The sequence below is a fragment of the Daucus carota genome, chromosome 3 (genome assembly GCF_001625215.2).
Source record: "Daucus carota subsp. sativus chromosome 3, DH1 v3.0, whole genome shotgun sequence".
In the NCBI taxonomy this organism is placed as follows: domain Eukaryota; kingdom Viridiplantae; phylum Streptophyta; class Magnoliopsida; order Apiales; family Apiaceae; genus Daucus; species Daucus carota.
Window position 1 is genome coordinate 29,889,973 of NC_030383.2, and position 64,177 is coordinate 29,954,149.

A 64,177-nucleotide genomic window follows, 5' to 3' on the forward strand; every position below is an offset into this window, starting at 1 on the left:
AACTCAAGTCAATCTCAGTCAAAGGAGTGATAACAAGGGAAGCATTACAATGGTGGAGCAAGTTCATATTTGCCTTAGAATTTCTCTAAGTCACCAAATACCTCTTGTACACTCTGTGGCGCAAGGTTTGACCCGGGCGCAACATTTGACCAAGGCGCAAGGTTTGACCCGAGCGCAACATTTGACCCAAGCGCAAGGTTTGACCTTGGCGCAACATTTGACCGGTCAAATGTTGCTCCTCTACCAACAACTCTTGGCACAAACTCTTTGTAACTTAGAATAATTTCTAAGTCACAAACTCTACAAGGGAAGCACCATATTGGAACAACATTTGACCTGGTCAAATGTTGCTCCTCTAATCAACAGCTGTGGCGCAACTTTGTTTTGGAGTTAGATTTAGTTTGGATATCGGACTCCGTCCCGGACGAACTCAATCCGTCCAGGACGAACTCGTTAACCATGGTTAGTTTATGAAAGCCTATAAATATGTGATTGTGGTTCTCACAATTAACAACATCCTTCGGGATGGATGGCCAAGTGCTATGCACAAACTCCCTCAAATATACACACACCCTAGCCTAGTTTTGTACCATATTTTTGTAGTGGATAGGGCTTGTAATATTTAGAGGAGTGGTCATTGTAGCCAACCTTCGGGTTTGGATTTGTAGCACCTTCGAGGTATTTATCAATATACAGATATACCTTGGAAAATATTGCGTGTTGGTTTAATATTTTCATATCCTCGGAAACCGACCCGATATATATCCGGAACACGAAACCCACTACAGAACTGCAATTTGTTTATCCGCAAGATTCGAAAGAATTTTAAATTGTAGTGAGTATCGTATTCAACCCCCCCTTCTACGATACTTTGGACCTAACAAGAGTGAAACTACAAGTTGATTCTAATTTTAAACGACCGAAAATGAAGCTACAAGTTGTTTTCAACTTCAAACGAGTCTGGAATGAAGCTACAAGTTGTTTTCAACTTCAATCTAGCCAATAATGAAGCAAAAAGTTATTTCCAGGCTCAAACGAGTCAAGAATGAAACTAAAAGTTGATTCTAATTTTAAACAACCGAAAATGAATCTACAAGTTGTTTGCAACTTCAAACGAGTTTGGAATGAAGCTACAAGTTGTTTCCAACTTCAATCTAGCCAATAATGAAGCAACAAGTTGTTTTCGGGCTCAAACGAGTCAAGAATGAAACTACAAGTTGATTTTAATTTAAACAACCGAAAATGAAGCTACAAGTTGTTTTCAACTTCAAACGAGTCTGGAATGAAGCTACAAGTTTTTTCCAACTTCAATCTAGCCAATAATGAAGCAACAAGTTGTTTCCAGGCTCAAACGAGTCAAGAATGAAACTACAGGTTGATTCTAATTTTAAACAACCGAAACTGAAGCTACAAGTTGTTTTCAACTTCAAACGAGTCTGGAATGAAGCTACAAGTTGTTTCCAACTTCAATCTAGCCAATAATGAAGCAACAAGTTGTTTACATGCTTAAACGAGTCAAGAATGAAACAAAAAGTTGATTTTAATTTTAAACAACCGAAAATGAAGCTACAAGTTGTTTTCAACTTCAAACGAGTCTGGAATGAAGCTACGAGTTGTTTCCAACTTCAATGTAGCCAATAATGAAGCAACAAGTTGTTTCCAGGCTCAAACGAGTCAAGAATGAAACTACAAGTTGATTCTGATTTTAAACAACCGAAAATGAAGCTACAAGTTGTTTTCAACTTCAAACGAATCTGGAATGAAGCTACAAGTTGTTTCCAACTTCAATCTAGCCAATAATGAAGAAAAAAGTTATTTCCAGGCTCAAACGAGTCAAGAATGAAACTAAAAGTTGATTCTAATTTTAAACAACCGAAAATGAATCTACAAGTTGTTTTCAACTTCAAACGAGTATGGAATGAAGCTACAAGTAGTTTCCAGCTTTAATCTAGCCAATAATGAAGCAACAAGTTGTTTCCGGTCTCAAACGAGTCAAGAATGAAACTACAAGTTGATTCTAACTGAAAATGAATCTAAAGGTTGTTTTCAACTTCAAACGAGTCTGGACTGAAGCTACAAGTTGTTTCCAACTTCAATCTAGCCAATAATGAAGCAACAAGTTGTTTACCTGCTTAAACGAGTCAAGAATGAAACTAAAAGTTGAATCTAATTTTAAACAACCGAAAATGAAGCTACAAGTTGTTTTCAACTTCAAACGAGTCAGGAATGAAGCTACAAGTTGTTTCCAACTTCAATCGAGCCAATAATGAAGCAACAAGTTGTTTACATGCTTAAACGAGTCAAGAGTGAAACTACAAGTTGATTCTAATTTTAAACGACCGAAAATGAAGCTACAAGTTGTTTTCAACTTCAAACGAGTCTGGAATGAAGCAACAAGTTGTTTCCAACTTCAATCTAGCCAATAATGAAGCAACAAGTTGTTTCCGGTCTCAAGCGAGTCAAGAATGAAACTACAAGTTGATTCTAACCGAAAATGAATCTACAAGTTGTTTTCAACTTCAAACGAGTCTGGACTGAAGCTACAAGTTGTTTCCAACTTCAATCTTGCTGAAAGGCCTTATTGCAAGGTACATGTCTAAGCCTATTTGTACAACTGGTGATAACTCAACTTGTGTTTGATGACCTGACAACTTGTAACTCAACTTGTAACTCAACCTGGATTAGTATCTGATAATTTATGATAATAGATAGTTTAGCTGGAATCAGATCAAGAAAGTAAAGTGGATACAAGAATCAGAATGTCAGAAGAATTCCAAGATATCCGCTACAAGCCACTGGAAGAAGTTCATTTCATATGATCAAGCCTCGGTGCTAAATAAATTGTGTAGCAGTTCAAGGAGTTCAGAAGGTACGAAGATTCAAGTATTCATTTCATCAGAGATTCCATATGTGTACTGAAATGAAGTTGAACTAGAAGACGAAGATTCGAAGACCCGACCACAGCTCAAATGTTTAATTGATGGAGAATATTCAATTTAGTTAGGCACAAATGAACCAGACAGTACATTTGTGTGTCAGCTATTTATATTGAATATTTAACATCAAAGGAATGTGGTCGTTCAAGCCGAGTGATGATCAAGACGAAGGCTCAAGACATTTGCTTTCTGGAATATACACTTTTTAATTAATTCTTTGATAAATAATTAATCTCTATTAATTTATTTAGTTGTTAAATTAATTCAATTTGAATTAATTTGACAATTAAGTTTATTAATATGTTAATTGATATAGAATTAATTTACAAAAAGAAAGCAAAAGAAAGAAGGCTAAAAGGAAGGACAAAGAGACCGCCGCTCAGACCTGTCTAGCTATGGGAAAAAGAATTACCACCAACGCAATGGAGTGTGATATATTCTTAATGCTGGAAACCCGGTTGGAATTGATTTATAATTTTCAAAGCAAAAAGGATCCGGTTCTAGACCCACTGGAGACCGAATCTTAGCCCTGTCTGACTATGAGGGAAAAGAATTATCACCAGCACAATGGAAAGTGATATAATCTTAAAGCTGGAACCCCGGATGGAATTGATTTATTATTTGCAAGGCAAAAGGAGTCCGGTTCCCGGCCCTCTAGAGACCGCAGCTTGGACCGTAAGGATTTATTTATATTAATAAATATTTTAATTAATTAAAAAATTATATTTATAAATGTCTAATAATATTATATATTTATTTATATAATTTCTGGATTAAATTAAATATTTATTAATTAAAGATTATAAGCTGTGCGGGACTAAAAGCATTTCTAAGGAGCTGGCTAAAGGATGAAAGTTTATAAACTTTCGTATTACTGAAGCAGCAAGCGTACTGCCGAATTAACCGTGGGCATGACATTCTTAGAAAATGTCATACCATGTGCCTCTACATGACTTTTCCATATGTCATACCATGTGTTTCTTCATGACATTTCTAGGGAATGTCATGCCATGCTTAACTTGGAGGCCAAGCTCAATAATGTCATGCCTTTCACTCTCAGCATGACATTATCAAAGAAAGTCATTCCTTCCCTTGTTTCAGCATGGCTTTGTCTTATAATGTCATACCCTTCCTTGTATAAGTCATACCTAAGTTTTGGAATGTCATATTTGGCTAGAATGTCATTTTAGCAATGTCATACTAGTTCAAAGTGCTTGCCTATAAATAGGCCTTCACTTTCTTCATTTCAAAGAGTTCAAAGTATTGTAAAGCTTTCAAGTTGTGCTAAACTTGCTATTCGTTAAATCCACAGTTTTCTGTGCTTTGATCACTCGTTTGTTTTAATCCCTAAATTAGAATACTTCATGTCAAATTTATTCTAAAATATTTAGTGGACTTTAAAACTGAACCATATTAATTTAATAACGACTTTCAAGTTTAAATAACTTTTTACTTGAACCTTGTTTATTTAATTAATTAAAATCTGATTATCCGGTTATATCCAAATCAGATTTATTCCGCGCGAATTTTGTGACGATTGTATTCAACCCCCACTTCTACAATCGTATCGGGACCTAACAATTGGCATCAGAGCGGTTGATATAATCTACCTTATCAAATCCTATACTCACTCTGAAACTTTCTAAAAATTCCAAATAATTTTTTATTCGAAATAATTTTATTTAAAAAATTATTTATGACCAAAATTTTTTTTCTTCAAAAATCCAATCTTTTCTCAAATAATTTTTTATTCGAAATAATTTTATTCCAAAAATTATTTTTGATCGAAAATTATTTTTATTTGAAATATTTTCGCAAATAATTTTTTATTCGAAATAATTTTATTCCAAAAATTATTTCTGATCAAAAATTATTTTTATTTCAAATCTTTTCGAAAAGAATTTTTGATTCGAAATAATTTTATTCCAAAAATTATTTCTGATCGAAAATTATTTTTCTTTCAAATCTTTTTCTAAATAATTTTTAATTCGAAATAATTTTATTCCAAAAATTATTTTTGATCAAAAATTATTTTTCTTTCAAATCTTTTTCCAAATAATTTTTAATTCGAAATAATTTTATTCCAAAAATTATTTTTGATCAAAAATTATTTTCTTTCAAATCTTTTTTCAAATAATTTTTAATTCGAAATAATTTCATTCCAAAATTTATTTCTGATCAAAAATTATTTTTCTTTCAAATCTTTTTTCAAATAATTTTTAATTAGAGATAATTTTTTTCCAAAAATTATTTTTGATTGAAAATTATTTTCCTTTCAAAATCCAAATCTTTTCCCAAACACTCAAACACCCAATCTTCTACCATGTCTACCACAAAAATTAGTAGCATTAAAATTCCACCTTTTGACAAGGCTAATTTTGGTCTCTGGACGAGACACATGCTTTTGTTCCTCCGGGCGGCGAATAAAAAATACATAAATATTTTGACGAAGGGTCTTTCGCCGCCAATGAATATTATCTTGGAACATACGGAAGATGGAGTTACAATTCCTCACAGAACTTATCTAAAAACTCCTGCTGAGTTTCTGATGAGGATAATGAGTTGATTCAACTGGACATGAATCTACAACTCATTCTAATTGATTCTTTGGATCGTGTCATGTACAATAATGTTGTTAATTGTACAAGTGCAAAACAAATATGGGATACTTTGCGAATAATCAATGAGGGATCTGAGGAAGTCTGGGAAAACAAAAAGGAAATTCTTGTGGCTCAATACGAGCAATTTGGTTCTAATCCCGGAGAAGGGATTTCTGAAGTATTCATCAGATTCAACAATTTGATAAACAATCTGAATCTGAACGGGAAATACTATGACAACAAAGAGGTGAACCTGAAGTTTTTGCTGACGCTCCCTGAGCATCTGGAACATAGGATAACTGCCATTAGAGAGAGCAGGGATCTGTCAGAGATTTCACTGTAAAAACTCTATGGCGTTCTGAAAACCTATGAGTTGGAACAGGTCCAGATGAAACAGAGATACGGATGGGGAAAGACGATCAACGCGTCTACATCTATCAGCAATTCTACTGCCCTCGTAATAGAATCACCTGTTGTGAAAGAGCGGAAGGTTGTTGTACATTCTAAATGCACCCAGGAGTATGTGGTTCCTGAAATAGGACATAGGTCAACAAGTATGGGTGATGATGAATTCTACTCTATGGAAGAGTTGGATCAGCTTGAGGACGAATCTCTTGCTATGTTTGCTAGGAAGTTTAGCAACATGAGATTCAGGAAGAATCCCTCCTACAAGTTTAAATCTTCTGGTAGTAAATTTCAGAAAGGGGGATCTTTGTCCACAACATCAAAAGGCACTAGTACAAAAATGGCCTATAGCGTCGGTCAAAACATACTTTTAGCGTCGGTCAAGTGGCATAGTATATGAAGGCGACACTAAAAGTATGGATCTGTTGCGTCGGTTAATTTGGCGACGCTTAAAACAGTCATAAGTGTCGGTTATCTGAAACGCCGACACTATAGGTACAAGTATAAGCGTCGGTTACCTGAAACACCGACGCTATTGGTATGAGCATAAGCGTCGGTTACCTAGAATGCCGACGCTGTAGGTATAGACATAAGCGTCGGTTACCTAAATTGCGACGCTACAGGTATAGGAATAAGCGTCGGTTGCAAAAATGCCGACGCTGTAGGTATAGACCTATTGCGTCGGTTCACAAGAATGCCGACACTTATAGTCATTTTAAAAAAAAATATCTCCTTAATTTGCTGTCGCAGGACGCAATACAACCACAAACAAATCATAACACATAATAAATATATCACAGGCTCTCAAATTATATTCAATTTTTGATAAAAAGGTATCGATCAAGGTTTCATACATAATTAAACAAAATATCTTTCTAAATCCAAGGTTTCTATAAACACAAGTATGAACTTTAAACATTTTCCATGCTTAGTTACTCAAATCACACAGGAGTTGCAGCCACCTCCCCTGTATCTTTGCCTCCGCTGGAACTCTAGTTCGATCTTGATCGAATCAACATTGGCACTCCCCTACCTCCCTTCAATGCAAATAAGAGATGGAAACTATTTGAATTACACAGTACCTGACAAATGTCACAAAAAAAGGCCATCTTGTAAATCTGTTACACAATATTTGATCAAATTCAAAATTTTCTAAGTCCATTTAACCAGATTACGATGTAAAGAATAAACTGATTCACATGAATATAGGCTTTGCAACTGTTACTTTATATGTATTACAAAAAACCGTATTCATATTTCATACTGAGGGAGGAGATTTAACTTGAGGAGCTGCATTACCTGTAGTATGTCTTCTAGATCGTTATCTGTACTGCACAGGTGCAGCAACACCAAGTTCAGCCGAAATCTGTTTCTAAGCACCTGTCCAGAATGATCAAATCCTGTTGTAAAACTAGCCGACCATGAACATGCACAAATTGTTGCTGGTCCGAGGAACCGGCTAGAGGGTACATATATAGGTGGGTTCTAATGAAATTGATACTGTACCTTGACTGATGGGGATCATCTCAGCTGACTAGAAGTGTAAACTCTAGGAATTGATACCGCAGCTTGGTGTCTGTTCTTTAATGACTTCCCCTCATTTTCAAATATTCTTATTTATCGGTGGCATGGCAAAGATTTCCATCCCAGTGGAGACATGGAGCCAGTAAGTCACGGACATAACAGTGACACTGAAATAGGAATAGGATGATCACAACTGTTAACTGCTGCCAATATCAGTATATTTTAAGTGTAAATCATTCTCAAATCCAGATCAGAAAGAAATTACTAACCTGGCTGCAGTGTTTTTCATGTACAGTAGTGGACGTGAAGTGATACTTAGCACAAATATGTCGTGGGTAGGGGTAGTCTCTGCAAGCCACCTGTAGATCAACAAAAAGAAAAGAAAATCAAAAATTAGTATCATACGCCATTAGTATAGATAACCATTAGTAGAAGCAGAATTACTATTAAGAAACCATATCAGAAGCAACTGTCATACATATTATTTACATCATCCTGCAGGACTTGTCCAAATAGGCAAGAAAGACTAAATTTATTAACAATCTAGAGAGGGGGGTTGTTCTGCACTGGCTCCTTTTAATTAGCTGTATTGTGAAATAAAAAAAGTCACACATAAAAGAATACATATTACTTCAAACAGTTAATTAAGAAACATATTTATCAATACAATCGCAAGACATCAATACTCTGCAGCGGTCATTGAGAACACTAAAAACTCAATATTCCAAATAGATATTTCTATTCATACCCACTTAAGCATAGTGACTGTTTAGAAACTTTCTTGCTCCAGTCGAAGCTTGCATCCTTCAGATTATATAAAAAAATTATGCTGGAGCTACAATGAACTTTGTCCATCGCTGCCAATAGCGCAAGTGATACAAATTTACCCACCTTGTATAAAACACAAGCTGCAAATATATTAGAATTGATTCCTTAATAACATCTTTACTTTTACCAGATCGATGTACAAATTGAATGATTTGACCAGCAGATTAATGTTTATAATTCAGATTAATTCCTACCAGGACTAAAATTCTTGTGATATCAAAAATTTGCTTTGTCCTCAACAAAGTTGAACAAATAGCTAAGAATCAATACCTTAATAACATCTTTACTTTTACCAGTTTTAGCGTCAAAGACATCGTTTATAACCCGAGCATAGAGCCTTTCAAGCTGCGGAATGCCATAATCTGCACTAAGCTCTACCAAACGCTGCTTAAGGGACTCTACTTTGCTGGTATCCTCAGCTTCAAGCATGGTAATATCAGGAGATCTGGATTCACATGCTTCACGAGATGCTTCCTTGGTTTAAATCAACAATTTCAGGTTCTTGAGATTTTAAATGCACCGATTCCTGGGGGACTGAATTCTATTCTCTAGTTTCAACTGTCATCCAATACAAGTTCCACATATCAAAGTTTATTTCAAAAAGGACTAGAGTATGATTACAGCTAGTCAATTTCAGTTTCAATCACAGTGGCATCGAGATTCACATCCCAAGAAATCATATTTTCCAATTACAGAGGTCAAACAAAAACTACCAAAATGAACAATCATTCACAAGATAAGCAACTAATATTGATTACACATTTACCTAACTAAATAAAGTTGACTATTTTTACAACATTGGCAGACTTATTATGGGCTAAAATAAATCAGTATATGACTGATAACCCAATAGGTAGCTTTTGATGCTATAGAAGTACCGATCATGTGCAACAACAGTTATTCTAATGGTATCATCTCCCTCGCTCTTATAAAAAATCGAATCGAACAAGATGTGCGCGTGAGTAAAAAACAGAGCAGCCTGGGAGTAAATACCTGTTGGTGCAACATCAGAAGTTTTCTTTGTTCGTTTCTGGGGTTCATAGCTTTGATCCAGATTAACCTCTGGCAATACATTACCAAGATGGGCACTTGCTCTAGTCATAGTTGCCATCTGAATAACAGGATCTTGATAGATTATAGAGTCCTCTACCGGTGGGACGACACACCCAATCTCTCCTTCCCAACCTCCAAGCGAGGCGGCGATCCTCTTGACCTCTAATTAAAACCCTAATTGGAACTGTAGTTCTGTTTGTAACTCTGGCCGCACAAATCACAAACTATTTTATATTATCTTTTCAATATATCTTATCTTTTTTTGAAATATATCTTATCTTTTTGTTTATCTTTTTAAATTGAGAATATTTATATTATAAAAGTAATTTAAGTTTAATATATATTGATATTTTAAGTTATATTATAATGATGTCTATATGTAAACATATCCTCCCTACTAATATTTATTGAAATATAAACACAAAAAACATATTAATTAAAATCTTATTATATAACTAAATTTCTACTTATCTAAAATTATTGTAAATTTTACATAAAAACTGAGATTCTTGTTGAATCAAGGCTTTGTCATATGGTTATATATTATATTATAACTATTCTAATATATATATATATATATATATATATATATATATATATATATAAATTATAATTTTATTAGATAATAATAATTAAATATTTTAAAAAGACTAACTGATTAATCGACAATCGGATGGGTTTTTATTTCGATTAAGAAAAATACGGTTAAATTGATGATTAATTAGTCCAAAATTGAATTAATCAGTCTAAAATCAGGAAAATATTAATACTTACAAAATTTATGAGGAGAATTTATAATTTTAAAAAGGATGATATAGATTTTATTAAATTAATCCCAAATAATGATCATGCTAATCATTTTGATTAATCACCGGTTTTCTGATTCATGCTTTTTACAAAACTGGATATTTATTTATTTATTCATTCATTTATTATATCATAACTATAAATATCATATACATATATATATGTTTACAGGAGTTTGAATGATAAAATAATTAATGTACATTAATGAATAGATATTAATGTCTAATAAATAGATATTTATATTTATAAAATTGTATTCCCTATTTTTAAATCAAAAAATAATTTTGATTTTTAAATTATTTGTGGACCAGAAAATATTTTTTCAAAAATTAACATAATAATTTCCCAAAATATTTAAATATCCCAAATCTTTAAAATATAGAAAAATAATATTTTAAAACAATCACCTGATTTTTAAAAATAATTTTATGAATATTACTTTTTCCTATAAATTATTATAAAATAATTTATATTATTTTAAATATTTCTTATTTGGTTAAATTACATGCTTTCATTAAAAAAATGAATAATGAAATTGCACATAATATATCAGATCATATTACTATACACATAATAACATAAGTAATGAAAATCCTTGATAATCATTTGCAAAATTTTTAGGATACTTTAATTATTCAAAATATAATTTAAAATAAATACCAATTGAAATTTGAATTTTAAAAATAAATTGAATTATCTAAAAATAATAAAATCTAGGCAAAATCCACATTCACCAAGGTTAGCGTAGATCATCGCAGTGACATCCACACTTTCTCCATCTTATGCGGAATCCGAGAAGTAAAAGGAGGTCATGGAATGTCAGAAAATTTTGGTTTGTTTAAAAATTTAATACTTTTAGTGTCGGTCAAATATAAGGCGACGCTTAAAGCGACACTAAAAGATCAGTTTTAGGCGTCGGTTGTTCGTGACGACGCTATAAGATGGATTTAATGCGTCGGTTGAGTTAACACCGTCGCTAAAGGGCTTATTTTAGGCGTCGGCTGAGCAAAGACCAACGATGTAGGGTTAGTTTTAGGCGTCGGTTATTTATGACCGATGCTAGAAGTCAGTTTTAAGTGTCGGTTGAGTGATGACCGACGCTAGAAGTCAGTTTTAAGTGTCAGTTGAGTGATAACCGACGCTAAAAGGTTAGTTTTAGGCGTCGGTTGTTTGTTAACCGACGCAGAAAGTCTAACACAAATGACATTAAGTGTCGGTTAAGCTAACAACTGACACCTAAAGTATATATAGGCTACGGCTCTCTATATAACCGACGCTAAAAGTGCGATGCAAAAAGGCTATTTTGTACTAGTGAGGGGCTTACAAGACTGGGATGGTTGATCGAAGCAAGTTTAAATGCTTCAACTGTGATGAGCCTGGTCACTTTGCATCGGAGTGCAAGAAGCCCAATCAGCTGGCAAAGAAGAAAGAATCCTATGACGAGCTAAAGCAGAAGTACGAGGCTCTGCTAAAGAAGCAATAAGGCCAAAGCAGCCAAGGCAAGTCATATATGGCAAAAGGGAAAAACTGGGATGACACAGACAGTGATGAGGAGGAAGAGCGGGGGAATGTTGCTCTAATGGCTTTCATGGAACCTTCTAAACCTCCACATCGCACTGGCGGATTTCCGGTAGATCCTACTTGCCCTAAACTATTTATGCAATTAGGACTTGAACGTGATGATGCTCTTAATAAGCTCAAAGCTTTAACTCTAGAACACAAAGCTTTAAAGCAGGAGGTTCATGAGTTAAAGTTAAAAGAAAAACTAGTGCTCACCCCTAAAATTGAACAACTAACTAGTCAGTTATTGACTCAGACTAATAAAGTCGAAGTGTTAGAATTTAGGGAGAAAAAGTTGAATGAGTTGTTAGCTGAAGAGAAGGTTAGGTGCCTTGCTTATAAGGAGTCGACTAATATTGTTAAGAACCTAGTGGACCAACAAGTGATTAAAAGGAAAGTTGGTATAGGTTTCGATTACAACAAGTCGGTAGGTAAGGCTAGTAATATAACTTCTTTTGTTAAGAGTGCTGAAGAGAGGGGTATCCCACATGTTTTAAAGGATGCTCCCAAGCCTTTATTCAAAACCCCTGTCGCAGAACCATTACTTGATATGCCCGTGATTATTCAATATGAAATGAATTTAGAGGATATTGAGAATGAGAGGGAGATTTTGGCATCTGTAGAGCCAATGCAAGTTGAGGGCACATTTAGTTCGCCCAAAGCTGGCATAGGTGCCAATGGCTTAAAGAATAATTTTAACAAGCCTAATAAGTTTGTTAAATGCAGGAATGATAACAATACATGCTCTTCTACTAATAACACTAGAACTTTTGAAAATGTTAATGTAGAAACTGTTAAACCCCCTGTTGTTCTGAATAACATGCCTACTATTCCTTTAGTTGATATGTGCCATAAACCTTGTGGTGTTGATAATTGCATGTTGTGTGCGTTTAATGTAATGTCTGCTTATTTCAAAAGTATGCATGCTAACAAAAAAAACACAACACCTAGAAAGCACATGAATAGTAAGTTTGCAAAAACCAAGACTGCTGGTCCTTCTCCTATTAAGAAGGATACTTATGTTCCTAAGCCTAAACCTAAAGTGTTCAAGGCTGTTTGTAGGAAAGTAAGTACAGTCAAGGTGGATGCTGATGTTATTCGAACAGGATCTGTTGTCAAAGCTGACAAAGGTCAATTCTTTAAGTATGCCGGGCCCAACCAAGTTTGGGTTCCGAAGAAGGTTTAATTCATTTGATATGTGCAGGGAGCCAAACAAGGTTGAAAAGGTTGTATGGATCCTCGATAGTGGATCTTCTAGACATATGACCAGTGATAGAGCCCTGCTATCAAATGTGATTGAGAGAGCTGGCCCGATTGTCACCTTTGGAGATAACAGCAAAGGTCGTACTACGGGATATGACAATTTACATGCCGGAAATGTTATCATTGAAAAAGTTTCTTTGGTTGAAGGACTCAAGCACAATCTTCTGTGACAAGGGATTCCAAGTAAACTTTGTCAAGGAGAAGTATTTGATATCTCACACTAAAGATGACCGTCTTGCTCTCTATGGAGTAAGAAAAGCTAACTTATACGTAGCTGATCTCAATTCAGGAACCAATGATGAAGATAATTGTTTCTATTCAAAGGCTTCACCTGAATATAGTTGGCTATGGCATAAGAAGTTGTCTCACCTTAATTTTAAAATTGTAAACTCTTTGGTCAAGAGGGATTTGGTGAGAGGACTGCCTCCTTTGGAATTCACTCAACAAGGACTTTGTGAGGCATGTCAGAAAGGGCAGGCTAAGATAGCATCATACAAAGGCACGGACACCAGTAACATTACTGAACCACTACAACTATTACGTATGGATTTATTTGGTCCAGTCAATGTGATGTCTTTATCAAGAAAGAGATATGCCTTGGTGATTGTTGATGACTTCTCTAAGTTCACATGGGTTTTATTCCTACATTCTAAGGATGAAACTCCACAATTGGTAATTGATCTTATCAAGGAGATCGAGTTGGATTCGAATGATAAACTTTGTGTCAGAGAAATAAGGTCAAATAATGGAACCGAGTTTAGGAATGAAACTCTCAACAGATTTTGCTCTGACAATGGCATAACAAGACAATACTCAGCGCCAAGAATTCCACAACAGGATGGAGTAGTAGAAAGGAAGAATCGTACCTTGATTGAAGCTGCAAGAACTATGCTAAGAGAATCAAGGTTGTCCATCTACTTTTGAGCTGAAGCCGTGAATACTTCTTGTTACACCCAGAATCGAACTCTGATCAACAAGGAACACATGAAAACTCCTTATGAGTGTATGAACGTAAAGAAACCAATGGTCAAGTACTTTCATGAATTTAAGCTAAATGCTTTGTGCTTAAGGATGGAGATGAACATCGTGGCAATTTTGAACCCAAAGCACTTTAAGCAATTTTTTGTTGGTTATTCTCATCGAGCATATAAGGTGTTTATCATTGATCAATTACAAGTCAAAGAAGGTGTCAATATTACTTTTGACAACACTAAACTCCCAAGTATCCAAATTGAAGATCCATCTGAGTCACTAAAGTTTGATAATTATCCGGACTCAGACTCGGATGATGATAATGAAGCACCTGATGTTGCAACAGGTAATGACAATAACAATGTTGATAATGATCCAGGTAATGGTGGAGAAAACAATGGAAACAATGTGGACTCTATTAATACTAGTGGTGGATCATCTAGTCAAGCTGGCAGCAACTTAGGGGGAGATGGTGGATCAACTAGTCAGACTCAACATCACAATGCTAATTCTGACGAATCATCAAGATTGAATCTTCCAAAGGAATAGATCTAAAGTAGAGATCATCCTTTTGATCTAATCTTTGGTGATCCAGATGTTGGTGTTCGGACTAGGAGTGCAACTCATAATGAATGTTTATATTCGAGTTTTCTTTCTCAAGAAGAACCGAAGAAAATTGAAGATGCACTAGCCGATCTGGATTGGGTTCTTTCCATGCAAGAAGAACTTAATCAATTCGAGAGACAAGAAGTCTGGGCCCTAGTTCCAAGACCAAAGAATAAGTCTGCTATAATTGGAACTTGATGGGTCTACCAGTATAAGCTTGATGGTGATGGCATTGTTGTATGAAACAAAGCCAGACTGGTTGCTAAAGGTTACTCCCCGGAAAAGGGAATTGCGTCTGATGAAACCTACGAGCCAGTTGCACGTCTTGAGGCGATCAGAATTTTTCTTGCATTTGCTGCACACTCTAACTTTAAAGTTTATGAAATGGATGTGAAAAGTGCATTTCTGAATGGAAAGCTTGAAGAGGAAGTTTAACTTAAACAGCCCCCTGGCTTTGAAAATCCAAAGTTTGCTGATTTTGTATACTTCTTGTTTAAAGCTTTTTATGGACTCAAGCAGTCACCACGAAGCTGGTATGACACTCTCTCTGATTTTTTACTTGAAAATGGTTTCACTAGAGGTGTCATAGACAAAACTCTCTTTTACAAATTGCATGAAAATAATATGATATTTGTTCAAGTATATGTTGATGATATTATATTTGGTTCTACTAATGAAAACTTGTGCAAGAGATTTGCTAAGTTGATGCAGAGTAACTACGCGATGAGTATGATGGGTGAACTGTCATTCTTTCTTGGTCTTCAAGTAAGTCTGAAAGATGATGGGATCTTCATTTGCCAATCAAAATATGTCAGAGCTCTTCTAGAAGACTCTTCACCGGCAAAGACACCCATGGCCACTCCCACTAAGCTTGACCAGGACAAATCTGGTAAGAAAGTTGATATTTCAAGCTTTAGAGGTATGATTGGCTCACTATTCTATCTCACTGCAAGTAGACCTGATATAATGTTTGTAACATATTTATGTGCAAGGTTCCAAAGTGATCCTAAAGAGTCACATCTTATAGCTGTTAAAAGAATTTTTAGATATCTTAAGGGTACACCAAATCTAGGTATCTGGTACCCTAAGAATACCGGCTTTGACCTAACAGGCTATACAGATTCTGATTATGCCGGACGCAGGATAGACAGGAAAAGCACTTTTGGAAGCTGTCAGTTTCTAGGATGACGGTTGGTTTCCTGGCACAGTAAGAAACAACACTCAGTATCTACCTCGACGGCCGAAGCAGAATATATTGTGGCAGGTAGCTGTTGTGCCCAGATCTTATAGATTAGGAATCAGCTTAATGACTATGGACTTGTATTAAACAAAATTCCTATATTTTGTGTTAATACATGTGCGATAGCCATTTCCAACAATCCTGTACAACATTCTAGAACAAAGCACATTGACATAAGGTATCATTTTATTAGAGAACATGTCATGAATGGAACTGTGGTGTTACACTTTGTACCATCAGCCGATTAGATTGCTGACATCTTCACTAAATCACTTGATGAATCCACTTTCTCAAGATTGGTTTGTGAACTTGGAATGTTAAAAATGACATGAGCTCTTGTAAATAGTTTTTATGTTTATTTCAATTTTAATTTTGTTGCATGCTTGTAAAGTATCTCTTATTGATATCTATATTGTGAATACTAATATTGTGAATATTTCTGTGGTTGGTAAATATTCAAGTAATTGACGGTTGCAATAACTTTGTCGTCCATATCAGGGATAGACATTGGAATTGCTGGTTCTTTATTGAACCAAGGGCCTTCATAGGCATCCGAGGGAAACTTGGACACGTTGCCATCTAAAACATCCTTGTCTACCCTCCCGGAAGGAACATTTCCGGATCCCCTAAGGGATCTTTCACCCTTGTAGGTGAAAGGCAATCTACTATGGTAGAGGATTCTTCTAAGGATCAAGTGCCTTAACAGGTATCTGAGGGAAACATAGGTTTCATGCCATTAAAAGGCCTATTGTCTACCCTCCCAGAATCAAACTCTGGATCCTTTAAGGATTTACTACTCTCTGAAAGTAGTAGGCAACTTGTGGACTATGACTTGGATTTATCCGACGAGTCTACGAGGACTGGGAATTACGAACTCCCATTGCACCACCAATGACCTTCCATGAAGAGGCAAAGGTGATCTTAAATTGCAGGTACATCACACTTTGGAAGCTCAGGATTTGTGTGGAGTGAAACACTTACAGAACTTGTGAGTGAAACCTTTACCCATGAACTGAGAGATATTTTGAGTGTCGAGTGATACACCTGCAGAATGTTTTAGTGAGACACCCACTGTTTACCACATTTAAACCGTATTATTCAAAATTGGTATCTATAATGTTTTATCTAAGTGGATGCTTACTATGGTTACTTTTCTACTGGATACACCTTCTACGAAGCCCTGTCTTCTTCATACTGGATTCTGTCATTCAATGTCTTATGTAATCAGTTGGTATCATTATTGATAACAATTGAGGATTCCTCAACTAAGGGGGAGAAATATTGACAGAACTCTGAGATGGAGAATATTCTATGATCCATGATCTTAAGGGGAGAATGTTCAATGCCTCACTTAGGTGGAGAATATTCCTGTTCTAATCTATCATCTAAAGAGGAACCTATGAGGGAGAAGATTAAGGGAGAATTTCATGTTAGATCTTGAAAGGTGATTGCAAGGCCTCTGAGGAGATTGAAAGGTCTTAAGTGATTTAAAGACATTCCAGAAGAAGTAGCTATCCGAAGAAAAATGGAGACTGGTACAATGTTATATGTATTACCAGAAACCATCTACTATGTACATTTTAATGTTTTATGTTTCTCTTATCAATTGGGATTGTTTCCTAATAGGTTGAGTTGGTATTAATGTTTATTGAGTCATAGAAAGTTGTTAGTTGTTGTTAGTTGAGTTATCCTCATCTGAATTTGTGTGTTAGTGTTTAACAAAGAAATAGGGGGAGATTGAAAGGCCTTATTGCAAGGTACATGTCTAAGCCGATCTGTACAACCGGTGATAACTCAACTTGTGTTTGATGACCTGACAACTTGTAACTCAACTTGTAACTCAACCTGGATTAGTCTCTGATAATTTATGATAGTAGATAGTTTAGCTGGAATCAGATCAAGAAAGTAAAGTGGATACAAGAATCAGAATGTCAGAAGAATTCCAAGATATCCGCTACAAGCCACTGGAAGAAGTTCATTTCATATGATCAAGCCTCGGTGCTAAATAAATTGTGTAGCAGTTCAAGGAGTTCAGAAGGTACGAAGATTCAAGTATTTATTTCATCAGAGATTCCATATGTGTACTGAAATGAAGTTCAACTAGAAGACGAAGATTCGAAGACCCGACCACAGCTCAAATGTTTAATTGATGGAGAATATTCAATTTAGTTAGGCACAAATGAACCAGACAGTACATTTGTGTGTCAGCTATTTATATTGAATATTTAACATCAAAGTAAGGTGGTCGTTCAAGCCGAGTGATGATCAAGACGAAGGCTCAAGACATTTGCTTTCTGAAATATACACTTTTGATAAATAATTAATCTCTATTAATTTATTTAGCTGTTAAATTAATTCAATTTGAATTAATTTGATAATTAAGTTTATTAATATGTTAATTGATTTAGAATTAATTTACAAAAAGAAAGCAAAAGAAAGAAGGCTAAAAGGAAGGACAAAGAGACCGCCGCTCAGACCTGTCTAGCTATGGGAAAAAGAATTATCACCAACGCAATGGAGTGTGATATATTCTTAATGCTGGAAACCCGGTTGGAATTGATTTATAATTTTCAAAGCAAAAAGGATCCGGTTCTAGACCCACTGGAGACCGAATCTTAGCCCTGTCTGACTATGAGGGAAAAGAATTATCACCAGCACAATGGAAAGTGATATAATCTTAAAGCTAGAACCCCGGATGGAATTGATTTATTATTTGCAAGGCAAAAGGAGTCCGGTTCCCGACCCTCTAGAGACCGCAGCTTGGACCGTAAGGATTTATTTATATTAATAAATATTTTGATTAATTAAAAAATTATATTTATAAATGTCTAATAATATTAGATATTTATTTATATAATTTCTGGATTAAATTAAATATTTATTAATTAAAGGTTATAAGCTGTGTGGGACTAAAAGCATTTCTAAGGAGCTGGCTAAAGGATGAAAGTTTATAAACTTTCGTATTACTGAAGCAGCAAGCGTACTACCGAATTAACCGTGGGCATGACATTCTTAGAGAATGTCATACCATGTGCCTCTACATGACTTTTCCATATGTCATACCATGTGTTTCTTCATGACATTTCTAGGGAATGTCATGCCATGCTTAACTTGGAGGCCAAGCTCAATAATGTCATGCCTTCCACTCTCAGCATGACATTATCAAAGAATGTCATTCCTTCCCTTGTTTCAGCATGGCTTTGTCTTATAATGTCATACCCTTCCTTGTATAAGTCATACCTAAGCTTTGGAATGTCATATTTGGCTAGAATGTCATTCCTAGCAATGTCATACTAGTTCAAAGTGCTTGCCTATAAATAGGCCTTCACTTTCTTCATTTCAAAGAGTTCAAAGTATTGTAAAGCTTTCAAGTTGTGCTAAACTTGCTATTCGTTAAATCCACAGTTTTCTGTGCTTTGATCACTCTTTTGTTTTAATCCCTAAATTAGAATACTTCATGTCAAATTTATTCTAAAATATTTATTGGACTTTAAAACTGAACCATATTAATTTAATAACGACTTTCAAGTTTAAATAACTTTTTACTTGAACCTTGTTTATTTAATTAATTAAAATCTGATTATCCAGTTATATCCAAATCAGATTTATTCCGCGCGAATTTTGTGATGATTGTATTCAACCCCCGCCCCCTTCTACAATCGTATCGGGACCTACACTAGCCAATAATGAAGCAACAAGTTGTTTCCGGGATCAAACGAGTCAAGAATGAAACTACAAGTTGATTTTAATTTAAACAACCGAAAATGAAGCTACAAGTTGTTTTCAACTTCAAACGAGTCTGGAATGAAGCTACAAGTTGTTTCAGACTTCAATCTAGCCAATAATGAAGCAACAAGTTGTTTCCAGGCTCAAACGAGTCAAGAATGAAACTACAAGTTGATTCTAATTTTAAACAACCGAAACTGAAGCTACAAGTTGTTTTCAACTTCAAACGAGTCTGGAATGAAACTACAAGTTGTTTCCAACTTCAATCTAGCCAATAATGAAGCAACAAGTTGTTTACATGCTTAAACGAGTCAAGAATGAAACTAAAAGTTGATTTTAATTTTAAACAACCGAAAATGAAGCTACGAGTTGTTTCAACTTTAAACGAGTCTGGAATGAAGCTACAAGTTGTTTCCAACTTCAATCTAGCCAATAATGAAGCAACAAGTTGTTTCCCGGCTCAAACGAGTCAAGAATGAAACTACAAGTTGATTCTAATTTTAAACAACCGAAAATGAAGCTACAAGTTGTTTTCAACTTCAAACGAATCTGGAATGAAGCTACAAGTTGTTTCCAACTTCAATCTAGCCAATAATGAAGCAAAAAGTTATTTCCAGGCTCAAACGAGTCAAGAATGAAACTAAAAGTTGATTCTAATTTTAAACAACCGAAAATGAATCAACAAGTTGTTTTCAACTTCAAACGAGTATGGAATGAAGCTACAAGTAGTTTCCAGCTTCAATCTAGCCAATAATGAAGCAACAAGTTGTTTCCGGTCTCAAACGAGTCAAGAATGAAACTACAAGTTGATTCTAACCGAAAATGAATCTACAAGTTGTTTTCAACTTCAAACGAGTCTTGACTGAAGCTACAAGTTGTTTCCAACTTCAATCTAGCCAATAATTAAGCAACAAGTTGTTTACATGCTTAAACGAGTCAAGAATGAAACTAAAAGTTGAATCTAATTTTAAACAACCGAAAATGAAGCTACAAGTTGTTTTCAACTTCAAACGAGTCAGGAATGAAGCTACAAGTTGTTTCCAACTTCAATCTAGCCAATAATGAAGCAACAAGTTGTTTTCCGGGCTCCAACGAGTCAAGAATGAAACTACAAGTTGATTTTAATTTAAACAACCGAAAATGAAGCTACAAGTTGTTATCAACTTCAAACGAGTCTGGAATGAAGCTACAAGTTGTTTCCAACTTCAATCTAGCCAATAATGAAGCAACAAGTTGTTTACATGCTTAAACGAGTCAAGGGTGAAACTACAAGTTGATTCTAATTTTAAACGACCGAAAATGAAGCTACAAGTTGTTTTCAACTTCAAACGAGTCTGGAATGAAGCTACAAGTTGTTTCCAACTTCAATCTAGCCAATAATGAAGCAACAAGTTGTTTCCAGGCTCAAACGAGTCAAGAATGAAACTACAAGTTGATTCTAATTTTAAACAACCGAAACTGAAGCTACAAGTTTTTTTCAACTTCAAACGAGTCTGGAATGAAACTACAAGTTGTTTCCAACTTCAATCTAGCCAATAATGAAGCAACAAGTTGTTTACATGCTTAAACGAGTCAAGAATGAAACTAAAAGTTGATTTTAATTTTAAACAACCGAAAATGAAGCTACGAGTTGTTTTCAACTTTAAACGAGTCTGGAATGAAGCTACAAGTTGTTTCCAACTTCAATCTAGCCAATAATGAAGCAACAAGTTGTTTCCCGGCTCAAACGAGTCAAGAATGAAACTACAAGTTGATTCTAATTTTAAACAACCGAAAATGAAGCTACAAGTTGTTTTCAACTTCAAACGAATCTGGAATGAAGCTACAAGTTGTTTCCAACTTCAATCTAGCCAATAATGAAGCAAAAAGTTATTTCCAGGCTCAAACGAGTCAAGAATGAAACTAAAAGTTGATTCTAATTTTAAACAACCGAAAATGAATCAACAAGTTGTTTTCAACTTCAAACGAGTATGGAATGAAGCTACAAGTAGTTTCCAGCTTCAATCTAGCCAATAATGAAGCAACAAGTTGTTTCCGGTCTCAAACGAGTCAAGAATGAAACTACAAGTTGATTCTAACCGAAAATGAATCTACAAGTTGTTTTCAACTTCAAACGAGTCTTGACTGAAGCTACAAGTTGTTTCCAACTTCAATCTAGCCAATAATTAAGCAACAAGTTGTTTACATGCTTAAACGAGTCAAGAATGAAACTAAAAGTTGAATCTAATTTTAAACAACCGAAAATGAAGCTACAAGTTGTTTTCAACTTCAAACGAGTCAGGAATGAAGCTACAAGTTGTTTCCAACTTCAATCTAGCCAATAATGAAGCAACAAGTTGTTTTCCGGGCTCCAACGAGTCAAGAATGAAACTACAAGTTGATTTTAATTTAAACAACCGAAAATGAAGCTACAAGTTGTTATCAACTTCAAACGAGTCTGGAATGAAGCTACAAGTTGTTTCCAACTTCAATCTAGCCAATAATGAAGCAACAAGTTGTTTACATGCTTAAACGAGTCAAGGGTGAAACTACAAGTTGATTCTAATTTTAAACGACCGAAAATGAAGCTACAAGTTTTTTTCAACTTCAAACGAGTCTGGAATGAAGCTACAAGTTGTTTCCAACTTCAATCTAGCCAATAATGAAGCAACAAGTTGTTTCCAGGCTCAAACGAGTCAAGAATGAAAACACAAGTTGATTCTAATTTTAAACAACCGAAACTGAAGCTACAAGTTGTTTTCAACTTCAAACGAGTCTGGAATGAAGCTACAAGTTGTTTCCAACTTCAATCTAGCCAATAATGAAGCAACAAGTTGTTTACATGCTTAAACGAGTCAAGAATGAAACTAAAAGTTGATTTTAATTTTAAACAACCGAAAATGAAGCTACAAGTTGTTTTCAACTTCAAACGAGTCTGGAATGAAGCTACAAGTTGTTTCCAACTTCAATCTAGCCAATAATGAAGCAACAAGTTGTTTCCAGGCTTAAACGAGTCAAGAATGAAACTACAAGTTGATTCTAATTTTAAACAACCGAAAATGAAGCTACAAGTTGTTTTCAACTTCAAACGAATCTGGAATGAAGCTACAAGTTGTTTCCAACTTCAATCCAGCCAATAATGAAGCAACACTACTAGAAAAAGTAGAATAGACATCGCCTCTTAGACATCGGTTGCTCTATCCGCCGATGTAAAAGGTGTTTCCCACATCGGTTTTTAACGACCGATGTCTTTTGTTGATATAAACATCGGTGTTTTAGTCAAACCGATGTTATAAGTCTGTTTTAAAAAATAAACAAGCGCGCCTTCCCCGGTTTTCCCCCCTTGGCCAAATAATTCATTCCCTCCTAAAACTTCCCCCGTTTTTTTGCCTTAGCAAAATTTCCCACCCCCGCTCTTTTCTTTTCAATGTCCTCTCCTCTCACTCAATAAATTAAAAATAAATATAAATTATAATAAAAAACATAAAATATAAAAACTTAAAACATAAAACATAAAATTCAAAACACAGTCGAGCTCAACTCTCCTCTCACTCTCACCTCTCCTCTCACTCTCACCTCATCACTCTCCTCTCTCGTCACTCTCTCACCTCTCTCACTGCGCTGTGAAGCTGCTCTCTCTCTCTCCAGTCGAGGTTCCAGTCGAAGTCGAAGTTCCAGTCGGGAGTTCAAGTCGTCGTCGGGTTAAAGGGTTAGAGTTTAGAGCTAAGTTGAAGGTTAAAGGGTCGTCGGAGCTCAAGTCGGAGTTCAAGTGGGAGTTTAGAACTAATTTGGAGGTTACAGCTTGAATTGGGTATGTTCTAAACCCTAATTTTAGAATTGGGGGTTTCACTTCGAAACCCTAATTTTTAAATTTGTAATTGGATGAGTGATTCTTCTTATTGTGCATGTTACAGAGCATCTCCTAATTTTTAAATTTCTCATGCTGCAGTTCAGTTGTAATTATATGATGTTGAGCATATTATTGTTGTTAGTAGTAATTTTATCGAGCATATTTTCATGTTTTTATGTTAATCTAAGTTTGAATTGGGTATTGTTGTTATTATGATGTTTTCATTTTTGTTGCTCTAAATTGGGTAACCTGACTAGTACATGTATATTACAATATATATTATATTCTTTAATACTATATAATATATAGTTGCATTTTATGTGTGTGTATATATATATATATATATATATATATATATATGACCATGCTTTTGTGATTGTACGTTGCTTGTTTTAAATATTTGATATGAAAATTAGGTAGGAAATAGGTTATCCTATAGATATGGAGAAAGATTGGATTTCGAAAGAGAGGGATTCGTTGGAGTATGAAGTCGGGGTTGAAAAGTTTTTGATTTGCGCCGAGCAAAACTGTAAAAATCCTAAAAAAATACCTTGCCCCTGCTGCAAATGTGTCAATTTCAAGAAATTTCCGGTAAAAATAATAAGGGTTCATCTTTACGAAAACGGTTTCAGTCTCGGGTATATTGATTGGATTTGGCACGGAGGCAAGGCTGGTATTTCGTCTGCCGGTAGCACACTGCCCCCTCAGGAAGAGGAGTATAATGCAGAAGCATTTCTTACAGCCTTTGAAGCCGCATCGGAAGCGGTTGCTGCATCAGAAGCGGTGGCTGTTGGTGTTTCAGAAGCTGCTGCAGTTTGTGAAGCAGCATATCGTAATCCGGGGGATAATTCGGGGGTTGATGACTACGATAAAGACTCGCATGATTTTAAGAGGTTTGTTGTCGATGCTCAACAACCTTTATTTGAGGGCAGCGACTGCACAAAATTAGATTCAATGTTGAAATTACAGAACTGGAAAGCGAGATATGGTGTTAGTGATAGTGCGTTCAATGATCTGCTCTCGACAGTTGGCTCATTCCTACCTCAGGATAATACATTACCTGTTAACTCATACGAAGCAAAGAAAACTCTTTCGAATTTAGGCCTTGAGTATACAAAATTCCACGCGTGTCCCAATGAATGTGTTCTATACAGGGGTGTATATGAGACTGCTTCGGAGTGTCCAAAGTGCAAGCTTTCGCGCTGGAAGGTGGGTAAGGATGGTAGAGAACGGTATAAAGTCCCGGCAAAAGTTATGTGGTACTTTCCGGTCATTCCAAGATTTAAACGGATGTTTAAATCTTCTTCGACAGCTGAGTTGTTGACATGGCATTCCACCAACCAAAGAATTCAGGATGGACAGATGCGCCATCCTGCCGACTCACCTTCTTGGCGGAATATCGATTACAGGTGGCCTGCCTTCAGAAGTGAGCCAAGAAATCTTCGACTAGCTTTGGCGGCTGATGGTATCAACCCACATAACAATGGGCTGACCAATCGTTATTCTTGTTGGCCGGTAGTATTGGTAACATATAATCTTCCTCCGTGGTTATGTATGAAGAGGAAATTTATGATGTTAACTATATTAGTCTCCGGTCCACATGAACCAGGTAACAACATTGATGTGTTCTTACAACCGTTAGTTGATGATTTGGAAAAGCTTTGGGAAGAAGGTGAACCGAATGTATATGATGCCTTCACAAAATCTTTTTTCACTTTAAGGGCGGCTTTGTTATGGACGATTAATGATTTCCCGGCGTATGGCAATTTGTCTGGCTGTGTCAACAAGGGTTATTTGGGTTGTCCAATGTGTGGTGATGATACCGTTGCTAAGTACTTGCCTTATAGTAGGAAAATATGTTACCAAGGTCATCGTCGGTATTTACCTAGACATCATCCATACAGGAAGAATAAAGTAGCCTTTAACGGTCAACAAGAGTTTGGACAGCCCAGGCCACCTCTTTCTGGACAAGAGGTGTTAGAACAACAAGAAAACATTAAATTTTCTTTTGGAAATGAAGTAAAGAAGTCGAAGAAGGTGGACTGTGCTTGGAAGAATAAGTCAGTATTTTTTGAGTTAGAGAATACTGGAAATTCCATTATGTTCGTCACTGCCTTGATATTATGCACGCGGAGAAAAATGTCTGCGATAGTCTAATTGGGACGTTATTGAATTTAAAGTTCAAGTCCAAAGATAGCGAGGCGTCTCGTCTTGATATGATGGACATGGGGGTTAGGACAGATTTAGCTCCAGAACAAGGAGTCAAAAAAACTTATCTGCCTCCTTCCTGTTTTACTCTAACAAAAGCAGAAAAAAGAAAAGTGTTGAAGTCACTATCATCAATGAAGCTGCCATATGGGCATTCCTCAAACATCAGAAATTGTGTATCCATGGCAGATTTAAAGATATTTGGGATGAAGTCTCATGACTGCCATGTATTTCTTCAACAATTACTCCCTGTAGCTATTCGTTTGGTGCTTCCGAAGAATGTTAGAGTTAGCATAATAAGGCTTTGCTTCTTTTTCAACACTCTGTGCAACAAAATTGTTGACGTGTCAAAACTTGATAAATTGCAAGCCGATGTGGTATTAACCTTATGTGAGCTCGAGAAAATATTCCCCCCCTCTTTTTTCGATATAATGATACATCTAATAGTGCACCTGGTCAGGGAATTACGTTTATGTGGACCGGTTTTCTATAGATGGATGTACCCATTTGAGCGTTTTAATAAAGTGTTGAAAAGTTATGTGCGAAACCGTTATTTTCCGGAAGGCTGTATAGCCGAAGCATACTTGAAAGAAGAATCTGTAGAATTCTGTGCAGAGTTCTCTAGAAATAGTTTCACAACTGCTGGTCTGCCGAAGGACCAAGGCAAACTTTCTGGTCCACTTTCGGCTGCAACAATAAAATCTGTTGAAGAGAAAGAACGAGATGAGGCGCATTTACACGTCCTCTTAAACAACAGTGAAGTGTTTCTGTTCGCAGAAAATCACGCAAGCGTACGTGGTCACAAGTAGTATAGAATTAAATTCAGTTCGTTCCCACAAAGACTAGTGTATTCAAGAATATGCACTTATGCACCAATGTATGGCTATTATTCAATGCTTGGACAAATAACAATTTGGTTGGTTTTATCTAAATTAACTAAATCAAGTCGAATTATAACTAAGAGAATTAAAATCAAATTATTAATGGGAATAAAACATGGAGTTCTAGCTTCATTAACAACTTCATTCAGAATTATGCCTATATTCGATTGTAATGGTTGATAACTAATCAGATAACACGAGACTGATACACGCTAACTGTCGTTATACGTGCATCATACTGCTACACATCCACAATTAAGATAGAAGGTAAACAGACACCAATTATGCTTAGACCCTATATGTCTATAGAATTTGAAAACATAACGGTTGAAGAGCAAGTTATCTATCAAGATTACATAGGGCGATGCAAGATGGGTAAAATCACATCACAAATCATGTTATCGAACACGAACCTATGCTCGCATGGCAAGTTCTAAATCAATATATTCACTGTCGCTTCAATAAAGATTAACAAGCAATCTTAGATGTTAGCTACGCATCCAAGACGAATAAGCACAACCAATACGAGGAAATCAAACCATCACATATGAATAAGGCAATTTAATTACTGAAATCCATCGATAAATCCGCTAAAACCCCATGACAACGATTAGTTCATAATCGAACTACTCATCATCATGGGTTCGAATGTACACATTATACTAGATGTCTAAAACAAATACGAAAGGACTAGAGTAAGAGTTATGAAACAAATCCGAACGAGAATCCACAATCACGCCTACTTCGAAGAATTACAAAGATGAAATTATGAACTAGATCTTCTTTGTAGCCGTCACGTGCTCCTTGGAATGATTCTAGGTTATTAGGCTTCTCCCTTGAGCTTTTGTTTAAGTCCCACAGCGATCGGGCCTTCAAACGGGTCAAGAATAGGCAATTTGGGCTTTTCCTTCCAACAGAATGGGGTGGAGACCCCGTCAGTGGGGTGGAGACCCCGTCAGGGCAGCCCCTAATCTGCTGAAGTGGGGTGGAGACCCCATCAGTGGGGTGGAGACCCCGTCAGGGCAGATTTTTCTTCTTCAGAATGGGGTGGAGACCCCGTAAATGGGGTGGAGACCCCATTTGAGCAGCCCCGAACGATCTTGGAACCTTCCTTCCCTTTTCTCCTTCCTTGCTCGCTCGATCCTTACGCCGTTTCTTTCACCTTTTAGCTTTTAATCCACCCTTTATCCTCCTCCTAGGAAACCTACACAACACCACAAGAACACATCAAAAACACCACATACTTGAGGCCAAATCATCAATTTAAGTCGAAACGAAGGCATTCCAAGTGGATATAAAATCCACTTATCACACCCCCAAACTTAAACCGATGCTTGTCCTCAAGCATAGACACACACACAAACTACTAATGCAATGCATGAATGCAACTATATGCCTACGTCTACTCGAATCATGAAGTGTCATCCGTGTTAACATAGAATCCTCAGAATATGCAACATTCTCAGCATTCATCTCTTTCACACATTAGCCCTGTTCTCTTCCACTACACGTGTGAAGTGCATCGTGTGTGCTAGCATGCTCTCTAGTGAAACAAAACAAAAACTATCAAACTTCAACAGAGTCCTCACTATGAGCCGTTAATCAGAATCAGGCTTAAACACTTCTTTACTAAAGAGTCAACTACAATTTAGGGTCACTAAAGAATTCCTATGCCTCTCCTATTTTTTTTTCTATTTTTTTTTCTTTCTTTTTTTCTTGCTAAGTCTAAGGTTGGGACGCTTCTCAGTGTAAGTGAGTCACGACCGCCATTCGACTTCGCTTATTCTTCTTTTTTTTTTCTTTTTTTTTTTTACTCAAGTATTTCTCCAGTAATCAAGGGTTGTGAAAAGTCACCAAGAAAATGCTTATTCTAATACATTTGCACTTAATACTAGCACAAGTACATGGATCGTCCCTTTCACATGACATTGCATTTTACCCATTGATCTCAAAGGAGTACCTGATAATTTTTTTTATTCTTTTTTTTTTCTCTTTTTTTTTTCTTTTTTTTTAGAAAGGCATATTCATCCCTTAACTTCCTCAAACTTAAGATTTACAAACTCTACGTTCAAAAGGGGAATAATCCTAATTCTACGCCCGACTCAACGTGAAGACTCAAGAAATAAGTTAGTCTAAGTCTTATCTCTAGAACATAAGTGTAATTACAATTTTCACACAAGCAGTTTTCCAAGAAACAAGGCATCACATATGATCGAAACTACTAGCCAAGAAATTATGCACATAACCTCATCATTGGAAATCAACTTAGAAGACTACTATCATGATTCATGCAAATGCAACTATATGAACTACTCAGACCTCCTAAACACAAGCATAAAAAAACGAAACGAAAATGAACTAATATGCACACTAAAATGAACTAATATATATGCAAACAATATGAGATAATATGCTAAACTACATGCAACATGCAACCTATATGCACACATTATATACTATACTAGTCCTTAGATTACCACCCCCAAACTTAAAATCTTCAATGTCCTCATTGAAGGTGATAAAAAGGATCGAATGTACCTAGGAGGAGTCCGAGCGATCGCTCTCCTCGCCCTCATCGGGTGGAGAGTCTGGTGGAGAGTCTGGTGGTGGATAAGGCATGCCAGCCCCGAACACAGGCCACTCAATATCTACTCCTGTAGCTCGAAATGCAGTACCCAAGGCCTGTGTCAAATCCTGAGCGAACTGACGATGAATGTTGTGCATGGTATCCATACGCCGAGTTAGCCTCCTGTACTGTGCATCACTAAGACCCGAATGCCCCCCCGACTGACGAGAAGGTCCTGCTGTATCTGATGGTCCTCGAGGTGCCCGATGAAGACCACCCTCCGAATCATCCACAAAATATCCCAACCCCTTAGGATGGGCTCGACCACCATCCCACTCAGGTAACCTCTCAATAGCAGCATGATCTATAACAGAGCTCGGCATCTGTAGCTGCTCCTCAGCTGACCAACGAACTCCCACAGCAGTGCACAACTTAGTCACTAACGTGGCATGAGGTATGGCCCCGGTAGTACTACCCCTCAGAAAGCGCAGAATGTTTTGGTGGATCACATAAGCATTGTCCACATACTCATCTGTCAGAATCCCAAACAATAGAATAGCCCTATCTACTGTAACCTCATGTGTATGTGTCGACGGCATGATATTGGCACAAATAAACAGGTTCCATGCACGGGCATACCTGTTCATTGCAGAGGCAGGAAAAGATAACCGCTCATTGGTGGAAGGGTTGCGCCTCCACTCCGTATTCGGCATACACAGATAGTAGATAATTCGGTCCAAATCCATGTTCCTCTTGTTCTTCCTCACCCAATCATCTTGAGTTGGCCCCATCTCCTTACCACCAATAACCCGGCGAATCGCCTCTAACGTGTAATCCACTGTTAAACCCCTAACCACAGAAAACCCATTCTGCTCGACCTTTGCATTAGCATAAAACTCCCTCACAATGCTCAATGGCACCGCCGCCGGTGCCTCACAAAAGGACTCCCAACCCCTACTCTGAATCATCTCCACCAACTTCCCATCAGCAGGAGAAGGTAAGAATCCCCTCTCCTTCGCAATTGATTTGCCCATCAATCGAGTGAATTCGGCCTGAGCCTCCGGAGTTGTGAAATTGATAGCACCATACCCCGAACTAGAAGAATCCGTCGATGCGGCTTGAACACTCGAACTCACTGCCCTCCTTGCTCTCTTAGGTGCCATGGATTCAAAATTTTTAAGCTTGGTAGTAAGTTGAGAGAAGTAGGGATTGTGGGTTGTATGTATATAGAAGTGGATGTAGGTTGTATGTATATAGAAGAGATGGATTACAAGAGGGGAGTAATGTGTTTATAATCAAGTAGGTATCTGAAATTAGGGTTTTTAGGAGGTTAGAAATTGGCTGGGGAAAGGATTTGTGGGCTGGTGTTTGTAAAAAAACGAACTGAAAAATTGCATATGAAGGCAGTTTTTTTTTAACATTCTGCAGAAACGGGGCGGGCGCGCCGCCCATGGCGCGGGCGCGCTGTGACAGGCGCGGGCGCGGCCGCGCTGCTTTGGCAGTGTGGATTCTCGTTTTCCTTGGCTTGTTCTGGTGTTTTGGGGCGGGCGCCCCATTCATGGGGTGGAGACCCCATTTCACCAGAATGTTTTTCTCAGCTTTTTTTTTTTTTTTTCTAACGAAACTCGAAAAAGGGCGTGGGTTGCCTCCCACGAAGCGCTTTTTTAACGTCTTTAGCTCGACGTGAAGTCCATGAATTTACACAATAGCAAGAACGATGCTTACCGTCTCGCGATTCACTGTTCCACCGAAATAAGGCTTCAATCTCTGTCCATTCACTTGATTCATTCGGCGATGTCTCAAAGATTTCAATTGCTCCATGTGGAAATACCGACTTAACCGTGAAAGGACCAGACCACCTAGACTTCAACTTACCCGGAAATAGTCTGAGACGAGAGTTATAAAGTAGAACTTGTTGGCCAACGAAGAACTCTTTTTGCACCAACTTCTTATCGTGCCATCTCTTGACCTTTTCCTTGTAAAGCTTGTTATTTTCGTACGCTTGAAGCCTGAACTCGTCGAGTTCATTTATTTGAAGCATTCGTTTCTCACCAGCAGCTGTCATATCAAAATTTAATTTCTTTAAAGCCCAATATGCTTTGTGCTCTAACTCCGCGGGCAAATGACATGCTTTTCCATTGACCAACTGAAAAGGTGACATCCCCAATGGAGTCTTATACGCCGTTCTATAGGCCCATACGGCCTCATCAAGCTTTAACGCCCAATCTTTTCTCGAAGGACTCACAACTTTCTCTAAGATTCTCTTGATTTCACGATTAGATACTTCAGCTTGCCCATTCGTTTGAGGATGATAGGCTGTGGCAACTCTATGATTGATACCAAACCGTTCCATCAGCGCTGTGAACTTGCGATTACAAAAGTGTGATCCTTCATCGCTGATTATGACTCGAGGAGTACCAAAACGAGTGAATATGTTCTTCTGAAGAAAACTGATGACTACCGCAGCGGTGTTGGTTGGTAAAGCTTTGACTTCAACCCATTTAGACACGTAATCCACAGCGAGAAGAATGTAGAGATTATTGCAAGACGAGATAAAGGGTCCCATGAAGTCAATACCCCACACATCAAAGATTTCAACCTCAAGGAGTACATTGAGGGGCATTTCGTCCCTTCTAGAGATATTACCAACCCTTTGACAGCGATCACACTTCAACACAAACTGGTGAGCGTCCTTAAAGAGTGTAGGCCAAAAGAACCCCGCCTGCAGAATACGAGCAGCTGTCTTCTGTCCTCCATAGTGTCCTCCATATGTAGAGTCGTGGTAAGCTTGCAAGATGCCTTCAATCTCACTGTATGGAATGCACCTTCGGATAATCTGATCGGATCCTTGTCGAAACAAGAATGGCTCATCCCAACGATACCACTTCGCCTCATGAAGAAATTTTTTCCTTTGAGCATAAGACAAATCGGGAGGTATGACATTACTCACCAAATAGTTAACTATATCAGCGAACCATGGCTCTTCTTCTTGAATCCCAAATAGCTGTTCATCAGGAAAAGACTCGTTGATCAAGGTGGTGTCTTTGGATGCTCGCGCTTCGTCTTCCAACCGAGAAAGATGATCAGCCACCTGATTTTCAGTGCCCTTTCTATCCTTAATTTCCAACTCGAATTCTTGAAGCAAGAGAACCCAACGAATCAAACGAGGTTTCGAATCTTTCTTCGACACTAAATACCGAATGGCAGCATGATCAGTGTAAACCAACACCTTTGTCCCAAGCAAATAAGACCTGAATTTCTCGAATCCATACACAATAGCCAGCAACTCCTTCTCCGTAGTAGTGTAATTCAGCTGAGCACCATTGAGAGTCTTACTAGAATAGTAAATCACATGGAAGATGTTATTCTTTCTCTGACCAAGCACAGCTCCCACTGCATAGTCACTAGCATCACACATCATCTCGAAAGGCTCATTCCAATCGGGTGCAGTAATAACAGGTGCTGTGGTTAATTTCTTCTTAAGAGTTTCGAACGCAGCCAAGCACTCTTCATCAAATTTGAAGGGCACATCCTTTTCTAACAAGTTGCACAAGGGTTTGGTGATTTTAGAGAAATCCTTGATGAACCGTCGATAGAAACCCGCGTGACCAAGAAAACTCCGAATCCCCTTTACTGAGATTGGTGGAGGAAGATTTTCAATTGTCTCCACCTTAGCTTTGTCTACCTCGAGACCCTTGTTCGAAACTTTATGCCCAAGAATTATGCCTTCTTGAACCATGAAGTGGCATTTTTCCCAATTAAGAACGAGATTAGTTTCCACACATCTTTTTAACACCATCGTCAAGTTGTTCAGGCATTCATCATAAAAAGAACCGAACACAGAAAAGTCATCCATGAACACCTCAACATTGGTACCAATCATCTCGGAGAAAATAGCCATCATGCATCTCTGAAAAGTTGCTGGTGCACCACAAAGTCCAAAAGAAAGACGACGGAAAGCAAATGTGCCGAAAGGGCAAGTGAAAGTGGTCTTCTCCTGATCCTCTGGTGCGATACAAATCTGATTATACCCTGAATACCCATCAAGAAGACAATAGTACTCATGACCGGCCAACCTATCCAGCATCTGATCAATGAAAGGCAACGGAAAGTGATCTTTTCTGGTGGCTTTATTGAGCTTCCGATAGTCCATGCATATTCTCCAACCTGTGACTGTACGAGTCGGAATGAGCTCATTCTTTTCATTAGCTACCACGGTCATGCCTCCTTTCTTAGGCACACACTGAACAGGGCTCACCCAAGAACTATCCGAGATTGGATAAATAATGCCGGCATCAAGCCACTTAAGAATCTCCTTCTTCACCACTTCTTTCATGATTGGATTGAGTCTTCTTTGATGTTCAACAGTGGGTCTACTACCCTCCTCGATCAGAATTTTATGTTGACAATAAGAAGGGCTGATTCCCTTGATATCTGCAATAGTCCATCCAATGGCTGATTTGAACTCCCTAAGAATTCTCAAAAGCTTTTCTTCCTCGATACCTGAAAGGTTAGATGCAATAATTACAGGTAATGTAGAAGCTTCGCCAAGAAAGGCATACCTTAGGTGTTCGGGAAGTTGCTTAAGCTCAAGTTTAGGAGCTTCAACAATAGAGGGTTTCAGTCGTTGATGAGCATCCTTCAATTCCGATAACCCAAGAGATTCGATTGGAGGTTCCATCCTTCTTCTCCAAGGAGAAGCATTCAAGTATTGAAGGTGTTCTTCTTCCTCCTCACCACCGAATTCTGAGTCACCGGATATAACCCTTTCCAAGATGTCGGTTTTCAGCCTGTTATCAATTTCCGAATGAGCTGCAGCTTCGAGCATATCCATTTTAAAGCATTCCTCCTCATCTGATGGAAGTTTAATGGCATTGAACACATTGAAAGTGACCATCTGATCTTGAACTCTCATTGTGAGTTCACCCTTTTGAACATCAATCAAAGTCCGCCCCGTCGCAAGGAATGGTCTCCCCAAGATGATGGGAATCTTCTTATCTTCCTCAAAATCGAGAATGACAAAATCAGCAGGGAAGATTAGCTTATCTACCTTTACCAACACATCTTCAACTATCCCCCTTGGGTATGTAATCGAACGATCAGCCAGTTGCAAAGACATATTAGTTGGTTTCAGCTCCGGAAGACCAAGTTGCAAGAAAATAGACAAGGGCATCAGATTGATGCTAGCTCCCAAATCACATAAACACTTGTCGAATGACAATTGCCCAATAGTACACGGGATTGTGAAGCTTCCCGGATCTTTCAGCTTCGGGGGCAATTTCTGTTGTAACACAGCACTACACTCCTCAGTCAAAGCCACAGTTTCCAACTCCTCGAGTTTAAGTTTTCGAGATAGAATGCCTTTCATGAATTTAGCATAACTCGGCATTTGTTCCAGAGCCTCCGCAAAAGGTATGTTGATTTGTAATTTCTTGAAGACCTCTAGAAATTTTGCGAATTGTTTGTCGAGCTTATGCTTTTGAAGTCTCTTCGGAAAAGGTGGAGGTGGATATACTTGCTTGACTCCAGTATCAGTTTTCGGGATAGACTTTTCGACTGAATCCTTGTTTGCTTCCTCGTTGAATTTAGTCTGGTCAGCTTCAACAACAGTTTTTCCACTATCAGACTCAGATGAGAGTACGGGTGTTTCAACCTGTTGATCACTCTCTTCCTTGTTTCGCTCTGTTGCTGATTCTTTATCCTTCGTAACCTTTCCGGACCTCAAGGTGACAGCCTGTACCTGTTCCTTCACTTCCTTCTTGCCCGGATTGGCCTCAGTATCACTAGGAAGAGTTCCTTGTGGTCTATTATTCAACGCATTAGCAATTTGCCCAATCTGATTCTCCAAAGTTTTGATTGACACCGATTGGCTTTTTACCATTAGTCTTAATTCTTCCAATTCTGATCTTTCGTTGGAAGACTGTCCAGCCACCCCATGATTTTGTTGCTGGAATCCGGGTGGATGGAATTGCTGTCTCGGTGCAAACTGTTGTTGAAAACCAGAAGGGTTAAAAGGTCTAGATCCTTGCTGCTGAAACTGATGCTGTTGTTGTGGCATGTAATTCTGATTATTGCTCCAGCTGAAATTCGGATGATTCCGATTATTAGGATGATAAGTGGCCGGAGCTGGCTGTTGTGACCTCTGAAAGTTGCTCACAAACTGAGCGGATTCGCTCGATATAGCAAACTGATCCGAAGAATGTGCTCCAGCACAGAGCTCGCAGACTGAAGGTGGCTGCTGATTTCCTAGATTTGCCAAAGAATCCACCTTCATAGTAAGAGCCTTAAGCTGAGCAGCTATGGCTGTAGTAGCATCAACATCTAGAATTCCTGCTGCTTTGCCCTGATGAAGACGCTGAGTAGGATTCTGATATTCATTCGCAGCCATCATCTCGATCAACTCATAAGCCTCATCATAGCTCTTAGCCCATAGAGCTCCGCCTGATGCAGCATCGAGCATTGGCCTCGACTGAGGACCCAACCCATTATAAAAGCAATTAATAACCATCCAATCAGGCATCCCATGCTGTGGGCACTTCCGAAGCATCTCCTTGTAGCGTTCCCAAGCTTCACATAAAGTTTCGCCAGACAACTGAGAGAATTGAGTGATAGCATTCCTGATTGCAGCGGTTTTAGCCATAGGGAAGAACTTAGTAAGAAATTTCTGAGCCAGATCCTCCCATGTCGTAATAGATCCTGCAGGAAGAGAATGCAACCATCCTTTAGCTTTATCCCTCAGAGAAAATGGGAACAACCTCAATCTGATGGCATCGTCCGTAACACCATTGAACTTGAAAGTGTCGCAGATCTCAATGAAGTCCCGAATATGAGTATTAGGATCCTCAGTCGGAGAACCCCCAAACTGCACTGAGTTCTGTACCATCTGAATAGTGCTCGGTTTGATCTCGAAAGTGTTGGCCTGAATTGCTGGCCTGACAATGCTCGATTGAATGTCATTGATTTTAGGCTCAGAGAAAGCCTTCAGAGCCTTAGGAATATTCACAGCTGGTGGTTGATCAACCATCGTATCAATCTCTATCGTTTCTTCCTTAATTAATGCTTCCTTACGAGCCTGAGAACGTATTCGCATACACGTCCCTCAAGTACCTGAAACACACACAACGAACTAAATTAAGAAAAGAATCCAAGTCACTGAACTCTAACGACCACTAATGGCAAGCACATAAACTAAAGTAAACACCGAGTCCCCGGCAGCGGCGCCAAAAACTTGTTCGCACAAAATCACGCAAGCGTACGTGGTCACAAGTAGTATAGAATTAAATTCAGTTCGTTCCCACAAAGACTAGTGTATTCAAGAATATGCACTTATGCACCAATGTATGGCTATTATTCAATGCTTGGACAAATAACAATTTGGTTGGTTTTATCTAAATTAACTAAATCAAGTCGAATTATAACTAAGAGAATTAAAATCAAATTATTAATGGGAATAAAACATGGAGTTCTAGCTTCATTAACCACTTCATTCAGAATTATGCCTATATTCGATTGTAATGGTTGATAACTAATCAGATAACACGAGACTGATACACGCTAACTGTCGTTATACGTGCATCATACTGCTACACATCCACAATTAAGATAGAAGGTAAACAGACACCAATTATGCTTAGACCCTATATGTCTATAGAATTTGAAAACATAACGGTTGAAGAGCAAGTTATCTATCAAGATTACATAGGGCGATGCAAGATGGGTAAAATCACATCACAAATCATGTTATCGAACACGAACCTATGCTCGCATGGCAAGTTCTAAATCAATATATTCATTGTCGCTTCAATAAAGATTAACAAGCAATCTTAGATGTTAGCTACGCATCCAAGACGAATAAGCACAACCAATACGAGGAAATCAAACCATCACATATGAATAAGGCAATTTAATTACTGAAATCCATCGATAAATCCGCTAAAACCCCATGATAACGATTAGTTCATAATCGAACTACTCATCATCATGGGTTCGAATGTACACATTATACTAGATGTCTAAAACAAATACGAAAGGACTAGAGTAAGAGTTATGAAACAAATCCGAACGAGAATCCACAATCACGCCTACTTCGAAGAATTACAAAGATGAAATTATGAACTAGATCTTCTTTGTAGCCGTCACGTGCTCCTTGGAATGATTCTAGGTTATTAGGCTTCTCCCTTGAGCTGTTGTTTAAGTCCCACAGCGATCGGGCCTTCAAACGGGTCAAGAATAGGCAATTTGGGCTTTTCCTTCCAACAGAATGGGGTGGAGACCCCGTCAGTGGGGTGGAGACCCCGTCAGTGGGGTGGAGACCCCGTCAGGGCAGCCCCTAATCTGCTGAAGTGGGGTGGAGACCCCATCAGCGGGGTGGAGACCCCGTCAGGGCAGATTTTTCTTCTTCAGAATGGGGTGGAGACCCCGTAAATGGGGTGGAGACCCCATTTGAGCAGCCCCGAACGATCTTGGAACCTTCCTTCCCTTTTCTCCTTCCTTGCTCGCTCGATCCTTACGCCGTTTCTTTCACCTTTTAGCCTTTAATCCACCCTTTATCCTCCTCCTAGGAAACCTACACAACACCACAAGAACACATCAAAAACACCACATACTTGAGGCCAAATCATCAATTTAAGTCGAAAAGAAGGCATTCCAAGTGGATATAAAATCCACTTATCAGTTTCCATATATTAAGTAAGCCACTTTTCTTTTTCTTTTCTTGATTTATTCTGTAAGAATTGAAGCATTATTTTAGTTTGTAACTAACTAATTTATGCATTTTCGAAGGATGCATAAGGAGTTGCTTGAAAAACTTTATGAGGGAAAGAAAAAGTCCATTCAGTGGATGATTGGGGAGCATAATAGGTTGTTTGCTGATTGGTTTCAGAACAAAGCTATTACTGAATTAAATGAGAAAGTCGAAGGTGTTTCAGAAACGATAAGGTGGCTAGCAGGCAAACCATCATTTAATGTTTTAACTTTTGATGGGTATTTAGTTGATGGGATCCGATACTTCACAGAGGAACGAGACAATGCTAGGGTTGTTCAAAATAGTGGAGTCTCTTTAGTTGCTAAAACTGTCCAAGTTTCGAGTGCTAAGGATTTAAATCCCGTAGAAAGTGATATGACATTTTATGGGAGGATTCAAGATATTTGGGAACTAGATTACCACTCATTTAAAGCCCCGTTGTTCTTGTGCAAATGGGCTGACTGTGACAGAGGCGTCAAGGCTGACGAACTTGGCTTCACACTTGTGGACCTTAGTCGACAAGGCCACAAGAATGACAAATATGTGTCTGTGCATCAAGTGAAACAAGTTTTCTACGTGGAAGATCCCGTTGATTCTAAATGGTCAGTCGTATTGACCTCAACAAACAGAGATTATCACGAGATCTACAATGATGATGATCTTGGAGATACGATCTTGGAGAACCCCCCATTCTGCTCTAACATCCCCATAGTTGATCTTGGTGTTGATGACGACGAAGAGTCTAATGCTGGCAATAAAAGAAAGGATGGCGAGGGAATCTGGCTGAAGAAGTGATTAGAGGCTTAAAATTCCTGAAGAAGTTTATTTATCAGCTTTTAAGTCTAGAAATATCTTTATTCAAAAATATATTTCTCAGCTACTTTTGATTGTTGCAAAATTGTTATGGATTGTTATGAACCTGTTGTGGTAGACTTGGAGTTTTATTATTGCCTGTTATGGATTGTTATGAACTTGTTATGAAATTGTTATGGATTGTTATGAATTTTGCAATATATTCCATAAATATAAAACTGAATCTTTTTGTGTGGCAATAGTATTGTCTTAAATTATGTGTAGTCATTGGTAATTGTATCTCTTATTCCTACTCCATTTGGTTAATTGTATCTCTTTTCACTGTTTATAGCCTTATTTCTATTTATTTTGATTGTATCTCTTGTATATTCCTACTCCATGTGGTGAATGCAGGAAATATGGTAAAGAAAGAGAAAAGAGCTAAAGAACAGTCTAAAGAATCCTTGGATGAGAATAAGCACATAAATGAATCCCCAGCTCTCCTGGAAGAGAATCCAGGAATACCAGAGCCTGACCCCGTTACTCCAGCGGACACCATTGTTTCCCGCCAGACGGCTCCACAACCCACAGAAAGTAGTACACAATCTAAAAAAAGGTCATCTGGAGCAGCACGAGGTGTTTGTGCTATGCACAAAGTGGTGATGAAGAAAGCGAAGGGAGAGAAATTGAATTTACGGTTCAATCAAGTTGCAGTTCTAGTTGGAGACGAACGGCACAAACTGCAGTCCTATATAGGCATGCTAGCAAGGACAATGGTGCCAATCGACATTCCAAGTTGGCCAAAGGTTGACCCTGAATTAAAAGAGAAAATATGGAATGATCTTGAGGTACGTCAGTTACAATTTGTACTGTCATGGTTTTTATTTATAGAATTTGTATTGTCCGAACTTGTTAAATTTGTGCTTCAGGATACATTCGAGCTGATTCTTGAAAGTCGGAAGAGGATTCTACAGTCGGCAGGCGCAAAATGGAGAAATTTCAAGGCTAAATTGACAGCGGAATATGTGCTGCCTTATATATGTTGGACAGAAGAAGAAGCTACAGAAGCCACCAAAACAATATGCTTTTGTCGGTAAGAAAGCATGGAGACGATTCGTTGCAGTTAGAGTCACAAAAGATTGGCAGGTGTGCTTTACTTGTTACTAAAAATTTGTTTGTATTACTTGTTAGTAAAATTGCATTACTTGTTAGTAAGTAACAAGATATGTTTGTATACAGGAAGAGAATAGAAAACAGAGTGAGAGAGTGGGAAAACGGAAATATCCACACCGAGTGTCAAGAAAAGGATACATCGGATTGGAAGAAGAAGAAGTAAGAGTCTTATCATTTAAATTATAGTTTTCACATTTCTATTTGTATGAACGTGTTACTTTTTTTTATAGATACGGTCAGGGAGGTTGGAGCCTGCTGAAAGGCCAGATAGGGCAATTATGTGGAAAAATGCCCGTAAGCCAAATGATGGGAATATTAGCCCAAAACTGAAAAAGAAAATTCAACAAATTGTAAGACTTCTAATTTTCTACTTCTTTCATTTTCAATATCATGCCTAATTAATTTCATTTTTTTAACAGGATTCGTTACTCGAAAAGCATCAAAATGGTGAATTCAAGCCGGATGGAACTAAGGATGTGCTCACCACTGTATTGGAAACTCCCGAGCATGCGGGAAGGGTTCGTGGGGTTGGAAACTTTATACCTCCAACTGTGTACTTCGACTTGCCGAAAAAGTCGAGGAATCACATTACCAAAGAGCAATTTCATAATCTTGAGTTGCAAATTGCTGAGTTGAAAGCTTTGATTGCTGGGGGCAATTATCAAAATTCACCAATTCATCAAAATTCCGAGAAAGCAAGTTGTCCAGGGGCGGTGAAAGAACAAGAACAAGAACAAAAGACCAGAAAGCAACCTGTTGCAAAAAAACTGATGGCAGATGAATTGATGACCGATGAGGATAAAGAGTGTGCTGATTTGGTTATTATTCCTCCTCCTGGTCCTCCGGAACAAAAGGTATACAGTTACAGTGTTTACTTGATTCATTTGTTTGATAATGTCGAATATAATTAAATTTTTTGTAACGGTAATGTAATGTGTCTATTTTGATGTATAATTTTAAACTAGGGTCCTCGCAAATGTGAACTGGCAGTGGACAACATCGATAATAAGGTAGCTTTTGGTGTTGTTTTTGATGAGGAAGATGGATTGAGTACATCGATTCATGGAGTGCCTCTACAACCAGGATTTGTTCGTGTTAGTGTGGACGGAAGCATTCAGGACGATGCTTTGGTGCCTGTTCCTGTAATTGGTGAGATAGAAACCGTCCACCAAGCCATCGGTTCTCATTTAGCATGGCCCAAAGACATGATCAGCTACATCTCCAGTACTGGATCGGAGGTATATAATTTAAATAAACAGTTTAAATTTTGAGGTATATATTATAATATACATGTACTAGTTCTGAGGTATATATTATAATATACATGTAATATTATGTTTGTTTTCAAATTCGCACTTTAGTAATAATATTATATTTGTAATATTATATTTGTTTTCAAATTTGCACTTTAGTAATAATACGACTTCTATGCTTAAATGTTTATTTACAGAAAATTAAAAAGGTGCGGAAGATGACTGAGGTGGAGAGAGTGCATAAAACATTTAATTCTGTGAAGCCAAAGGACAGTGTGCCTCCTCGTTTTAGGGTGTTGTACAAATTTGCATCGACAGTCATGAAGGAAAGTGGAAACTCAATACCGGTTCCATGTGATTTTGAAATTTTTGGAATTGAACGAACGATTTATCTACTTGAAGAGAATGTACTTGCATTGCTAGAGTTTAGAATGATTGGACAGTCTGCTATATCAACATACATGGCGTAAGCTTCTTTTTTATATTCTTTTCGAATCTGGTCTAATTTAATATAGTAATGATATTTTCTTCACCAAATGTAATTTTTTGTTTGTATTTTTAGGTATTTGTATTCATTGTTTCGGGATACGCCGAGTAGAGATTTGTCAGCGATGTTTTCTTTTCTTCATCCGTCCACGTACAAGCTCAATGATGAATTTAATGATTATGTTGTGCAAAGGCTGAAAGACGGAGTTCTTCGCATGAACTTTTTGCCTTTTAACTACAAGTACGTCTCTTTTTTATGCGTCCTGTTTTACAATATTGTATCGCCTTGATTAGTCATATATATAGTTGTTGGTAAATTAATTATAATATTAGATATTATAATGAAAACAGTTTAAATTCTCACTTTAGTTTATATATAATGAAAACAGTTTGCATTGGATATTGTTTGTGTTTTGGGAGTCAGAAATTTTCATCCTTAATCCATTGCCTCATTATCCACATCCCCAGGACCTTGAAAAGGCTTTAATGCGGTAATTTTTTACTTCAATTTATAATAATATATATAATGTAATGGGTAATTTCTTGATTTGACATTGTATTTTGTAATTATACATTTTACAGAGCAGTGAGATCTTTTAATGCCCAGGAAGGACGGGTAAACAAGAATCCCAAAGTTAAAAACGTTCTAGTGAGTATTTATTTGATTTGTTATTTTTCATTTTTTGTGAAATGTCTAGTGTCATTAAAAAAATTTTGGAATGTATAGGGCTGACCTAAACAACCAGGCGGTACAGAATGTGGATATGTGGTCATGCGTTATATGAAAGATTTAGTTGCGGACGAGGAGATGAAGCTGCTAGACAAGGTTTATAAGTTTTTCAGTACTCAAGTATATAAAGGGCAGCAGTATTTAATCTTTTACAGTACTCAATTTTGTAGTATATAAGTTTTTCAGTTGGTTAAGGAATGACATAGGTTTATTTGTGTTCTAGTGGGCTTTAAAGAGTCGCAAGACTTATACAAGGGAGGAGCTTGACGTCGTTCGCTATGAGAAGCTTGATTATATCCAATCCATCATGTAGCTGCTGGTGACCGGTAGTACTTGTCTTGCAATCTAAAAACAGCTCTATATATTTCGCTTGAATGTTTTCGGATATCGTAGCTAGCTAGCTAGTACAGTTAGAACTTAAAAATCATGAATGAATTAATGTCAAGTAGTAGTAGTAGTTGATGTTTGATGGTTTAGTATACTGTTGGGATATATTGGTGTTATTGATTTTTGGATGCTATGGTGGATGTTAATTTGGATGCTGGTGGATGTTTGGATGTGTAGTAGAAGTTGGTTAGGAGAATGACAATTGGTATATATATTTGGAGATTGTTTGGATGTTAATTTGGTTGTTTGATTTGTAGTATTTTGGTTTTGGTAATTTTTTGGCAGCTCTGTTTTTAAAATTTGCATAAAAAAGCAGGTTATCAGACATCATTTCTTACAAAGCAACCGATTTTGGTTGTTTGATTTGTAGTATTTTGGTTTTGGTAATTTTTTGGCAGCTCTGTTTTTAAAATTTGCATAAAAAAAGCAGGTTATCAGACATCATTTCTTACAAAGCAACCGATTTTAAAAGCAGATAAATCCGACATCATGTTTTAAAAAGCAACCGATTTTAAAAGCAGGTAATCAACATCAGTGCAACCCATTTTACACAACGGCGTATAAAAAGGAAATGATGTTATTAATTTGATAGACATCAGTGCATTCTACTTAGCCATCAGTTCCAGGTCAAGATACAATGTTAAAGGATCTACTAACATCGGTTTATTTCTTAAATCGATGTGAGATATGTTAGTAACATCAGTTTACTATGCAAATGGAAGATTTTTGCTTGTCTTGCATATCTTTAAATTGATAAAAAGATCATATTATAATAATATATAAATAATAGATGTGCATTAGAAATTTAACATCAAGAGATATATATCAGTTTCCAACTGAAAAAACGATGTCATTGTCATCTTTTACATCAGTTTAAAATCGATGTTAAATGGGGTGACCTTTAACATCGCCCACAAAGACATCGTTTTTTGGTTTTCATAGACATCGGTGTTTAACCGATATTTATTGACGTTTTTCTAGTAGTGCAAAAAGTTATTTCCAGGCTCAAACGAGTCAAGAATGAAACTAAAAGTTGATTCTAATTTTAAACAACCGAAACTGAAGCTACAAGTTGTTTTCAACTTCAAACGAGTCTGGAATGAAACTACAAGTTGTTTCCAACTTCAATCTAGCCAATAATGAAGCAACAAGTTGTTTACATGCTTAAACGAGTCAAGAATGAAACTAAAGGTTGATTTTAATTTTAAACAACCGAAAATGAAGCTACGAGTTGTTTTCAACTTCAAACGAGTCTGGAATGAAGCTACAAGTTGTTTCCAACTTCAATCTAGCCAATAATGAAGCAACAAGTTGTTTCCCGGCTCAAACGAGTCAAGAATGAAACTACAAGTTGATTCTAATTTTAAACAACCGAAAATGAAGCTACAAGTTGTTTTCAACTTCAAACGAATCTGGAATGAAGCTACAAGTTGTTTCCAACTTCAATCTAGCCAATAATGAAGCAAAAAGTTATTTTCAGGCTCAAACGAGTCAAGAATGAAACTAAAAGTTGATTCTAATTTTAAACAACCGAAAATGAATCAACAAGTTGTTTTCAACTTCAAACGAGTATGGAATGAAGTTACAAGTAGTTTCCAGCTTCAATCTAGCCAATAATGAAGCAACAAGTTGTTTCCGGTCTCAAACGAGTCAAGAATGAAACTACAAGTTGATTCTAACCGAAAATGAATCTACAAGTTGTTTTCAACTTCAAACGAATCTAGACTGAAGCTACAAGTTGTTTCCAACTTCAATCTAGCCAATAATGAAGCAACAAGTTGTTTACATGCTTAAACGAGTCAAGAGAGAAACTACAAGTTGATTCTAATTTTAAACAACCGAAAATGAAGCTACAAGTTGTTTTCAACTTCAAACGAGTCTGGAATGAAGCTACAAGTTGTTTCCAACTTCAATCTAGCCAATAATGAAGCAAAAAGTTATTTCCAGGCTCAAACGAGTCAAGAATGAAACTAAAAGTTGATTCTAATTTTAAACAACCGAAAATGAATCAACAAGTTGTTTTCAACTTCAAACGAGTATGGAATGAAGTTACAAGTAGTTTCCAGCTTCAATCTAGCCAATAATGAAGCAACAAGTTGTTTCCGGTCTCAAACGAGTCAAGAATGAAACTACAAGTTGATTCTAACCGAAAATGAATCTACAAGTTGTTTTCAACTTCAAACGAATCTAGACTGAAGCTACAAGTTGTTTCCAACTTCAATCTAGCCAATAATGAAGCAACAAGTTGTTTACATGCCTAAACGAGTCAAGAATGAAACTAAAAGTTGAATCTAATTTTAAACAAACCGAAAATGAAGCTACAAGTTGTTTTCTACTTCAAACGAGTCAGGAATGAAGCTACAAGTTGTTTCCAACTTCAATCTAGCCAATAATGAAGCAACAAGTTGTTTTCCGGGCTCCAACGAGTCAAGAATGAAACTACAAGTTGATTTTAATTTCAACAACCGAAAATGAAGCTACAAGATGTTTTCCACTTCAAACGAGTCTGGAATGAAGCTACAAGTTGTTTCCAACTTCAATCTAGCCAATAATGAAGCAAAAAGTTATTTCCAGGCTCAAACGAGTCAAGAATGAAACTAAAAGTTGATTCTAATTTTAAACAACCGAAAATGAATCTACAAGTTGTTTGCAACTTCAAACGAGTTTGGAATGAAGCTACAAGTTGTTTACAACTTCAATCTAGCCAATAATGAAGCAACAAGTTGTTTCCGGGCTCAAACGAGTCAAGAATGAAACTACAAGTTGATTTTAATTTAAACAACCGAAAATGAAGCTACAAGTTGTTTTCAACTTCAAACGAGTCTGGAATAAAGCTACAAGTTGTTTCCAACTTCAATCTAGCCAATAATGAAGCAACAAGTTGTTTCCAGGCTCAAATGAGTCAAGAATGAAACTACAAGTTGATTCTAATTTTAAACAAACGAAACTGAAGCTACAAGTTGTTTTCAACTTCAAACGAGTCTGGAGTGAAGCTAAAAGTTGTTTCCAACTTCAATCTAGCCAATAATGAAGCAACAAGTTGTTTACATGCTTAAACGAGTCAAGAATGAAACTAAAAGTTGATTTTAATTTTAAACAACCGAAAATGAAGCTACAAGTTGTTTTCAACTTCAAACGAGTCTGGAATGAAGCTACAAGTTGTTTCCAACTTCAATCTAGCCAATAATGAAGCAACAAGTTGTTTCCAAGCTCAAACGAGTCAAGAATGAAACTAAAAGTTGATTCTAATTTTAAACAACCGAAAATGAATCAACAAGTTGTTTTCAACTTCAAACTAATATGGAATGAAGTTACAAGTAGTTTCCAGCTTCAATCTAGCCAATAATGAAGCAACAAGTTGTTTCCGGTCTCAAACGAGTCAAGAATGAAACTACAAGTTGATTCTAACCGAAAATGAATCTACAAGTTGTTTTCAACTTCAAACGAATCTAGACTGAAGCTACAAGTTGTTTCCAACTTCAATCTAGCCAATAATGAAGCAACAAGTTGTTTACATGCCTAAACGAGTCAAGAATGAAACTAAAAGTTGAATCTAATTTTAAACAACCGAAAATGAAGCTACAAGTTGTTTTCAACTTCAAACGAGTCAGGAATGAAGCTACAAGTTGTTTCCAACTTCAATCTAGCCAATAATGAAGCAACAAGTTGTTTTCCGGGCTCCAACGAGTCAAGAATGAAACTACAAGTTGATTTTAATTTCAACAACCGAAAATGAAGCTACAAGATGTTTTCGACTTCAAACGAGCCTGGAATGAAGCTACAAGTTGTTTCCAACTTCAATCTAGCCAATAATGAAGCAACAAGTTGTTTACATGCTTAAACGAGTCAAGAGGGAAACTACAAGTTGATTCTAATTTTAAACAACCGAAAATGAAGCTACAAGTTGTTTTCAACTTCAAACGAGTCTGGAATGAAGCTACAAGTTGTTTCCAACTTCAATCTAGCCAATAATGAAGCAAAAAGTTATTTCCAGGCTCAAACGAGTCAAGAATGAAACTAAAAGTTGATTCTAATTTTAAACAACCGAAAATGAATCAACAAGTTGTTTTCAACTTCAAACGAGTATGGAATGAAGTTACAAGTAGTTTCCAGCTTCAATCTAGCCAATAATGAAGCAACAAGTTGTTTCCGGTCTCAAACGAGTCAAGAATGAAACTACAAGTTGATTCTAACCGAAAATGAATCTACAAGTTGTTTTCAACTTCAAACGAATCTAGACTGAAGCTACAAGTTGTTTCCAACTTCAATCTAGCCAATAATGAAGCAACAAGTTGTTTACATGCCTAAACGAGTCAAGAATGAAACTAAAAGTTGAATCTAATTTTAAACAACCGAAAATGAAGCTACAAGTTGTTTTCAACTTCAAACGAGTCAGGAATGAAGCTACAAGTTGTTTCCAACTTCAATCTAGCCAATAATGAAGCAACAAGTTGTTTTCCGGGCTCCAACGAGTCAAGAATGAAACTACAAGTTGATTTTAATTTCAACAACCGAAAATGAAGCTACAAGATGTTTTCGACTTCAAACGAGTCTGGAATGAAGCTACAAGTTGTTTCCAACTTCAATCTAGCCAATAATGAAGCAAAAAGTTATTTCCAGGCTCAAACGAGTCAAGAATGAAACTAAAAGTTGATTCTAATTTTAAACAACCGAAAATGAATCTACAAGTTGTTTGCAACTTCAAACGAGTTTGGAATGAAGCTACAAGTTGTTTACAACTTCAATCTAGCCAATAATGAAGCAACAAGTTGTTTCCGGGCTCAAACGAGTCAAGAATGAAACTACAAGTTGATTTTAATTTAAACAACCGAAAATGAAGCTACAAGTTGTTTTCAACTTCAAACGAGTCTGGAATAAAGCTACAAGTTGTTTCCAACTTCAATCTAGCCAATAATGAAGCAACAAGTTGTTTCCAGGCTCAAATGAGTCAAGAATGAAACTACAAGTTGATTCTAATTTTAAACAAACGAAACTGAAGCTACAAGTTGTTTTCAACTTCAAACGAGTCTGGAGTGAAGCTAAAAGTTGTTTCCAACTTCAATCTAGCCAATAATGAAGCAACAAGTTGTTTACATGCTTAAACAAGTCAAGAATGAAACTAAAAGTTGATTTTAATTTAAACAACCGAAAATGAAGCTACAAGTTTTTTTCAACTTCAAATGAGTCTGGAAAGAAGCTACAAGTTGTTTCCAACTTCAATCTAGCCAATAATGAAGCAACAAGTTGTTTACATGCTTAAACAAGTCAAGAATGAAACTAAAAGTTGATTATAATTTTAATCAACCGAAAATGAAGCTACAAGTTGTTTTCAACTTCAAACGTGTCTAGAAAGAAGCTACAAGTTGTTTCCAACTTCAATCAATCCAATAATGAAGCAACAAGTTGTTTCCGGGCTCAAACGAGTCAAGAATGAAACTACAAGTTGATTTTAATTTAAACAACCGAAAGAAGCTACAAGTTGTTTCCAACTTCAATCTAGCCAATAATGAAGCAACAAGTTGTTTCCAGGCTCAAACGAGTCAAGAATGAAACTACAAGTTGAATATAATTTTAAACAACCGAAAATGAAGCTACAAGTTGTTTTCAACTTCAAACGAGTCTGGAGTGAAGCTACAAGTTGTTTCTAACTTCAATTTAGCCAATTATGAAGCAACAAGTTGTTTACATGCTTAAACGAGTCAAGAGTGAAACTACAAGTTGATTCTAATTTTAAACGACGAAAAATGAAGCTACAAGTTGTTTCCAACTTCAATCTAGCCAATAATGAAGCAACAAGTTGTTTCCGGGCTCAAACGAGTCAAGAATGAAACTACAAGTTGATTCTAATTTTAAACAACCGAAAATGAAGCTACAAGTTGTTTTCAACTTCAAACGAGTCTGGAATGAAGCTACAAGTTGTTTCCAACTTCAATCTAGCCAATAATGAAGCAACAAGTTGTTTCCGTGCTCAAACGAGTCAAGAATGAAACTACAAGTTGATTTTAGTTTAAACAACCGAAAATGAAGCTACAAGTTGTTTTCAACTTCAAACGAGTCTGGAATGAAGCTACAAGTTGTTTCCAACTTCAATCTAGCCAATAATGAAACAAAAAGTTGTTTCCGGGCTCAAACGAGTCAAGAATGAAACTATAAGTTGATTTTAGTTTAAACAACCGAAAATGAAGCTACAAGTTGTTTTCAACTTCAAACGAGTCTGGAATGTAGCTACAAGTAGTTTCCAACTTCAATCTAGCCAATAATGAAGCAACAAGTTGTTTACATGCTTAAACAAGTCAAGAATGAAACTAAAAGTTGATTATAATTTTAATCAACCGAAAATGAATCAACAAGTTGTTTTCAACTTCAAACGAGTATGGAATGAAGTTACAAGTAGTTTCCAGCTTCAATCTAGCCAATAATGAAGCAACAAGTTGTTTCCGGTCTCAAACGAGTCAAGAATGAAACTACAAGTTGATTCTAACCGAAAATGAATCTACAAGTTGTTTTCAACTTCAAACGAATCTAGACTGAAGCTACAAGTTGTTTCCAACTTCAATCTAGCCAATAATGAAGCAACAAGTTGTTTCCAGGCTCAAATGAGTCAAGAATGAAACTACAAGTTGATTCTAATTTTAAACAAACGAAACTGAAGCTACAAGTTGTTTTCAACTTCAAACGAGTCTGGAGTGAAGCTAAAAGTTGTTTCCAACTTCAATCTAGCCAATAATGAAGCAACAAGTTGTTTACATGCTTAAACGAGTCAAGAATGAAACTAAAAGTTGATTTTAATTTTAAACAACCGAAAATGAAGCTACAAGTTGTTTTCAACTTCAAACGAGTCTGGAATGAAGCTACAAGTTGTTTCCAACTTCAATCTAGCCAATAATGAAGCAACAAGTTGTTTCCAGGCTCAAACGAGTCAAGAATGAAACTAAAAGTTGATTCTAATTTTAAACAACCGAAAATGAATCAACAAGTTGTTTTCAACTTCAAACGAGTATGGAATGAAGTTACAAGTAGTTTCCAGCTTCAATCTAGCCAATAATGAAGCAACAAGTTGTTTCCGGTCTCAAACGAGTCAAGAATGAAACTACAAGTTGATTCTAACCGAAAATGAATCTACAAGTTGTTTTCAACTTCAAACGAATCTAGACTGAAGCTACAAGTTGTTTCCAACTTCAATCTAGCCAATAATGAAGCAACAAGTTGTTTACATGCCTAAACGAGTCAAGAATGAAACTAAAAGTTGAATCTAATTTTAAACAACCGAAAATGAAGCTACAAGTTGTTTTCAACTTCAAACGAGTCAGGAATGAAGCTACAAGTTGTTTCCAACTTCAATCTAGCCAATAATGAAGCAACAAGTTGTTTTCCGGGCTCCAACGAGTCAAGAATGAAACTACAAGTTGATTTTAATTTCAACAACCGAAAATGAAGCTACAAGATGTTTTCGACTTCAAACGAGTCTCGAATGAAGCTACAAGTTGTTTCCAACTTCAATCTAGCCAATAATGAAGCAACAAGTTGTTTACATGCTTAAACGAGTCAAGAGGGAAACTACAAGTTGATTCTAATTTTAAACAACCGAAAATGAAGCTACAAGTTGTTTTCAACTTCAAACGAGTCTGGAATGAAGCTACAAGTTGTTTCCAACTTCAATCTAGCCAATAATGAAGCAAAAAGTTATTTCCAGGCTCAAACGAGTCAAGAATGAAACTAAAAGTTGATTCTAATTTTAAACAACCGAAAATGAATCTACAAGTTGTTTGCAACTTCAAACGAGTTTGGAATGAAGCTACAAGTTGTTTACAACTTCAATCTAGCCAATAATGAAGCAACAAGTTGTTTTCGGGCTCAAACGAGTCAAGAATGAAACTACAAGTTGATTTTAATTTAAACAACCGAAAATGAAGCTACAAGTTGTTTTCAACTTCAAACGAGTCTGGAATAAAGCTACAAGTTGTTTCCAACTTCAATCTAGCCAATAATGAAGCAACAAGTTGTTTCCAGGCTCAAATGAGTCAAGAATGAAACTACAAGTTGATTCTAATTTTAAACAAACGAAACTGAAGCTACAAGTTGTTTTCAACTTCAAACGAGTCTGGAGTGAAGCTAAAAGTTGTTTCCAACTTCAATCTAGCCAATAATGAAGCAACAAGTTGTTTACATGCTTAAACGAGTCAAGAATGAAACTAAAAGTTGATTTTAATTTTAAACCACCGAAAATGAAGCTACAAGTTGTTTTCAACTTCAAACGAGTCTGGAATGAAGCTACAAGTTGTTTCCAACTTCAATCTAGCCAATAATGAAGCAACAAGTTGTTTCCAGGCTCAAACGAGTCAAGAATGAAACTACAAGTTGATTCTAATTTTAAACAACCGAAAATGAAGCTACAAGTTGTTTTCAACTTCAAACGAATTTGGAATGAAGCTACAAGTTGTTTCCAACTTCAATCTAGCCAATAATGAAGCAAAAAGTTATTTCCAGGCTCAAACGAGTCAAGAATGAAACTAAAAGTTGATTCAAATTTTAAACAACCAAAAATGAATCTACAAGTTGTTTTCAACTTCAAACGAGTATGGAATGGAGCTACAAGTAGTTTCCAGCTTCAATCTAGCCAATAATGAAGCAACAAGCTGTTTCCGGTCTCAAACGAGTCAAGAATGAAACTACAAGTTGATTCTAACCGAAAATGAATCTACAAGTTGTTTTCAACTTCAAACGAGTCTGGACTGAAGCTACAAGTTGTTTCCAACTTCAATCTAGCCAATTGTTAGATATAATTGATGATTACTAATGTTCTTAAAGTTTGTTTTAGAACAGGAGTCATCAGAGTTTAAGCTGGAAGATGATCAGAGTTTAGTAAAGTCTGACCAGAGTTTGATAAAGTCTGATCAGAGTTTACATAGTCAAGACTTGTCAGAGTTTACACGTGGAAAGAGCTCAGAAGCGGATATACTTCAAGGAAGGATAGAAGCTGAGGAGTGATTTGCTGACTATGGAAACTAAACAGAAAACTGGAGCAATCTTTGATTGATAGATTTATTAGCTGATTTATAGGATATCAAATCAGAGATTGATTTTGTAACTGTGTCTATATAAACACAGATTAGGGTTACTCTATATGAGTTGAGTTATCGAGTACATTGTTAAGAACCCTAGCAGCTCTTAGTGATACAATATAAATCACTGAGAGAGTCTTTGTAACCATTGAAGCTTTGTGAATAAGAGTTTATTGTTTTCAATCTCTCATATTGCTATACTGTGATACAGATTGTGCTTACTATATCATCTTATATAGTGAGTTAACAGGACCTAACAAGTGGTATCAGAGCCAGCTCTGTTAAGATTACTACAGTGAGATCTTAATCACAATCATGTCTGAAAAATCACAAGCTTCATCCTTTAGAGTTCCAATCCTTAAGGCATCTGAATATCCAGTCTGGAAAGAAAGAATGATCATATTCTTAGACTCTGTTGATCCAGAATACCTTGACAGGATCTATGATGGACCACATATGCCCACCAAGCTCTCTGTTGGGCTTGCAGATGAACCTCAGAAGATGGTTCCAAAAGAAAAGAAAGATTATACCCCTGAGGACATCTTGTCAATTGGTAAAGACTCTAAAGTGAAACACCTTCTGCACAGTGCCCTTGATAATGCAATGTCAAATAGGGTGATTGGGTGCAAAACTGCTAAACAAATCTGGGATGCTCTGGAAACCAGATGTCAAGGAACTCAGGCCATTAAGAAAAACAGAAAAACAATCCTTACACAGGAGTATGAGCACTTTGACTCAAAATCTGGTGAGTCCTTGACAGATCTGTATGACAGATTTGTCAAACTATTGAATGACTTATCTCTGGTGAACAAGGAATATGATCTTGAAGACTCAAACCTCAAATTCCTTCTAGCTCTTCCTGAAAAATGGGATTTGAAAGTCACCACAATAAGAGACAATCTTGATCTTGGAGAAATGTCTCTTGATGATGTTTATGGAAGACTGAAGACTCATGAACTTGAGATGGAGCAAAGGAGCAAACGTCAAGGAGGAAAATCAAAGTCTGTTGCTCTAAAAGTTCAAGAGGAGGCTGCTAAAAGCAAGGGAAAAGCTCATGTCACAAAGTCTGACATTGAGTCATCAAACTCTGATGACTCAAACTCTGATGTTCCCTCAGACTCTGAAGAAAGTGATGATGAGATGATGCAGTTAGCAGCATTGATGGTGAAAAGCTTCAAGAAGTTGGCCTACAAAAAGTTCAACAAAGGCAAAAGTTTTTCAAGGAAAGACAGAAACTCTGGCAGAGTTTATGATAAGAAGAACTTCAAGAAAAATGAGGGCAAGGAAGGGAAAGCTGGAAAGGCTGACAAGTATACCTGTTTCAACTGTGGTGAAAAGGGTCACTTTGCATCTGAATGCAAGAAAGCCAAGAAGGAAAAAGAAAAGGCTTTTATCACCAAGAAAGGAAACTGGACAGATACATCTGATTCAGAGGAAGAAGTCAACTATGCTCTGATGGCAAACACTGACAACAACTCTGAATCTACTGCAAAGGTACCTCATTCCACTCTTGCCTTTGATACTGAAGATATAACTGAGTTAAGATTGTTTCTTAAAACTTTGCATATCAGCTTTAGAGATCAGACTTTAGAAAATGAAAGATTAAAATCTGAAACTCTAAGTGTAAAGAAAAGGAATGATTATCTAGAAAAAGAATTAGTGCAGATGTTGGAAGTTCAGAAAGAAAGAGATGATGCTGTCATTGTCAAAGATGAATTATTAAAGAGGTATGCATCTCTTCAATCAGAACTTGCTAAGGAAAGAGACATTATTAAAACATGGACTAATTCTGGCAAAACTACTCAGGATATCTTAGGTAGTGGAAACTGGAAAAAGGGACTAGGTTACACTGATAACTCAGAAGCTGAGTCATCAAAAACAGAGTTTGTTAAAACTCAAAAACCTAAGGTTAAACCTGTTAAATTTATTGCTGAATCCTCAAAGTCTAAACAGAGTAGATCAAAATCAGAGATTAACAACAATTTAAAATCTGATAAGCCCAAACAGGTTAACATAGGACTGATGACTCAGAAACAGCTTAAACATAAGCTTAAAGAGGTAAAGTCTGATGACAAAAACAGGGAGCCTAAGAAAAATAGAAATGGCAAGATTGGAATAGACAAGAGTAATAACTACATGCCTATTCCAAATGCACCTAGGAAGACATGCCATAACTGTGGGAATACTAATCATCTTGCTAATTTTTGCAGGAAGAACAAGGACATTAACTCCTTACCTACAAAGTCTGGAGTTAGAAAAAGTAGTATTAGATATAAACCACAAGATCCATGTTTTCATTGTGGTAGTTTATGGCATTCTATTTATACTTGCAAAGAATATCATAGTTTGTATTATGATTATTATCAATTGAAACCTTCTTTAAAGGTTAATAAAAACTCTGCAAGTACAAACTCTGTTTCTAGTACAAACTCTGTTACAAAGTCTGTTAGCTCAAACTCTGAAAATAATAATAATTCCGCTGCAAAAGCTAACAAACTTAATAAGGCCAAGGGATCCAAGCAAGTCTGGGTCCTTAAAACTAACAATTAGTGGTCTTTGTGATTGCAGGGCAACAGGAAGAATATCCTAGTCTTGGACAGTGGATGTTCAGGACACATGACTGGAAATAAGACCCTGCTGTCAGAGTTTGTGGAGAAGGCTGGCCCAAGTGTTTCTTATGGAGATGGCAACATAGGAAGGACTCTGGGATATGGCAACATCAATCTTGGAAATGTCATCATATCAAATGTAGCTCTTGTTCAAGGGCTAAAACACAATTTACTCTCTGTCAGTCAAATCTGTGACAGAGGATATCATGTTGATTTCTATGAAGAACACAGTGAGATAGTGAGCAAGTCAACAGGCAAAGTGGCTGTGATCGCTCACAGACATGGGAATATTTATGAAATCCACTTGCCTACAAACTCTGAAGGAAAAGCAATCTGTTTGTCTACAAGAATCTCTGCAGAAGAAAGTTGGAAGTGGCACAAGAAACTCTCACATCTCAATTTCAACTCCATAAATGAGCTTATAAAGAAAAAGCTTGTGAGAGGACTTCCTGAATCACTACTCACATCTGATGGATTATGTGATTCATGCCAAAAGGCCAAGCAGAGAAAGACATCTTTCAAGAGTAAGACTGAATTCTCAATAAAGAAACCATATTATCTTCTACATGTTGATCTATTTGGACCAGTTAATGTACCATCCATTGCAAGGAAGAAATATGCTCTTGTTATTGTTGACGAGTATACCAGATACACTTGGGTATATTTTCTTCACTCTAAAGATGAAACAGCCTTACATCTGATGGATCATGTGAAGCAACTGGATCATGGATCTGAAGACAAAGTAAAGATCATTAGAAGTGATAATGGAACTGAGTTCAGAAATTCAACAATGGAAGACTTCTGCAAAGAAAGAGGTGTAGTGCAACAATTTTCTGCACCTGGTACACCACAGCAAAATGGTGTAGTTGAGAGGAAAAACAGGACTCTTATAGAAGCTGCCAGAACTATGCTTGATGAGGCTAAATTGCCTACTTATTTCTGGGCAGAAGCTGTTCAAACAGCTTGCTTTACTCAAAATGCAACCTTGATTAATAAGCATGGCAAGACCCCATATGAGATGGTGAAGAAAAAGAAGCCAAATCTGAAGTACTTTCACATATTTGGGTGCAAATGCTTTGTATTGAAGACTCATCCAGAACAGCTTACCAAGTTTGATTTAAAAGCTGATGAAGGCATTTTTGTAGGTTATCCTCTGACAACAAAGGCCTTCAGAGTCTATAATCTGAGAACCAAGGTGATCATGGAATCCATACATGTGTCATTTGATGACAAAAGAATCATGGGATTAGCAGATATGGATGATCATGAAGAACTGCATTTTGAAAATGAAGGAATATTCTCTGATTCAACAAACTCTGATGAACAGTCAAACTCTGACTGTGACCAAAATACAGCAAACTCTGGTGAAAATTCACAAGTTCATAATGATGAAGCACTTGTTGAGGGGGAGCATCAGAATGTTTCAGACACTACCCAAGACTCATCAGAGAATGCTGACTCAAACTCATCAGAGAATACTGATTCAAACTCTGATAGCACAAATTTAGGGGGAGCTACAGAGAATAATCAACAGAATCAGGAGAGCCTGGATCAAGGGGGAGGATCCAATGATGAAAATGGTCAACTTCCACATGCTAGGAAGTGGACAAAATCTCACACACCTGATTTAATAATTGGCAATCCAGAAGCAGGTGTGCAAACAAGGACAGCTACAGCAAATGAGTGTCTACATCATTGCTTTCTGTCACAAACTGAACCTAAGAAAGTGGAGGAAGCTCTTCAAGATGCTGACTGGATTCAAGCAATGCAAGAGGAGCTAAATGAGTTTGAGAGAAACAAAGTATGGACCCTAGTACCAAGACCTAAAGACAGATCCATAGTTGGTACAAAATGGGTGTTCAGAAACAAAACTGATAGTGAGGGTGTCATTACAAGGAATAAAGCAAGGCTTGTGGCAAAAGGGTATTCACAACAGGAAGGTATTGATTATGATGAAACATTTGCTCCAGTTGCAAGATTGGAGGCAATTAGAATCTTTCTGGCCTATGCTGCTCACAAGAAATTCAAGGTATTTCAGATGGATGTCAAGAGTGCTTTTCTGAATGGAAAACTGGATGAAGAGGTATATGTTGAACAACCTCCAGGATTTGTGGATCCAAAACATCCAGACTATGTCTGCAGGTTGGACAAAGCACTTTATGGACTAAAGCAGGCTCCAAGGGCATGGTATGAAACTCTGGCTCAATTCCTTCTTGAAAGTGGATTTACTAGAGGTACCATAGATAAAACCCTGTTTTATTTGAATCATGGTAATGATCTGCTTTTAGTTCAAATCTATGTTGATGACATTATTTTTGGCTCCACTAATGCTAAACTCTGTCAAAGATTTGCCAAGCTCATGCAGTCTAGGTACCAAATGAGCATGATGGGGGAACTCAGCTATTTTCTGGGTTTACAAGTTAAACAGACTGAAGATGGGATTTTTATAAATCAAGCCAAGTATACCAGAAATCTTTTGAAGAAATTTGGTATGCAAGACAGTTCAGCTGCAACTACTCCTATGGCAACAGCAACCAAACTAGACAAAGATACTGGTGCATCAGTGGATATCACAAACTATAGAGGAATGATTGGATCTTTGCTTTATCTGACTGCAAGTAGACCAGACATCATGTATGCCACATGTCTATGTGCAAGATTTCAGGCAGATCCAAGAGAGCCTCATCTGATTGCAGTGAAGAGGATATTCAGATATCTCAAGGGAACCACATCATTGGGATTATGGTATCCTAGAGAATCAGATTTTAGTCTAATTGGATACTCTGATGCAGATTTTGCAGGTTGCAAAATTGACAGGAAAAGCACAAGTGGGAGTTGTCAATTTCTGGGTGGAAGACTTGTTTCTTGGTATAGCAAGAAGCAGAAGTCCATTTCAACATCAACAGCAGAGTCAGAGTATATAGCTGCAGGCAGTTGCTGTGCTCAAATTCTTTGGATGAAGAATCAACTGTTGGACTATGGGTTATCCTTTTCTAAAATTCCTATTTATTGTGATAACCAAAGTGCTATTGCTATGACAGGAAACCCAGTTCAACATTCTCTGACAAAGCACATCAGTATAAGATATCATTTTATAAGGGAGCATGTGGAGGAAGGAACCATTGAACTTCACTTTGTTCCTACTGAACAGCAGCTAGCAGATATATTCACCAAACCACTAAGTGAAGCAACCTTTACTAGACTGGTGAATGAGCTAGGAATGATATCAGGAACTGAGTAAACATAATGGTCAGATCTTTTTTATTTTAAATTTTCAAATTACCATATGTATTGCTCACACATTGGCCATGATATACTCTAATTGTTAAACTCTGATGACATTCTCTGATGATATACTCTGTGTGCTATACTCTGATAATATTCTCTGATCGTCATTCTCTGACGATATTCTCTGATATGTGTAAACTCTGAATCTTGATTAATGATCTCATTCTTATTTCTCTGAGACAACCAACCTGTGAAGATCTTATGAAGCATGATCTGAATTAGTAATCATGAATCTCAGTTAAGTTCTTTAATCTTGATCTCAATTTTGTGCTACTATTTTACACTATATGCATATTGATATCATTGAGACTCTATTACTTCACATATCTTAATTATAAGTGAGACTGATTAATTTGCATTTTCTCTCAGTAAAAATAGACAGTGTTTATAAACTCTGATGCTTTACACACCCCTGGGAATAAGCATGGTACTCCTTTGAGATCTTAGATGTCTATATGACAGTGACTGGGAAGACCCAAACACTTACTGGTATTAAGTAATTGCCAAGATTTTATAATCTATGGTGACCAGTCACAATCTCTGATTACTGGAGAAATACTGTTGCAAAATTACACTTAAAGGTCGTGATTCATTTACACTGAAAAGCGTCCTTTGAAAAAAAAAAAAAAAAAAGGGGGGGTTAGGTTATTTTGCATATTTCTTCATCAGAGTATGCCAATTGTCTATGTCTTGAGAGTTTAAATAAATTATTCTTGTCTACCTTATAATTACGAAATTGTGAAATTCTCTAGTCTCTGATTTAATATGCTAAATCACACACATTATTTCACAAGCACATTATTGAGCTATGGATTCTATGACAAACTCTGATTTATTGATGAATATTCTGAAAATTATGTCTTTATTCTGAGGTACTTAGAAATTTATTTTCTTTGATGCAAATCTCAGAGTTTAAAATTCGAGAGATTTAATCTTGATTTTTAAAATCTTGTACATTTCAGGAGTTCAAATATACAGAGAATGTGAAGAGAGTGTTCCAAACGGATGTATTATTAGTGGGTTTGCATGAAAAACATTTAATTGGAGAACGTGTAATCAGCATTTACTACTGCACATGTTTTACTGCGCTCATGATTATTACTCTCGTTTCTCTATCCCACTAACATTCAACTACCAGTTAAAATCTGACAGGTGTCCAAGTGAACAAAGAGCCCAAGCGTGTACAGCTAAACAAAATCTGAAGAGTTTATCATCAGATTTTATTGCTTTTTCTTCACTTTTACACTTAATCTTCATACACACTCTCTCAACAAACTCTTACTCTCTTCTCTCTGAAATTCAAATCTTCTCACACACATTTTCTCAAACACTTTTCTCTACTCACAATCTCTGTTATAATGGCAACTACTACATTCACCCATGCAGGTGTGGACTTTGTCCCCAATAACTATACAGCCATTCTTGACACTGCCGAAGCTCCAAGGGATTATCATCCCATGCAGCAATTTCTTGCCCAGAGTGCTATTGCTACAGCTCTTACCGCTCCTGCCAGACTCTCAGGAAGCCAAATCATCAGTTTTGGAGGACGGGTAAGTACGACAATGGTGGTGAAAATGGATCACCATCAATTGTGTTTTCATTTGAAGGGGAGGAGTATTTTGTTACTCCAGCCACAGTCAGGGCAGCATTCAACCTACCAGAGCTTGACACTGCTTATGTCACTAATGGCGATGCAAATCTAAGGGCCATGATGACTGACTTGGGCTACTATGATTCTCTGGACAAATTGGGCCAATTGAAGCGTCCTGGCCTCAGGAAGGAGTGGAGTTTCTTCTTCGATTGCATAACCAGAGCCTTCCAGAAGAAATCTACCAACTGGGATGCAATACCCATGGACATGCTACAAATTGGGTATTCTCTGATCTATTCTACTAATTTCGATTATGGTAGATTAGTTATTAGAAATATTGGTGAAAGAATGCATGAAAATCGTAAAGTTGTCTATTTTTCTCGCTTTTGCCAATTATTGTTCAATGCATCTGTTGGAGAGGTAGCTTTTGATGATGAGATCAAACCTTTTAAACTGCATAAAAGGGCTTTCAAAGATCTCATCTCTAAAGATGAAAAGAGGCCAGTTCTCAGGCCATTACAGGTTCCAGCACAAATAAGAGAAAGACTGAACATACTTCCAGAAAATCAACACTCTCCAGTCTCTTCTCAAGCAGCCAGGACATCTGCATCCAAGTCCAAGAGGGCTGCAAAGTCTGATGCAGCCCCCTCCACTGCCAAAAGAACAAGAACCTCTGTTGCTACACAAGTTCTGAAAGCAAACTCTGAAGTGCCGACAAACACTGATGAGCCAGTAAACTCTGAGGCTCATTTAAACTCTGAGGCTCCAAACTCTGATATTCCAGTAAACACTGAAGCTGCTTCTCCTCAAAAGCAGAAAAGAAGAAGACTGGTTGCAGCCTATGATTATGATGATCTTGAACCTGCCCATGCTGTCAACTCTGAACCTATTCCTACAACAAACTCTGACCCTGTGCAGACCAGTCCTCAAAAGCCAGCTCGATTCAAAAGAAGGGCTCAAAAGCCTGCAAGGGCAAAAGTCCCAATCACTGAAATCACAGACTTCACAGTTGAGGAAGATCAAACACCATCAACTCCAGTTGCTGAACATTCTCAAGCTCTGATGGTGCTTCCTATCCAAGCTGTTCCCCTAACATCTCCTACAGCATCTTCTACTTCATCTGAAGTAGATGAAGAAATTATTTGCAAGGAGCAAGCTACAGCTGAAGCTGAAACAGCAGTGTCTGATCCCAAATCTCCCATATCTGATCATGGAACCCAAACTTCAATTCCTCAATCTCCAATGAAGATTCCTGAGGATGCCATTGTTCATGATACAGCTCCTGAAAACTACAGATCAGATACTGTAGTTGAAGAATCTGACAAGGTTGCAATGGAAGCACTACAGTCCCTTGCAATGACTGGTGCAGAATCTATTAAGCCAAACTCTGTTGCTCCCATTCCTGAGTCAGATAAAGCAAAGTCTGTTCCTGATCCTGTTCCAGATGCTGAGAAATCTACACAAGATGATACTGAGGATGATGACAGTTCAGATGATGACAAGGATGAAAATGATGGGGTCCCTCTGACACAACAAAAGTGGGAGTCTACCAGCCAGTATAATGCCAGGCTACAAACTCTGAACACAGACTCTGAGCCACTTCCCAGGGATCTTCAGGTTGATCCTCCAAATGAAGTATGGGATAAACTCTGGCTGAGCCACCAGCATTCTCTGGAGCCAACTAAAGCTGAAGAATTCTTATCTATGGCAGAGAATAAAATTTCAAACTCTGATGTTATGTCAAGCCTCAAAGGCACAATTCTCTATCTGAAGACATTTCATCCTGCTCATACCCAGACATCTAAATCAATAGATGGTCTAAGAACAGAAGTGGCTAATATAAAGGAGACAAATGACATGGAGAAGAAAAGGACTCTACTACCTCTGAGAGATAATGTTCAGAAGCTGGTGTCTGCACATGAATCTCTGGACAAGAGGATGACCATCATTGAATCAACTCAAGAGAAGATGTCCAAGCAGCTTGAAGCCATCCAATCTTCACTTTCTCTGATCACATCAATACTGATTCCTGATGAGGATGATGTCAAAAAGGGGGAGAGAGTAGCTCAAGTCAAATGCAAGTCTACTACTCAAACTCTGAAGAGAAAGAAGAAGGATGATGATGATGATGTTGATGATTTCACAAAGCACAAGAGATTTCAATCAGGGACTGGTGGAAGAGTTTCAAACTCTAACAGTCAAAAACAGTCTAAGCAAAGCACAAAGTCTGCTCCAACACATAATCTCACATCTGGATCTAAGCAAAGACCAGTGACTGGATCAGACAAACCCATGACTGATGAAGAGCTTGCTAGATTGATTTTTGAACAAGAAAATCCAGAAGCTAATTTGGATTTGGAGTTGATTGGTGCAGAGGAAGAAGAACTAAAGAAAGAACATGCTGAAGCAATAAAGTCAGGAAAAATCCAGAAACCTGCAAAATCAACTGCCAAACCAAAGGAAAAGGGGATACTGATTAAGGAAGCTACTGTTGCTGATCAGAGTTTACCAGTCAAAAAGGTATACTCTGAAGATGAATATACTTCCAAGGGTAAAGCAAAGTAGATGAACATCTGGAGAAAGGCTGGGATAAGAAGCAGTTTACAATCTCTGACAAGGATCAAGTTGTAAAGGAAAAGAAAACAGAAGCTGCAATCTCTGACAAAGCTCATGTTGCAGAACCTCAAAAAGAAAGATTAACCTCTGACATAGCTCATGTTAATAAGGATGCAAAGAAGGACACAACCTCTGACACAGCTCAAGCTGTGTTCAAACCAACAACTACTCCACTAGCTGGATTTGCAAAGCCTACTCTGATGACTGAGATAAGCTTTGAAAAGGGTTCAATTCAACCAATCTCTCATCGTAAAGCAGGAAGAGATAAAGGAGGGCTGGGATCCAAATATGAAAAATTTGATCAGAGTATAGGATCAAGACCAGATGACCCCTCATCTCTCTGTGCTCCCAAGACTGGAGTATTACAAGAAAAAATGGATAACTTGATTCAGTCCAGTTGGTAAAGAATGACAGAGGAGATAATATTCTTATCTACTTCATGTCTGATGGAACAGTGTTTAGAGTACTTGAAGCAGATCTCTATGCTAAACACTGGGAAGAATTGAGATATGTATCACACATATTCAAATAAAGAACAAGTCATGCCAACACATCTCCAACCTGCTCAAAGATCGAATCAGAAGAAAGATGGGTATTACAGGAAACAAGAATGCTGGACCTTTCATTCCTAAATACTTCAATCACAAAGGACAGCTGGTTGAGATGAAGAAAAATTCAGCAAAAATAGTAACAATAGGTGGAATCAGAACTCTTGCATTCAATGAAGAGTCTGATAAAGCTTACAATATCAGGCTGGATAGAGACTTGAAAAGAAACAAGATCTATGATCTCAGAGCTGCAATTTATCAAACTGGAGTTTCAGATCCAGAGCTGAGAGAGATCAAAAGACAGATGATTACAGTACTTGAAGAAGCTGAAAGAGAACTCCTCAGAGGATATTTGAAGACAGCAAATGGTGTCTATGAAGCTAAGGAGTAAAGTATCTGTAAGTTTTAAAAGTTTTCTGTTATATAGCTAAACTCTGTTGCATTTGACTTATTTGTTTTGACATCATCAATTATCTGTTAACTTGCACATAACTTATTTATGCACAAGTTGGGGGAGATTGTTAGATATAATTGATGATTACTAATGTTCTTAAAGTTTGTTTTAGAACAGGAGTCATCAGAGTTTAAGCTGGAAGATGATCAGAGTTTAGTAAAGTCTGACCAGAGTTTGATAAAGTCTGATCAGAGTTTACATAGTCAAGACTTGTCAGAGTTTACACGTGGAAAGAGCTCAGAAGCGGATATACTTCAGGAAGGATAGAAGCTGAGGAGTGATTTGCTGACTATGGAAACTAAACAGAAAACTGGAGCAATCTTTGATTGATAGATTTATTAGCTGATTTATAGGATATCAAATCAGAGATTGATTTTGTAACTGTGTCTATATAAACACAGATTAGGGTTACTCTATATGAGTTGAGTTATCGAGTACATTGTTAAGAACACTAGAGCTCTTAGTGATACAATATAAATCACTGAGAGAGTCTTTGTAACCATTGAAGCTTTGTGAATAAGAGTTTATTGTTTTCAATCTCTCATATTGCTATACTGTGATACAGATTGTGCTTACTAGATCATCTTATATAGTGAGTTAACAGGACCTAACACCAATAATGAAGCAACAAGTTGTTTACATGCTTAAACGAGTCAAGAATGAAACGAAAAGTTGAATCTAATTTAAACAACCGAAAATGAAGCTACAAGTTGTTTTCAACTTCAAACGAGTTAGGAATGAAGCTACAAGTTGTTTCCAACTTCAATCTAGCCAATAATGAAGCAACAAGTTGTTTTCCGGGCTCCAACAGTCAGAATGAAACTACAAGTTGATTTTAATTTAAACAACCGAAAATGAAGCTACAAGTTGTTTTCAACTTCAAACGAGTCTGGAATGAAGCTACAAGTTGTTTCCAACTTCAATCTAGCCAATAATGAAGCAACAAGTTGTTTACATGCTTAAACGAGTCAAGAGTGGAAACTACAAGTTGATTCTAATTTTAAACAACCGAAAATGAAGCTACAAGTTGTTTTCAACTTCAAACGGTTGGAATGAAGCTACAAGTTGTTTCCAACTTCAATCTAGCCAATAATGAAGCAACAAGTTTTTCCAGGCTCAAACGAGTCAAGAATGAAACTACAAGTTGATTCTAATTTTAAACAACCGAAAATGAAGCTACAAGTTGTTTTCAACTTCAAACGAGTTTGAATGAAGCTACACAGTTGTTTCAAACTTCAATCTAGCCAATAATGAAGCAACAAGTTGTTTCCAGGCTCAAACGAGTCAAGAATGAAACTACAAGTTGCATTCTAATTTTAAAAACGAAAACTGAAGCTTACAAGTTGTTTTCAACTTCAAACGAAATCTGGAATGAAGCTAGAAGTTGTTTCCAACTTCAATCTAGCCAATAATGAAAGCAAAAGTTATTTCCAGGCTCAAA

General features: G+C 37.0%; 2 protein-coding genes, 1 long non-coding RNA gene and 1 other non-coding gene across 4 annotated transcripts; all 4 read left to right on the forward strand.

Annotated features, from left to right (window-relative positions):
• Positions 1–23,790: 23,790 nt before the first annotated feature.
• LOC108204204 (uncharacterized) lies at positions 23,791–26,366 on the forward strand. Its single transcript, XM_017373533.2, has 2 exons — positions 23,791–25,413; positions 25,530–26,366. The coding sequence occupies exons 1-2, from the start codon at positions 23,791–23,793 to the stop codon at positions 26,364–26,366; spliced, it is 2,460 nt and encodes an 819-aa protein (XP_017229022.2).
• A 9,156-nt stretch (positions 26,367–35,522) lies between these two features.
• On the forward strand, positions 35,523–35,629 carry LOC135151784 (small nucleolar RNA R71). Its single transcript, XR_010290703.1, has one exon. It is a non-coding gene; the product is annotated as a small nucleolar RNA R71 (small nucleolar RNA).
• Positions 35,630–39,577: 3,948 nt separating this feature from the next.
• LOC135151626 (uncharacterized) lies at positions 39,578–40,029 on the forward strand. The gene is made up of 3 exons (XR_010290351.1): positions 39,578–39,685; positions 39,779–39,871; positions 39,943–40,029. It is a non-coding gene; the product is annotated as an uncharacterized LOC135151626 (long non-coding RNA).
• Positions 40,030–40,090: 61 nt separating this feature from the next.
• On the forward strand, positions 40,091–40,983 carry LOC135151463 (uncharacterized). The gene is made up of 2 exons (XM_064089919.1): positions 40,091–40,566; positions 40,678–40,983. The coding sequence occupies exons 1-2, from the start codon at positions 40,483–40,485 to the stop codon at positions 40,981–40,983; spliced, it is 390 nt and encodes a 129-aa protein (XP_063945989.1). The 5' UTR covers positions 40,091–40,482.
• Positions 40,984–64,177: the final 23,194 nt, after the last annotated feature.

Bases quoted from the DNA above. Each gene is read 5' to 3' on its own strand.
- LOC108204204 (XM_017373533.2), top strand. From the start codon at position 23,791: ATGGAGAAAGATTGGATTTCGAAAGAGAGGGATTCGTTGGAGTATGAA. The intron at 25,414-25,529 runs GTATTTTTTGAG...TTGAATTTAAAG, and splicing joins GTGCTTGGAAGAATAAGTCA to TTCAAGTCCAAAGATAGCGA.
- LOC135151463 (XM_064089919.1), top strand. From the start codon at position 40,483: ATGGCAGATGAATTGATGACCGATGAGGATAAAGAGTGTGCTGATTTG. The intron at 40,567-40,677 runs GTATACAGTTAC...ATTTTAAACTAG, and splicing joins CTGGTCCTCCGGAACAAAAG to GGTCCTCGCAAATGTGAACT.